The following is a 72,089-nucleotide window of genomic DNA, read 5'->3' as shown; positions in this document are numbered from 1 at the left end:
TCAATGGTCAAAGTATTTTCTGTGACACCAAGAAACAAACAGGCCCAAAGGCTTTGACATTTTTATTCTGATTCAGTAACAACAGCCTAAAATGACCATTTCACCTTCCAGTGGCACAATAGCCAGGGGAACAATACTGTGAAGCTCAGCTTACATAAGAGTTAGTAATGGTTCAAGTGGCCTCTTCACATAGCCACAAGCAGGGTTCAGCCACACGTGCTGGTCTGCTGGGGGCTAGAGAGCAATGCTGTGTGAAAATAAGATGACAGAGATGTCGATGATAGTTCTCAGTCTTGCCGGGTTCAGCAGGTCAAAGTAAGATCAAATGTTGGTTATTTGATACCGTTATCATACTTGCCAAATGGTGTGACTGTCCACACTGGTATGAAGCATCGGCATTGGATAACATGAGGTGCCGGCCCTAGAATAGGTGTTACTCACTTAAGAGTGACCGGCCGCAGCGGACCAAGGAACCAAAATAAGTGATGAATACTCATGTCCTATACGTAGTATATTCTGCTAGAATTGTGTTGACATTATGTTGCATTGCTTTCAATGTGTGTCAAAATACTGTCACTCTTGACAAAGATCGGCACCCAAAGTGGAGTACCAAGGTGGTAGACAGTGAAAACAGTCATCTTGTACATACTATGCAATTATTAGTGGCAAAAATAATCTACTTACCAGTATATGTCCATTTAGCACCTGAAAAAAATAAACATAACAATATTCAGGGCATGATTATACTGTAGTTGCATTTGATTTGACCTAACTGATGTCCCTCTGGAATGGACCGCAACAACTGAGTTAATGGAGTGATGCAATAACATCTCTTTGTCACACACTGTAAATCACTGCAGAGAACGCATTCCAAGGCAAACTGCTTTCCCTATGAAACCTGCTGCACTGGTCAGTACCAGTCAGTTTCAGCACCAAGCAGACACACTGACCCACATGAAGTAGGCTACCGTTTATCAGTTAAACATAATTCCACATGCTCATAGCTTTAATAATGGGAAATATGTTCAGCTGTCCTCAGATTGTCCTATTATTATGTCTAAGCGAGTCCTACAGTATACACTTTATAGAACAGCAACAACATTAAAACACGGGCAGTCTGGAATTAATATAAACTCAACTCATTTAGCTAGATTCCCTTCACAGGAAAATCTCAGGAATAAGAAAAGGAATTTTGTAATGACAAAATTAAGAGCCAGCTGTTTTTCTATGTAATAACTTAACTGCTTCATTCACAAAACCATCTGTACCTGAATTACTCCTACATATGTATGTCTAGTTGAATAAGTCACTGTCTGAGTACACTTTTACCTAGCAGGTAAGTCTTTTGAGAGGTCTTAAACCATATTTCTCACACCGTGTCCATAGCTACTACTGTATGAGTGAGGGATAATGTGTGATTGTAGATTAACCATCTAATCTACTGTCACAAAACTAACATTGATTATCCCTTCTACCAATATTTAAAATGAGGAGAATTTAATTCAAACTATAATCACTTTTAGATTACGTCAATAGTTGTGTTTGCACACTGCATACAAGTTAATTATAAAAGAGTGAGTTAGGATCATCATCTGATTATTGATCAATCTACTACATCCAAAAAACTTTAAGCAAGTTCTTAATCTTACCATACATAACAGGGACGGCAGTCATGATGATAATCAGCATAGGTGTCAGGTTCTGCATTTTTGTGTCTTCAGACGTCGATGTTTTCATAAACACCAAAGGGTCTAGAACTCACACAGTACTCGCACTCAAACCCGGCTTTTATAGTAGTCTCGTCAGCTTCATTATAGAGCTCACTGACGTCAGAGCAATAACAAACCAGCCTCCAGTGTCGTCTCCATTCCCAGTGACGGTTCAAGAACGACTCCATCCGTTATTCACCGTCACCGCCTAAATTAGGATGCCCTGTATCGTTAGTGAAACCTTTACGCACACTTGGACGAGCGATTCATTTGCATTGTCCTCAACGCCAGCATGGAATGTTTCCCTCCTCTGAGACACGTGTACCGGTGGAACTCTGTGCGCCCTCGAGTTTCCCTCAAGAATTCCTGCAACATAATTCCACACCCACACCTCAGAACAGCATGCATTTACATGTATCGCAAACTTTAATTTCATTCTTCTGAAGTTGCTTTCTTTGTATTTTACACGTGCACAAACCTCACCTCGATTAGACTAGCTGCTAATGTGTCTTGTATTCTCTGTAATTGTTATTTTTATCATGAGTTGTTGTGCGCTGCAGTCCGTGCTAAAGAGATTGAGTTCATATAAATCACTAGCAGACTAGCTGACTTCACTAGCAGACTTCACAGTTAATCACACTATTCGTTGCTGTTTACTTCTCTAGATGTAGATAACAGATATGATTCTCTCCTAATTATAGGCAGAGACCTCTAGGTGTTATATGGACATGATGTACTGTATGCTGCACTATGCCTCTGTGGGTCATCATGGTCTCTGGACCATTTCAGGCAACCTATGTTGACATGTGAACATCCCATTAACACCAACATCAATGGAGGGGTCTCTTACAATCTAGAAGACTTGCTTAACGGTTAGGAATGAATACATGTCCCTAGCACCCACAGTGAAGTGTATGGTATTTGTTTGGGGTACGTTAGAATCATGTGTGTGGGGTATTATTCTTAGACTTGGCATCATTCCTAGGCAGCTGGAATCATGTAACAAGTACACAGCTGAGTTATAAGTAGGCCTATGTAAGGGACCTGTTTCCACTAGCTGTGTGGAGGGAGATTTCTTATCCATCCATCCTCACCACTTCACTTATCACTTATTATACCTGCACGTGTTCCATCCAATTAGTCCATAATACAATGTCTTTACTTACTAAGGCAATTGGGTACACCTTTGGCAATATACCATTTGCAAGTACACACAGACATGCGTCACAAGCCATACATACCTGCATCCTTTTGAATTGCCATTCATGCTACCTCAATTATCTTTTAGGTTTCTTTTTTAAAGTATCCTTTACAAAACCAATTACACTTGGGTATGTAATGTAGACCGATTGAACGGCTTGGGTTTCACATTTCACAGATGGTTCAACCTTTGCCCAAAAATGCCCAGCTGTCTCCCAGGTTCTAGCCAGTTCTAGCCAACTTCTACTGGTGCACCATCAAGAGCATCCTAACTAACTGCATCACAGTGCGGTATGACAACTATGGCACTGTGTCCGACCAGAAGTCCCTACAATGGGTGGTGAAACAGCCCAGTGCATCATCGGCACCAAACTCCCAATGGATATACCATCGAGACCAGGCAGATCAGGGTCTGTGGTAAGTGTCTTTAAGGACACCTCGTACCCCAGCCACGGTCACTGTGGACACTCAATTAACCCTTTGCACTACTGCTGTTGCACATACCGGTACTTATTTTTTGCACATACCATACTGTATTTTGCACTTACCTCATTTTTCATATTAGTCTCTTGTTATGACCCTATATAGGATCTAGGGGACACAGGATGTAATAATAAGATAAAGCCAGGGGGACAAGAACCAGAGGAGATGGGAGAACATAAATAAAACAAGATTTATTGTATAAGGATAACAAACAGGTTTCTGTGAAACACTTAAACTGAAAACTACTCTCTGTAAAAAAGGAGAGTGAATGAATATAATATATTAATAAAGGATGAATTAAATTAGAAAACTAGCCAAGTAATAAACAGTTAACAATGAATCAAGAGTGAACCAATTAACTTAGTGACTCAAAACACAAGGCTAACAAACACACTCCCTCTGGAAGGAGGAGTCAAAATCACAAACACTAGAGATAGTAGCAACACACTCAACTAACCAGTAGCTCAAGCTAACAAGCAAGCAACACACAGTAGCACACTCATGGTGGTAGCTTAAGCTAACTAATAACAAACACACAGAAATATACTATAGTAAGACACACCGTAGCAAACTATAGTAGAACACACAGTGACAGACTAGAACTTTAACCCAAACACACAGAAAGATACTACAGCAGAACACACAGTAAGTAACAGACTAAAGTTTTAACTGCGCACACACAACTCTCAAGTTGTGGAATGGCCCAATGGCACCATCTGAGTGTCTCTCCCAGGCTTTTATCCTCCACCTCCACCTTGATTGAGGCTTGAGCACAGGTGTGCCCAATCAGGCCATCACCATGGCAATAGGCAGGGAGGAAGGACAATCACCTGGGAGAAACACAGGAAACAAACAGAACACAAACACACTATGGACGTAACACTCTAATTATACATCCGAATACACCATACTGTACATATCATACCATAACTGTACATGGCTTATTGTTATCCATCTCTTGTATATACCTACTACCTATTGTACTTATCATACTGTACTACATTTCACTTGTACTTTTCATACTGTACATAGCCTATTTTGTCTACACTATTATGTCTTTGTACTATATCACTATTTGCACTTCTGGTTAGATGCTAAATTGTATTTCGTTAGCTTCAGTCTATTTGTCCTTGCGGACATGGTCCTGAACCGCCTGCCCGAGGGCAGCCGAACAAAGTGTTCGTTCCCAGGGTGGGATGGGTCTCTGGAGATCTTGGAGGCCTTCCTGAGGCAGCGTGTGTTGTACAGCTCTTCCAGAGAGGGGAGGGGGGCGCCGATGATCTTCTGGGCCGATCTCACGACTCTCTGTAGCGCTTTCCTCTCTGCGGCTGTGCAGCTGGAGAACCACATGCAGATGCAGTAGGTGAGGATGCTCTCCACTGTGCAGCGGTAGAAGGTCACAAGCAGCTCCTGTTTGAGGTGGTATTTCCTGAGGACTCTCAGGAAGTAGAGCCGCTATTGTGCCTTCTTGATGATGGCTGCTGTGTTGGTCTTCCAGGACAGGTCATCCTGTATGTGCACCCCCAGGAATCGGAGAGTTGAGACTCTCTCCACGCTCCCTCCATCGACGAGCAGGGGCTGGACCTCCGATTTTTTCCTCCTGAAGTCCATGATGATTTCCTGGGTCTTTGACTGGTTCAGCAGCAGGTTGTTAACCTTGCATAGCTTGCCCAGCTGCTCCACCTCATCCCTGTACGCCGCCTCGTCCCCCCCCCGAGATGCAGCCCACCACGGTGGTGTCGTCTGCAAACTTTATGATGGAGTTGCTGGGGTGGACGGGGGTGAAGTCGTAGGTGTAGAGGTTGTAGAGGATGGGGCTTAGCACGCAGCCCAGGGGAGACCCAGTGCTGAGTCTGAGGGCTGTGGAGGTGTGGGAGCCCACCCGCACCCTCTGGGGGCGGTCAGACAGGAAGTCCTTGATCCATGCACAGATGGAGTGTGATAGTCCCAGGTCTAGTAGTTTGGTCACTAGCCTGTCTGGAAGGATGGTGTTGAAGGCAGAGCTGAAGTCCACAAAGAGCAGTCTCGCGTAGCTGTTCCCCCACTCCAGGTGGGATAGAGTGGAGTGGAGAGTCGTCGCGATGGCGTTCTCTGTGGACCTGTGGGCTCTGTAGGCGAACTGGTATGGATCCAGGTTGGGCGGGAGGCGTGTGACTATGTGGGCCCGGACCAGTTTCTCGAAGCACTTCATGATGATTGGTGTGAGTGCCACCGGGCGGTAGTCGTTTAGGCAGCTCACCGTGCTTTTCTTCGGGACTGGGATGATTGTTGAGGTTTTCAGGCAGGGTGGGATGGTGGCCTGGGACAGGGACTGGTTGAAGATGTTGGTGAAAACCCCGGCCAGCTGGTCGGCGCAGTCCCTCAGCACCCGTCCCAGGACGCCATCCGGCCCTGAGGCTTTTCTGGGGTCCACCGCCTTCAGCACGCGTCTCACTTCATGCTCTGTGAGGGTGAGGCTGCTGAGAGCTGGAGAGAGTGGTGTTTGTGTTGTGGTTACCTCCGTTCGCCCCTCGTCGAACCGGGCGTAGAAGGAGTTCATCTCTTCCGCCAGCAGGGGGTCGTCCTCCGCGGCTGTGAGCCTGTTGGCTCTGAAGTTTGTCATGTGCTGAACCCCCTGCCACACCCGCCTGGAGTCGTTGCTCAGGAAGCATTCCTCAATCTTCTCTCTGTGGTCTGCCTTGGCCTCCCAGATGCCACGGTTTAGGTTAGCCCTGTTGGTGCTGTACAGCAGTGTGTCCTTCGCTGAGAAGGCGTTGTCCCTCTCCTTGAGCAGTTTTCGGACCTTCTCAGTCATCCATGGCTTCGTGTTGGGGTAGACCCGGACACGTTTGTCCACGGTGGCTGAGTTGGTGCAGTTCACTATGTGGTTCAGAACCGACGACGTGAACTGTTCCAGGTCCTCATGCTCATATTCCTGCCATGAGGTGTCATTCAGGCAGATCTGCAGTGGGGCGGACCCTGCTGGCCAGGTTCTGACAGTCTTAGTGGACACCATTACTGACTTAGATATTGTGGATATGCAATAGGTCAGATGAATGACATTCTGTTGGTCAACGTGTGATATGTCTGTCATAATCAAGTTCTACCACATCCCAAAGGTGTTCTATTGGATTCAGATCCGGTAACTGGGAAGGCCACTGAAGAACACTGAACTCATTGTCATGTTCATGAAATCAGTTTGAGACAACTTTTGCTTTTGTGACATGGTGCATTATCAAGCTGGATATACATTGTGACCATGAAGAGATGCACATGGTCAGCAACAATACCCAAATAGGCTGTGACATTCAAGCGATAATTGATTGGTATTAATGGGTCAAAAGGGTGCCAAGAAAACATTCCCCACACCATCAGACCACCTAAATGAATGAGAAGGTGTACATGTGTTCCTAATAAAGTGTTTGGTGAGTGGATATATTGGTGAATGTAGAGCTCCCCACCATGCTGTACTGGAATCAAATTCTACCAAATGTGGTTGTATGACAATACAAGTATCTTGTATCTAATAGCCAGTGTAAATCCCTCAAATTGCGGTACCCAACAACTGAGCCCAAAGTATGTTATAAATCCTTTTGTTTCTGTTTCTGTTTTTACCATTCAGAGTTTCTATTATACATGGTCATCCACCGGTATCAGGAGGATAGGGTACGAAGGTCAGTGATGATGATGGGTCCACTCCCATTGTAGTTTACAACCCCTCATTCACTCTGGTAGAGACAGCACACACGGAAGCAGCAAGATGAGACACTTTGCCATTTTGGCGGTTGTTTTTGCAACTTTCTATGTTGTTCAATCTGAATTTATAATGCCAGGTAAGTGAAAGTACTCAATAATTCTGTGTTCACTACAGGTAGTTTTTGTAGATCTTGAATTAAATCTAAATATGTCTTGAGAAATATGTGTAAAGGTAACATAGGTTGCTTCTGGTGCTCTTCCTCTTGACTTGAGAGGACAAGGAAATTAGATTTTGATAAGAAAGGAAATTGTATGCATTGAATACTCCTGTGCTACTCACATTCAACATTGTCAGTGCCATTCTAGAAAATGGTTTCGATGAAGCTAACAGTGAGGTCAAAGGTTCTTATTCAAAATTGTATGATCCTATGATGTTGTCATTCTGACAACATGGCGGTTTCAGTGACGTTCACTTTTAGCTGTGAAGACCTAATAAAATAGAGTATTTTAGCATGGACACAGTGTTAACTAAAATGAGAAATAAATGAAATTGTGTGCGTCTAACAAGCAATCTTAGTCTGTTTCTCATCGCCGATGGTAATCATTATTAGATTTATGGCCTAGTTGTTACAGGGGAGGGGAGGGTGGTGAATTACACTATAGTATATAGTGGAGTGGGAGTGTATATATATAGTGTAAATCCATAGCATTTACATATAGTGTAAATGCCATGGTGTAAATCTGAGAATGAATGACGTCTTGAGATGAAAGATGATTTGTTTTCGAAGTATTGTCCTCCAATTCACTTTTCAATTACACTTGAGACATACTAAGTCAACAGTAACCAGACATGTAATCCCTGTATTTTTGATTATTTATGACCATGTTATCTTGTGTGGTGACTTGCAAATATGAAAGCTGTGAGTTCTGTATTTAAGGCATGCAACACAGTTACATTAAATCTCTTAAGATGTTTCAGAAAGAGAAACCATTTACAGACAGTAAAAGTGACAAAAAGATTAATCAAACATGATCATGAGAAAGCTGTTGTATGTATTGGGATAATCAACTTTAATTATTTCTTCCATCAAGGAATTCAATAACCCCTGGATTGCATACACCAACGCTAATAGGGCCCATCTTCATAATATGTAGCAAAATTGGGCTGTGGCTGAAACTGCATCACATAAATGTTAGATTAAATTGCATCATATTCAGTACTCAATACTACTAATATGTAGAGCTACAGTACATGAATATAGTCAGGATAGCTTCTCTATAAGAACACGATCAGCTTTACCTTAAAAAGGGGTTAGAGACTATGGAAATAAGGTATGTTTGTATGATTAGTAAAACTAAAAAGAAGAAATGTGGCATGTCAGCAAAAGGAAATGGATTCTTTCATTATTATGGCTTAAAGTGACATCTTAAAAAAAAGCCCCAGCCACACCAATCCGTTAAGGGGGGGAAGTACTGAAACCGAACCATGAGTAAAGACACATGTTTATAGCAGTCATAAAAACAAGGTGTGGGCCTCCTTAGTGGCAGGGTTAGTTAAACATTAGACTTGTGAACACATAGCACCAGCTCATTTGCACAGAATCATGCTGCATTATGTATAATACATTGTTCATCAATCCAATATATTGTCCCATATAATTACTGTAACATTTATACCTTCTCATAATGGGGATACTGTACATGGTATTCAAGTTGAATTGCTTTTCTGTTCTTGTGGGAATTTAACAGCCTTCTAACTCATCTCTCTATGATCCAACAGAATTCTGTACGTTGCTTCCAGATGTGGGCAACGGCCCAGACGTTTCGATCCTTCTGCATTATGACACAGCCAAAGACAAGTGTTATCCTTTCAGATACACAGGATTAGGGGGAAACGGCAACCGCTTTGCTAATGAGAGGGAGTGTATGAGGAACTGCTCTGCTCTCGCAGAGAACGTGTACCCCATGGATGGTGAGATAACACACATTTTATTCCACTGTACAAACACAGATGTCCTCAAAATCGTATTCAACTATCATGGGTACTGTGTGCATTTACATAGTCAGCTTTTAAGCACTGTAGGTGCAGTGGATACAGCATTTAGACAATGTAATCACAGAATATGTCCTTTATTACAGCAATTACGCGAGGACTTTGAAGTTTCGTATATATATAAAGGAATAGGTTTTATGGCACTATGACTATGAAAGGAACCAACACAATCATTAAGAGATATTCGTTCTTCAAGGCTGACATGGATTCAGCTCAGCAATATAAAACATGAAAGAGAGAAAGAGATTTACAGTTTATAGGGTTTCATGATGTTTACCTCAGCTAAATCTGAGGCAGAGATCCATACAGTACTATCATGTATGGGGAGAAGATCACATTTAAAGCATGCTCTAAGGGTTGACTATTTATAACTGCTGGTGTAGTGGTAGTGTAGTGGTTTAGGGAGTAGTGAGTTGGACTGGTGATCAGAAGGTCATGAGTTCAAATTCCACCTGGGAACACCACCCAGTAAGGCACTTAACTTACCCTAAATTAGTCGAGGGAGACTGCCCCTGTAATCTCTAATTGTAAATCGGTTTGGATAAAAGCTTCTGCTAAATGTAACAAAAAAAAAGAAATTATACAATGTAAGTACCAAGCTGTGGAGCACTGTTTTCTTTGTTTTCTTAGTCTAAATCCTGCGTAACAATCCTAATTGGTAGATTGAATGATCAAAGTTGATACAGTATTCACCTGACTACTGTGATATATATACAATAACCACATAATAAAAATATATATAAATCTGTTAATGACCTTTGAAATGATAAACTGAAGTTGTAGTAACACTGTAATTACTGTAGTAAAATGTATTGAAGTGTTCTTGCATAGTTATTTATTATTTGCATTGTAATTACATCAATTCCGATGAGTAGTGTTTTGTTATTGCATAAATATAATAACGAACAGTCCCTATTCCACGTGAGTAATACAAACAACTGCTCAACCCTGTTACAATGTGATTGTAAACAATTACTAAATTACTATGCAGCATGTTAATATAATGTTTTGTGTAGTAACATACCATTGTTACACATAGGCAGAAGAGCAATTAATGTACTATAAAGTGTGACTGTTACTATTATATTCAAGGTATGACATTTAGATTTAAAGCTGTGTCATTGCTGTGCCTTGTTTTCTGATGGATCTGATCTAATGGGATTTACACACAAAGCTCATTTCAAGCACCATGCTATGACATGATTACAATGTGCCACCATATGGCACAAAACAGTAACTACAACCTCAACAATCAAATATTGAGGAAGTATTGGTATTGTAATATACAAATTGATGAAAAAGATGCACATATTGAAACCACAGAATTGAACCTACAAAATATATATATTTCATCAATTTGTATAATACAATACCAATATATACACTGTATATTATCCCAGACTCTGAAGATACCCATTGAGGTATCCCTAATGGTTGATACATGACATGTACAGTATATGTCTCTCATTTAGTTTGCTTGTGTAAGAGTGTATGTGTGAGTATGTGCGAGTAATGTTCAGTCTCTCCTACACAGAAAAAGAGTCTTGCCACTTCCCTAAGGCGTATGGTGAGTGCGTGGGTCGGTATTTACGCTACTACTATGATGCTGTTCATGAGAAGTGCAAGACATTCCAGTTTACTGGCTGTGTGGGAAATGGAAACAGATTCTTGGATTCTCAACAGTGCAATGCCACATGTTTTGGTATCAAGGGTAAGCTCTTTTTCCATTCATCATGAAATATCCTTACAGTAGTATTCTGTGCCTCGTGGTGACACTGTTTAATACTCTGCATATTTGTACTGTCTAAAGATGAAGGTGATGCACCAGAGGAAGAAGAACCAGACACCCCGGTTGGTGAGTAGAGGTTCAACAGTGTTTTGCCTATCATGACTTTTAACACACATACAAAAAAATTGCAATTAAAGTCTATCATGTTTCTTGCAGCACTGATTTTGGGAGTCGTGTTTGGTCTCATCGGAGCAATAATCATCATAGTCGTGATTGTCATGGTTATGCAGAACAAGTAAGTTTTGTCCTGGCAATGCAGAACTGCTGGAGAAAAACATTTAATGAAAATTAAACAATGAAATTCTTGAGTTTGATAATGACAGAAATAACTGTTATTTCAATTTCCAGGAAGAAAACCCCAAAAAACAATCTAAGTAAAGATGGCAAAGATGCCCAGACTGAAGCACCACTTAAAGAAGAGAATGCCATTGAAATGTCATAAAGGAACAAGGAACTGAAAGACCACATTTCTGTTCAAACCACTCTTGAAGTGTACATAACCCTATGTAAAGTTATGTAAAGTACCATCATTCTCGATACTGTAAAATAACATCACATTTGCAACTATAAACCTACAAATAATGTTTACACATATTTTTGTCAGATCAGTGAAGAAGTTTCCAAGGAGTTGAAAACCAGGTTTAGCTTACATTCCATTAACAGTTGTATTTTCCTCATGTTTATTTTTAAAGCCACACAATTCAGAGTGGACCACCAACCAAAACGCAGCAACCAACGGAGCAAATGCAGCACATACCATTTTCACATGCAAATAGCACTTGTCTGATATATTTGGTGCTCAATGATATTCGATAAGGCCAACATCATATTGTTTTAACATGATTTCACTACAATGTGTCCTCTGACAACAAAAACTATACAATGGAGAGATATTGTACGTCCTATATTTTGTTCATGAGAAGATAAGACACTAAACTCAAATCAGTATTTCCATTAGTTTAAATATTTGGAAATCTGACACTGGCAATTAGACTTACAAGTAATGTTGAAGGTGTGATAGCCATTTAAAAGGCATTTATCTAATTATTTTATAGTACACCAATGAAAACACTTTTCAGCTTGAGAAATCTCATCTTCTCTGCATTTAGACACCGGCACCCTCTTGAAATATCAGAACATTTACAATTTGAGAGAATAAAGCAATTCGCTTTATTGATTATAGAGTTATACGTTTGTATTATTATTGAACTACTGAACATGTGCATGTACATCAGGAGGATTTACAATGAAAAAGGTTTGTGTTATGTGTTGTACATTATTTTCTGTATTCAGATGGATTAGGTTGAACTGCATACAGTTACCTCTATACCTGTGTATCTCTGTAATTATAGTTGAAGCACTAATTTTGTGTTACCTTATTGTAACAGTAACATATAATACAATTTGGTTACTAGTAATTAAAGTGTAACTACAAAGGTATAGGGGCGAATTTATGTTAAGTTATACTATTAACGTATGTGTAGGGCATACAAATATCCGTATGACACCATATCTTAATAAATACCTAATAAATTGTACAAAATGTTGCATGGTGGGGATAATGCTTATTTGTTGTGAATAGGAAGACACTCTTTTAAATGTCCATTTCAGATTGTCAGTTGTTCCAATCGACACAAAAAGTGTAACTGACTTATTGAGTTATATTCATGATTATCGAAACATGTTGTATATCAGTTAGACTTTCGTCACCATAATATATAGCATAACTAAATTGAGCATAAGTAACCATAATAATAATAATAATAATAATAATAATAATAATAATAATAATAATAATAATAACAATACTAATAATAACATTAACAACAATAATAATAATAATAATAATAATAATAATAATAAATAAATAATAATGCACATCAATGGTTGGAAATGGTTGGAATCAACTCATCTGCAAGAATCGACTCAGAGTGGGGAATCGACCTTTTGGGGAATCGAGCAGCCCTTGACACTAACTACCGCTGAAATCTTTTCGGAACAGACCCAGCCACTACAGACATGGAAGGGAACGGTTTGGTTTGTTAGACGTGGCTTGAGACCTTCTTCAAATTAAGAGCAAAGAATAAAAAGACTATTTAGCTGGCCAGGCAACAGTAGCATACATTTAATAACGACACATGCACATTTATTAGCTATCGTTACTAGCCAGCATCGCAAGCTAGCTAGCAGTTGTTAGGAAGTTAGCTAGCTAGCTAAGAGTAGCTAGCTAACAACAACAACACCAATCGCGGGTACATATTCGTTGTTAGCTAGCAGCCTAACGTTAGTTTGATGGAGTGCCCTCATCTGAACTCCAGTGTGTGTAGTATTATTGCCATTGATTCCTCGAGGTTCCCCAACGGTTCTCCGTCATCCTGGTGCTGCAGCGGTGAGTGTCTCAAGACTGGGTCAAGTAGTAGCTAACAAGCTAGTGTTCGTTTCGACACATTTTGCATTATGGCATTGCACTTGTCCACCTGACCTGACAGTGTTTACCGTTATGTCATTCAATATCTGCGATAGACCTCTGTCTTGCATTCGGGGGATTTCTGTCTATGTTTAATGTAAGCTACTGTCCCTGCACCGGCTAGCACAGATGCTTTGTTTTACCTCAGACATCATCATCGTGATGCCACATATCATGTCTCTGTGTCGCCCCTTTACTTGTCTAGTTTGCAGGTCAAACAAAAGCCCTTGGGTGTGTCTTACCTGTCTCAATGTGCATTGTGGAAGGTTAGTATTTAAACATACACAGCAAATTACGGCATGTCATGTTTTTGTAGGTATCAAGATGTATGGTAGCCTACATATCTTTCTAGATCACTGAGTCTAACCCAACCAATGTAAAACTGACAGAGGTGTAGTTGTGTGTTTAATGCAGACAACATGTCTCTCCAAAGATATGTTAACGGCCATGCGAAGAAACACTTTGAGGAAAGCCAGGTCGCTGGCAGTAGTCAGAAGAGATGTGAGAAGCAGGACAAGGAGAAGGCACAACATGCAGTCTGTGTGGACTGCAGCAGCTACAGCACGTTTTGGTGAGAATCTTCCTAACACCACCTTTGTCCTCTTCAGTTCCCAGAGACACCCTTGCAGCCTACGTCATTACCTGAAAGAATGAACCAGTGACACCTGGACTTTGTCTCATAACTATTGTAGCATTTCTATGAATCCTTTGTTTTTGTGAATTGGTTCAGTTGAGGTTAATCTTTGCACATATAGTTACAGATGTGATGACTTTGTTGTCAATGACACCAAGCTGGGGCAGGTGCAGAAAATGAGAGAACATCTCCAGAGTTTGGAAAAGTGAGTACAAGATGCAAGAGTTGCACCTCCTCCGCTTATTTTAAGAAAGTGTGTGTGTGTGTGTGTGTGTGTGTGTGTGTGTGTGTGTGTGTGTGTGTGTGTGTGTGTGTGTGTGTGTGTGTGTGTGTGTGTGTGTGTGTGTGTGTGTGTGTGTGATATATACAGAGAGAGAGACGGTGACTGACACTGATATCACATGACCATTGTATATTATAATCTTTATTGTTTATACAGTCTCAAACCACACACACACAAAGTGCTATCCAAACCTGTGCAAATTCCTGATGAATGTATATTTTGAGTGTATATCTTTCTTTCCTTTAATGTATATAATTCGCCAATTTTATCAAATTTGTTTTGCCTCTTATATTTTATATTATATTTTACATTATATTTAGGCTATGTGTTTTTATATGTACCCTCAATGGCACCCCCCAACGAAAGTATCTCACACGATTGTACTTGTATAACCGGAATGTCAAATAAATACACATCTTAAATGGCATGATATTGATAACTTAATGAAATGAAAAATAGTGATGTTTGGCAAATTGACACATGTTTTGCTGGATTAGTTGTGTCAGTGAAATATAGCTCAATGTTTTTTGTAGACCACTTTCAAATGGTTGGAATGATTTATTGACCCGCCATGCACAGACGGTCATTTGGGGAATGCTGGAAATTCCGACTTCACCCATTTTTTCCAATAGTTTTCGACATATTTTTTCCGTTACAGCCATACACCATTTCTTCACATGTATTCTTCTTCACAATTATTTTAAGTGCTTGATTCTGGTTTCTCTTAAAGGAGCCAGAGAGTGCCACACACAGCTGACATGATTAAATGGACTCAACACAGCATATTAGACATGACATGTATGATGGGTATAATGCAATTTCTCTCTTTCAGTTCTCCATTGACTGGTGACAGACAAAGGAAAAGAAAACTTCTGGAGAGCTCATCTCCAAACAACAAGCTGTTGAAAGACAATGTAAGGCCCAATCCCGATTCCCTTTTCTACCCCTACGGCTTGTTTTCGAGTGCCACTCACTTTGGAGCCAAGGCCTCTGAACAGAGCCACAAGCCGTAGCAGTTGAAATATTCCCCTATGAAATGGGACAACCCTTCACGACCGATACGTCATCAGGAGTCATTTAAATAGACGCTGTGCGGATGATGCGTTAATATGTTGCTGGCAATTTCACACCTCACAATGCCTTCTTCAGCTGTGTTTATTTCTGTTGCGTGTGCTCTAAGCATCTTTTTTCGTTTGTTATCAACACACTTGAGAAATCATGGAAGAGCAAAATAACTTGTAGCTGAACTGTAGTTACATTTCAGGTTTTATGCCATCAGACATGGAAATATGTCAATATGCGCGAGTGTCATGCACAAATCAGCCTGTAAATGGTAGACACAGCACATCGGCATAATAGCAATTGTTTTGTTATGCTTGTTATAAAGAAAAGGTCTATAATGCATTGAAATGACATTAAATGATATAACCCATCAATAATATTACATAATAACAACTGCTCAGATTAGATTGCGGGTTGTTCAGAGCTATAGCGTGTATGCGACATGGAAGTAAGTCAAAATGCGCGCCTATCATGCACAAATCAGCCTAACATTAGATGGATAACTTTACATAGAATATGTCTACCATCATCCGCTGTCAAACGCCACAGGTAATAATTTATTTCAAAATTCAAAACCCTCGGAAATGTGAATCGCGCTCCGATGTATTTCTATGGGAAGGTTGTGCTTGACGCTTCCATTGGACTTGGACGCCGGGACTCTCATACAATCAAACTGCGTTTGTTGCAGAGGAACAGGGCCTCTTTCACACAAAGTTCCCTATAATTTCCATGGAATCCCAAGCTGTGTCGACTGGGCATTTTCGCCGTTTACACATGAGCCAAATGCCGGTAGATTCCTGTGTTGCTCCCTTTCACACATGTCGGCAATTCCCTGGTTGCGCGATCTACTTGAATCATTGCATTCAATACATGGATAACTGGATATGGTATGGCTCCTAATGTAGTCTGGTCGTGAAAAATCTCCAAACAAAGCCGTGGATAGCCCTCCCCCTAGCCTTCGATGAAATATGAATTGGGGCACCCCTACCCTAAACGTGAACGAGCAAAACGAAGCCGTAAGGGTGAAAACGAAGCCGTAGGGGTGAATTGGGATTGGGCCTAAGTGTACCATAAATGTTATCCTTGTTTCCATTGGCAGTGAGCAAACTGTCTTCTATTCATATCACCAGCACATAGGGATGGAAATCGAGAACCAGTTCCAGTTGAGAACCAGTAACACATTTTTCGATGCATCGGTATCAATAACATCCCAGGTTATCGGTTCTCTTATCGATGCCGACACGATTTGCGCATGCACTGACAGTTGCGTGTTGCAAAAACTCGTGCTTCATGACAAGTCAAACTCTGAAATAATAATGGCGGAGTCAAAAAGAAAAAACTGTCCAAAGCGTGGCTTAATTTCGCAAAGAAAAATTACAACAATGCTACTTGTAACATCTGTAAAAATATATAATTTCAAGTAAGGGTGGAAACACCAGCAATGTGCTAAAACATCTTTCGACACAACATGGGATAAAATGACAGGAATGCCATGTTTTTAACACTATGCACGAGTGCCACTGCTTCCAGCAACACACGTCTTTCTCTGAGGGTAAATATCCTATGCTAATAAATTAGCGCCACGCAGGCAGGCTTAGCAGATGTTTTCTTTGACTAAGAAATCCTAAATGAACTAATGAGCTGTACACATATTTTCCCATTTCATCCTTTTTAGATGTTGACGACAGACTTGTTGGTACAGATAGCTCAGAAGCTACAGCTAGCTGCTCGTATTTCATATACGTAGCTCATATTTGTTTTCAAAGTTACATCCTTTTAAGAAAAGGACCACCTAATGTTTCTTAGTGTAGAACAAATAATACTTTGTAAAGTGTGTACCTTTATGCTAGCAGTGCTAGCTCTTTATTTATGTCTGCTCTCCAAGCCTATACAACTCTGGCTGAACTCTTCATCTCTACCAGCACAGTCTTCATTACTTTATTGTATAAAGATGACTATAAACAGGGGTGCACATAACTTTTTGGGGCCAGTGCTCAGAGGAGCACCTAGGGATGCTGCTTGGTGCTCCCCGAGCTCGCGAGTCACGACCCGTCCCACAGGATGGATGAAAAAGGGATACATGGATAACTTATATTAGCAAAACGACATTTATTCATAAATAAAGATGAACGTACAAATGATTGTGTGCAAAACAAAATAAACAAATGCAAAATCAAATGACTGCTCTTTAAGCATGAAAGTCTGTCAGACTCCTTTAAACACAATGAAATCAACTGACATCTCTTTAAGCACTAACTGAATGTCTGTTCTTTAAACACACTGAAATAAACGGACATCTCTTTAAGCACTGCTCTGTTCTGTAAACACTGAAATCAACTTTTCAACAAAAAGTTACAGCCTAAGCATTTATTTATGCTACAAGCTTAATCGTCATCATCACTGCTCTCTTGACTGCTGTAAATTATCACTGTCCTCAATTTCAACCATGGTAGAGGATGTTTTGTTTGTGATCAACTTTTTTTTTTTTTTTTTTTTTTTTTTGGGTGCGCAACAGCGCCTTCATGCGGCTGATCTGCCGCGCAGCATGCATTTTGGCGACGCATGCGCACTGGCGCACCAGTTATGTGCACCCCTGACTATAAACATCTTGCACTGAATTATAATTATTGCAATTTCATTAAAACAGATGCGTTTTCAACAGCCTCACACTCAGAATGATAAAATGATTGCCAGTGAGTCACAGCTGAGTTGTTGCACTTCTGGGTGACCTGATTCTGTTATCTTTAAAGACACAGGCATGACTATTCGGAGTGCCCCTGGTCGAAGCACAATGAAGGCTTTTACTATATGGATTAATAGAAAAGGCCATAAGTGTCCATGAAGAATCACTTTTGTACAGTAATGGCTAAATGTTAGGGGTTGTGCCCAAAACATTTGAAGAAAAATACAATCTAGGTCTAGGATACACATGAGGTTGTTCTTGTTTTGGGGGGATTTGAATATTAGCATTCATTCAGCCCTCATGATTATTTTTGGTAGACTGGGAGGCAAGCTCTGTCAGTGTTCACTCAACTGCCTCAACCTTTTTCTCTCAGGGTGGGGCCTCAGCTCCCTGTGCCACCGGCCTACGCAACTTGGGCAACACGTGTTTCATGAATGCCATCCTGCAGTCCCTCAGGTAAGCCTCTGGTCCAAAGTCCCACCATGGCCTCTGGGCTGAGTCTGAAGTGTGTGGGTGGCCTGCTGTGTCTGCAGCCAGCCTCAGGCTTTGACCGAGGGCCTCATGGCCACTCATCCTTCAGTAATGCAGTCTGGGGTGCAGCCAGGGATTGGGCTGGCTGCCTGGCAACCAGAGGCAGTCAATGGCCAGATTTTCCCTCTACCTCAGATATGAGCTTATGTTATTTTAACACAAAGAGTCCTGCTGGTTTTATTTGTTGTGTTTCATTTGCTGCCTTCCTCAATGTCACCCCACTCCTTCAGACATTAGTAACCTTAGGTAACCTTTAGAACTGTTGAGCTTTGAACAATTTATTGTATATTTTTGGAAGATGTCAGTAATGATACTGTTCACACCAGTAGAGGCAGACATCGTAGGACGGGTTCATTGTAATGCATGGAATGGAATGATTTCTACCTCCAGCAGCCTCTGTTAGCCTCATTCTAACTATTAGCTAATATGTTGAGAAATTGTTTCTCTCTTCCAGCAACATTCAGCAGTTCAGCTGCTATTTCAAGGAGTTGCCTGCGGTGGCGCTGCGCAGTGGTAAAACAGCAGGAAGAAGGATGTACCACACCCGCAGCCAAGGGGACACCAGTGTGTAAGGTCCTCTTCAGGTGGAGGGACACTGTGGGAGGGAACTGAAACCAAACTGAATTATGATAGCTTGAATTCACGTGTCTCATTGCATAAGATGCATGCTCTGTAAATATACAGCGGTAAATAAAGTTGTCAAATGTGTCTTGCTTGTCATAGGAGTAAACAATTGATCTGAGAGGATATCTCAATGCGTGTTTTCTATGTCAGTGAACATTAATGTGAATGCACTGTGATTTTCTGTTAGTGGTCAAATTGAGTCTCCCAGCAGGAGGTCAATAATGGCACTTTGAGCAAGCACCACCCAGAGCAACAGCAGGCCTGCATGGGGGGATAGAGTTACTAGAGCTGAATGAGACCTGCTGTTGAACGTGCCAGACTAAGCAGTGAGAGGTATTATTGACCGTAAGGCTCTTGTTTCTTGTGTGTTGAGCAGGTCCCTTGTGGAAGAGTTCAGGAAAACCCTCTGTTCCCTATGGCAAGGGAGCCAGACTGCCTTCAGCCCAGACTCCTTATTCTATGTTGTTTGGAAAATCATGCCAAGTTTCAGGTATTTGGAAAATGTTGTGTTCATCATCTATATGGTTGTTTAAAATCTCCTGGCTATTACTTTTAGGTTAACCTAGATTGCAAGCTTTCATGAATGCTTGCTCAAATTGAACTTGTTTCCTCTTGATTGAAAGTCAAGTTCTGATGCTAGACCTGTACTGTAGCTGTCTGTGAGCACTTTATGTGGCGGACAGTAGTAGCACCCCATTGATATCCTCCATCTGTGTTTTGTCTGTCTCCAGGGGCTACCAGCAGCAGGATGCCCATGAGTTCATGCGTTACCTGCTGGATCATCTCCACAGGGAGCTCCAGGGCAGTCGCAACGGGGCAGCCCACCCTGCCCTCCCTTCGGATGGGGTCAAACTCTCCACCACAGGGGGCAAATGCTGCATGTAGGACACCCTCCTCTGCACTCCACATCAAATCTTTATAGCCGCTCTATTGACGTGTGGGCGAGTGTGAACAGTGTTTTCACCTGCTTCACCTGAACGGGCCACGTGCAGGTGTTTTTTAGCATACCACCAAGAGTGTCTGACACAGTAGGAGTGTTGAATGTTCTGCTTCACACTAGACATGACTCACTAATTGCGAGCCTGTATTCCTTGTCGTAGAGATTGCACTCTGCGCTGCAGGCTGCTCTCATTGTGTACTAGGACTCTGCTGTGACAACACAGTGTTGCTATATGAGTGTTTGGTGATTCCATTAAAATCCCTTTGGTAGAGGGTTGGAAATGCAGCCTACAGTAGGTGGATTTGGTTGGCTTTTGAAAACATGGACCTTTGTTGAGACGTGCTCAGTGGGGTCGTGTGGAGTGATATGGCAGTGTAATCCTATTGGGAATGCTACCGTATGGGAGAGCAGGACAGACTACTTTACAGTGTGCTGGTGAAGTGTTTGAGTGTGTATGTCCACTTGTACAGTAATCCAATGTTCTTGAATAACTGTGTGCCATTAGTCAGTTGTCCATTCACACTAGGGCTGGGTTCAAAAAAATCGATTTCCCGATTCTGAATCGATCTTCATTGAATGAGCGATTATCGATTCATAAATCCCGAGATCGATCTTTCATGTTTTTTTTGTGTTTTTTTTCTGCTTGCAGCTTCAACCCGCAACGAGATCTCGTGGCCAGATCTCGCGCTACAAGAATTTATCATATCTCATGCAACGACCAGGCTTAAAGGCAGATGTCTGGGTGCATTTTGGATGTAAAAATTATGACGATAGAGATGAGCAGGACAAAAGCAAAGCCATATGCAAGCTGTGCGCAGTGGAGGTTAAATTGAGTGGAAACACCACAAATCTACGGAACCACTTATTGAGGCATCACCCTTGAAGTGAAACATGGAAAAGCGGATCTGAAACAAGCCTCGCTGATAAAGACGTTTGGTTGCAAATTACAATCAAATTCTCCGCGTGCCCAACAAATTGCTACAGCGTCGTCAGTGTCGTCAGAGTACTAGAAGCACGCTACGTGTTACCGACACGCAAACAGTTGAGTGAAGTGATAGTCCCAGACATGTCCGCGCAGGTGAAACGTGACATCGCAACTTCACTCCAGCCAGCAGAGAGAGTTGCCATAACGTGTGACAGCTGGACATCCAGAGCAATGGACTCTGACCTGTACCTGACAATCACTTGCCACTTTATCAGCGAGGCTTGTTTCGGATCCTCTTTTCCATGTTTCACGTCAGGGTGATGCCTCAATAAGTGGTTCCGTAGATTTGTGGTGTTTCCACTAACTTATTGTTACTGTATACTACAGTATTTTAATAATCATTGATTTTCCAATTATGTTTATTCCTGAATAAAATCTTCCAATCTCCAAAAAGTGAGAAAGCAATAATGAAGGGCTTTAGTTTCATGGACATTATGGTTTACAATGTGTTTTTTTGTTCCCCAAAATACCCTCATCTATTGCACTATTTTCGTTTGAGTTTTGCACATTTTTATTTTGTATATATATATATATATATATTATGCAAATAAGCTATTTGAGACAGTCCAGAGGGATATGTGATGTCTTGTTTACCGATAGGCTATGTTTGTAGCCCCTTTATTTACACTGGCTGCAGTAAAGCACGTTAAAAAGCACTTTTTGTAGTGTCTGATTTAGCAAAATGTTGTTCAATGATGTTCATTTATGTTCCAATAAGAAGTACATTCATGTAACTGCTTTGGAGTCAATTCTTAATGTAAACATTGATATGTTTAACAATGCTACATGTTATAGGGTTCCTTGAACCATTTATAGCATTAGTTCTGAGAATCTCTTCATATTCAAGGAAAATTGATATTGTAACTAAATCGAATCGGAATCGAATCGAATCGAATCGGGAGCTGTGAATCGGAATCGAATCGTTTTGGGAAATCAGTGGCGATACCCAGCCCTAATTCACACTGCTGCATCCAGGCTATAGACGCTATACAGTGTGTCTTATTCAAAAGTAGTTTACACAGAGGAGAAAATGTCTATAATGTACACACTCTTGCTAAATGTCATAGCCATCGCTATTGTAAAATATGTCCATTGGCTGCTGTGAAGCAATGTTGTGTTTTCCTTTCAGAAATGGGACCTCCACTGTTGTGACATCCATATTTGGAGGTGTGCTTCAGAATGAAGTCAACTGCCTGATATGCGGGACAGAGTCTAGAAAGTTCGATCCATTCCTTGGTAAGATTCGTTCACTAGCCCTCCCTCCCATTGAGACTCCAGTCAAAGTTGGTGTGGTGTTCAGGAGATGGTGGTAACCCCTCCCTCTGTCCTCCAGATCTGTCTTTGGACATTCCCAGTCAGTTCAGAAACAAGAGAACAAAGGACCAAGAGCCTGGGCCCACCTGCACCTTGCGTGGTAAGCTCTATTATTGTACAGTGGTGGGGTATAACAGCTGTGTAGGCGCAGTTGAGCTATTAGTTCTTCTTAGTCTTTAGGTGGACTTTATGTTCTGGCTCTGCTCATTAAAGGCTTAGTAGTGTTTGAAAAGCACTTTACAAATAAAACTTATGTTGTTGTTGTTATTATTTATTGTAGACTGCCTGCGCAGTTTCACAGACCTGGAGGAACTTGACGAGACGGAGCTCTACATGTGCCATAAGTGTAAAAAGCGTCAGAAATCGACCAAGAAATTCTGGGTCCAGAAGCTGCCAAAGGTTTGAGACAAGATAAGAGCATTGATTGTTTCCTGATAGATACTATATGCTGATGATATCCTCATATACAGTATTTATACATTCTTTACCAGGATGTGCTATAACGTGTGCACCCTCGGACCAAACAGAGCACGCAAGTCCAGTTTATAGAGGTTGAGAGATGTCGAGAGTGACCGTGAATAACAGCCAATCCCAATATGTTTCTGATTTCCTATGCCAGGTTTTATCTTTGCACCTGAAAAGATTCCACTGGACGGCATATCTGAGGAATAAAGTAGACACCTATGTGGAGTTCCCACTGCGAGGCCTGGACATGAAGTGCTACTTACTGGAGGTGAACCTTGGGCCTGGGGGCGGCTGTGGCTCAGGAGGTAGAGCTGAGATCTAATGGTCGCAAAGTCGGCGGTTCGATCCCTGGCTCCTCCTGTCCACGTGTCGAGGTGTCCTTGGGCAAGACACTGAACCCCAAATTGCTCCCAATGAGTGTGATGGTATGGTAGCATGGTAGCTTGCCGTCATTGGTGTGTGAATGGGTTTGTGAATGGGTGAATGAGAGGCCATTGTAAAGCGCTTTGGAATAAGGCGCTATATAAGTTTGTCTTATGTTGTATTATCTGTAACACCTCATGACAGTGCCAGAACTGGACTTAAAGGGGGAGATTCTGACCAGGCTTTTGTTTTTTTGTGCATGCAGCCAGAGAATCCTTTGCCAGAGAGTTGCCTGTATGACCTCGCTGCTGTTGTGGTGCATCACGGATCTGGGTGAGTGAATGTTGTCAGCTGTTTTATACTTTCCAAGAGATTGTTGTACCCCCAATTGCCCACTAGATGGAGATCTTGCCATGTGGCACTGTTGTCCCTGATGGATGAGCTTTACTGACTGTGTCTCACTTAAGCCTGATACTCACATAAAGATAATCTGGACGATTTTGGCCCGATTTCCCCCCCTTCCGACCAAGGACGGCAAACGCCCGATTATCGGATGGCTCTAAAGATTATCCTACAAGATTATCCTGTGTTGTGAGGTGTGTTAAGAGTTTAAATTTCTCCCGACAATCTGCTCGGAAAATGGTCAGGGTCGACGATCGTAAATATTAATTAAACATGTTCATTATTTACGATCAAAAGTCCTCTTGTGTGTGGGCGAAACTGACAACTCGCGAGTCCGACGTGGAATGGAATGTAGCCAATCAAGAAGCGAGCTGACTGACGCGTCTTCTTCTTTTCGTTCTTCAGAACTTTATTTGCCCTGTCGCACGTGGCTGCTTCGTACAGGTCAGTCAGGGTACTACTACCCTGATCACGTGAGATTTCTGGCTTGGGGGATGACACTCTAGTCTAGACTGTCATAGGACAGATCTTTTGTATGTGGTGTGCTGTATTGGGAATATCGGAGCACACCACACACAATATGATCAAAACTGTTCAATCCATGATTTTTTATCTTCATGTGACAATGTAGAAAATCTTTGTGTGTACCAGGCTTTAGGGAATTGAGAACCGATTCCAATGTAGGGTTATACCATAAACCGCAGTTTGTGAAAATAACAAAGATTTTTGTCAATACCGTCATAAAACCGTCATAAATTGCTATATAAATGCCAAGAGTGTTTGTCCAGCACCACTGTCTGTGTGGTTGAAGATGCTATGAAAGTGATGACGTTTTTTTAATCAACGTGATCTGTCAAATAAATAACCTGTCAAAAAAGATGTGTCACATGACAGCTTCTCCTCAGAACAGAGAATTAGAAAAAGATATGGCGAGCGCAAGCTTGGTCCCTAAGAAAAAGCAACTACTGCAATTTCGGGTTCCCATCGAATGACACGGGTGAGACAGTAAATCTTGACGAGGTTGTGTAGGATTTGCATGAAGAAGGTGAAAGAGGAGCGAGCAGAATCAGAGATGACTGCCTATTGTTGTGACCTGTAATTGACGGAGGCAAAGATCCCCATCTCTGGTGGAAATCAAATGAAGCCAGCCGCTTTCCACTGATGTAGCCGGTGGCCCGAAAGCACTTGCCACAAGCTCACCTGTTATGTCTGCACACTGGATTAACAGTGATGCATCAGAGTTCGATGAGTAGTGTTCGATTGTGCTGCTATTGTGTTGTTATGCCTGAGTGATATTTAAGCAATGATATTTAAGCATGAGAGGGAGTGCTGTTATACTGAACATCATATATAATCATGGGCGTCAGCAGCTTTTTGAATGTGGGGGGGACACTTATTTTTCGGGGGGTCTGGGGGTCCCCCCCCCCCCGAAATTGTTTAAATAGTAGATTCAATTTCCTGCATTCTGGTGCGTTTTACACCCAAAATAATCTCCCTCTTTCTTTGTTTTTCCTTGGAGCTGCCATGGTCTGCAATTACTGACTACTATTATGTTTTGGTTTAACTCACAGAGGCCTGACACTGACACGTGGCACTTTTTATTAAATATGAAGATTCAAAAAGAATCAAAGAGTGAATTAGAAAAGAATGAGGTAATACTCAGAGCCTATTACAATCAAACTTAGCCCTCTTCAGTGCATTGCAGAACATACAACTATAACAAACAAACAAAATCAAAGAGTGAATTAGAGCTGTCTCCACTGCCCCTGCCTGCTGCCCCTGCCTCTGACTCACTCTCACTCTCAACCACCTATATCAGGAGAAATGGGGATGCATTGAGCACTTGTTCATATTGTTTTTCTCTAATAGAACATTTGACATAGAAATACAATCATCAATACAAAAAATACAATCACAAGCATTTTAGAAATAGAAAAATAAATGGAACAGGTGTTTTCTTCTTATTTTTTAACCCTAGCTCAAGCAATCAGATGCAAAATTGATTCTTTGGGTGGGTGCAATGGCCAAATTAAATAGTGCAAATGCTCAGGGCAATGAACACGGGCAGGAGATGCAATAATGACAGGACAGGTAAGCACTGTGAGGTGTTTGTCGCCATTCTGTGCTTTTGATGACATTTCGCCTGTGTCTGTTCTGCATTTAAACATGTCTAACCGCACTAGTAATGCCTAACAAAACTGCTAGTGCCATATAGCTGATCTAGCTCGTATTTGGTTGCTAGTAGGCTATGCTAATTATATTGCTAATACAGAGAATGTCTCATAAGGTGCTAACATTCTTATCAGAAAAGCTGGCTGTGTTTGACCTTGGGAGAACGCAATGTTGCTGTTTGGCCACTCACGGGAAAACTTGGATGACTTTGACTTACTTTTATCTTTTTAGAAAATGTTTTCCTTATATCCATCTTGGTGGATGATCTAAATATCGTCTTGCCTCAGTCTGAATGTTTTGAATCTGCGTGCGTGTCGGATGCTGCTGCTGCCGTGTTAAAAACAGAAGTAAAACGCGGAGTGGACTTCTGGATATGGGCAATCCCCTACTCATAAAGTGGAACGGATTTGATTGTGAAGCAATGAAAATAACGCTGACCAGTCATGCAACATATTTTTGATGGCAAATGTGGGAGGGTCCAAACGACCTTGTTTCAAAGGTGGGGGGGACACGTCCCCCCCCAAATATATGGTGGTGACGCCCATGTATATAATGGTGTGAATGTTGTGGTTAAGTATGTCAAATTGCAGATAACTAGCACAAATAATTGGGTGGGAGAGAGGGGCCGCGGTTTTGGGTCACAAAATCTCACTCCAAACTTTTGGTGAAACTTGGCAGCCCTGGTGTCAAAGAACTAGCAAGCTAACTAGCTAGCTCAGAGGTGATTAGATGAGCTAGTCTGCTGCACACATGCCAGCTAAAGAGCTAACTGGATGCACTTTATTCTTTTACTTAAAGTAGATATACTATCTTTCTTATTCTGCTAGAATTGGGCTTTATGGTAATACCATAATGGCATATTTACAGTACATGGACAGTGGATTGAAGCATTGGAAATGTCTGTTTTTTATAGTTGGACATACGATTTTTTTTCAGGTGAGAGTAATGTCAAAATGACATTATCTGACTGCATTGCCCACAGCAATCCAATATTCAATTATAATTATGTTATAAATTGATATGGATCAATTTGATACCTCTTATTAGATTATAAATACTCGGTTGTTATGTTTGCCTTTTGGTTGACAGCAAAAGAGGGAGAGAGGAGGATAGAGAGGGAGAGAAGGAAGGAAGGAAGAGAGAGAGCGCAAGAACCAGGTGAGAAAGTGGACAGGTAGTCAAGACCACATAAGTAAGTAGCCTTGAGAACCTAATGGCCCATAGGGAAGGAGCCTATCTCCTGTCTCCTGGACATGGGGTGGGGGGGGGGAGACTGCTCTAAAAAGGGGGGAACACTGCTCTAAAAAGCTCTTAAATTTGACTTGTTGAAACTTGTAGGAACCCTGTTAATATTACAAACACAATATCACCATCAGAGCGGCAGCACAGCAGGCAAAGTTGTAAGTCTGTTACGTGCCCTGCTGAAGCCTGAAAAAGTAAACATGCTTTGCTAACGTTGCGGTTTTGTAGGATACGCTTTTAACTCATCTTCGTTACTGCTGTTTTTGTTATTTATTGTTATTTTGTTATCATTTGATAAGTCTACTCGATGCTATAGTATAGACTGTGCTTTTAATTAAATTTATTTGTACTGAATTGTAACCCATAGATGTGTTGTTAATTTCATTCCGTTTGGTTGACAGGCAGAAGCTACTCTTCTAATTAATGGGACAACTGAAAATATATTTTAATAAGTAAAATGCATAGTTTAATATTAACAGTAGGCCTTTTTAAAGCATAATGACATTGCTGGCTGCACTGTAGCCTCAGGCTGCTCTTTTCTAAATAGGAGAGACATCAGTTTTAGCCACACCTCATTCTAATGGAGAATGTTTTATTTTATGTGCCAGTTAAATGTTATATTTGGTTCAACCTTATTCCCTTTTGAAAAGGAGTATTGTAATGTATTCAAATGTCACTAGGCATACATGCCTATTTTTCTAAAGATAGTTTTAGATTTGTTTTCCAAGTTATATCCTTTTAAGAGAAGGGGCATTGTAATTTATTTATTATTTGAACATGTTCAAAAGTTATTAGGCAGACATACAACACTGTGTTCAGAGACTCAACAGATAACAAAACCTCAGCTGAAAACCTGTGTAGGCCTACTTTTTTTCCACACAGAACATTTATCCGGAATCGATTAAGAATTGGACTGATAAGCAGAATCGATAATGGCATCGGCATCAATAAAATCTTATCAATTCTCATCCCTAGTCCCACTCACTTTTACAGATAAGTGAGAAAAGAATAGGGATTATTGCATGAAGGCAGGCAACAGTGAATCTGATGTATCTGTGTTCACAGGGTGGGATCAGGACATTACACGGCATACGGCAACCATGAGGGCCGCTGGTACCACTTCAACGACAGCACGGTAACTCTGACAGAGGAGGAAACTGTGGTCAAAGCCAAGGCCTACATTCTTTTCTACGTGGAGCGGTCGGACAAGGCAGGTGTCTCAGACAAGGTGGCTGCCTCGGAAAAGACCACCATAGACAAGACAACCGTGGTAAGAGCTGCCTCAGAGAGGGCTGCCTCAGACCAGGTTGGCTCAGACAGTGCTGCCTTGGAGAGTGACGCCAAGCTTTAACATCAGCTACACACTGAAGCCTTCAGACTGCGGCCCCAGACCAGTTCTGTGTCTCTTACCTAATCCGTGCTTCACTTGGAAAACTTACCTCTCAGTGTGCACATGTTGCAGTAGCCCCTGTCAGTTTGAGTTTGTTAAGTGCACATGTTTTTGTTTTTTGTATCAAACACTTCCTCAGATAACCTCTTGTAAAACTAAATTGCTGCTTGATTTTGTTCAGTATGAAAAGTGTTTGCCTTTTTTTCTTCATGTTACATTCCTCTATTGAGGCAGACTTCTCCTTATGTAATAGATTCCAACGGTGATCGTTTAATGTTGGAGAAAGCTTTGGCCTTGGTGAATCTCAATGTTTGGTAGACAGGGTTGAGGAGATTCACCTATGTTCTAATTATATTTTAAAGTTATGGGTTTTATAAGTTGTTAAAGTCTCTTACTCTGACATTGGCCTTCTCTAAGCAATATGATAATTCTCTACTCCAACAACTGGAGGTGATTTAGTGAGTAAATTAATTCAGTGTAGAAAGTATAGAAATGTTGTCTTCTGAATAAGAAACATTTAATCAAACAGGAAATGTGAAATGACATTTAGGTCAGAGAGCCAATCTTGGTATGTCACTGAATACATGTTAATCTTCCAGATGTTGATGTTATTTTTCTAATGTTTTAGATGGCAGAAACACCCCCTGTTAGAGTACTTCTGTTAGGATGAGTTGAGGCGAGAGCCCAGAACCAAGCCACCACAAACTGACTCGTGTAATTAAGGCACAATCCATCCAGAAATTAAAAGAGATATAGATGGAGTTGAACGGAGTATGTGTCTTCATTCAGGTTGTAACATTCAGCTATCTGTGTCTTACAGTGGGAAGTGTTCCCAGCCCTTTAGATGTCCTTCATTGAAGGGGCATGGGGAAGTCATGCTTTGTTACATGTGTACTGGAGGGCACTCTTACCCTACATGGTAAACCCCATTACTTTTTCATAGGCAGTAGGCACTAGTCCTATTGTTTAGATTGTATAATCCTACATTAGTTTTAACTGACACAAACATGTAGGTGAGGCTCAGCATTCCTAACATTTCACCTATGGTGAGAGTAAGTAAAGCAAATATTTAACAGCCAGTATTTATTTTCAAGCCAGGTATAAAAGTAGTAAAATAATAATAATAATCGGAAAATAAGCAGTTGAATGAGCCTCTAACCCTAACTCAGGGTAGAAGGACGATACAAGTAAAAAAAAGTTGTGAACTACCTTCTCTGTGAGAAAATAGCTGCAAATACACAGATTAAATGAGAATACATGGTCAATAATGATCAAGTCTTCTTCATTTTGTACAGTTTTAACATGGTTGAGAGATGAGTTCTGCAGATGTCTCTTGAATGCAATAAGGACAACCAAAAGTAGAGTTGTCTTAAGATTCTTAGGTCCATGTTGTGATGAACATTAGACAATTGACGTGAGCTAGCTAGCTGCAATCGTATTGGTTGAAGAGTTGTTCCGACATCTGAAGCGCTTCAACCCACTGATGTTGTATTTACAACTTTACCAACGAGTTTCCGAGGCAGACTAAAATGCACCATACCTCTTTCAGCAAGGCTTTGTGTTTCTCCTCTGTTCCTTTTATCAAACACACACACACACACACACACACAACCTCTCAGGGGCAGAACAAGCTCCCCTCAGGACACGTGCCAGCCAAGCAGCCTCCCCGCCTACTGTAGGCAGGAACAAGCCCTCCCGTATGCTAAGGAGGAACAGCTGCTCTCCGTAGCCGGCTCACAGGTGTCTGTCTGTGGGATTGCTACTCTATCCTCATTAACACATAAGTGGTCTTTTTTTTGTGGAGTTTAGGTCACACAGCTGCAGATAAGCTCACGTTGCCTTGTGTTTGTAGTGCTGCTGTTGCATGCCCCGGGCTAGCTAGTGTGTCATGACTCATAGTCACAGAGTACAGACTGTAATCACACTCCCTGCAGTGACGTTTGTCAAAGTCCTGTGTTGTTCATACACGAGGTTGCTCACTATGTTATGGTGGAGGTGGAGCATGGGGCAGTTTGCGCAATATGCTCTGTGATGAATTGGACATTACTAGTGTACAGTCATTCCTTTGTGATTTCTCAGTTTCCTCTCTCAGGTTTACTGTACACGTGCCAGCCCAGTACACACATCCAAAAGACACACACTTAGGTCATGACATAGTTCACTGTGTTCTTTCACTCATGGATAAACAACATTAATGCTTCAGTGATATCCTGTTACCAGTTTGAATAGATAATTTGATTATATAATAGGTTATTTGAGAACACTAGATAATGTTATCTCAGAATGTTTTAAAATAGTCTACCACCCATCAATTTGTAATTATCTAATTTAATACATGATGCTATGATTGCCTTAAATTAGGTAAGCTGAGTTTAAGCACAAAAATAAACATCACAGGAAACAACTTTGAGCTCTCATTACACACACACACACACACACACACACACACACACACACACACACACACACACACACACACTCACACCTATCAGCCAAATGGGCTTTACTTTAAAAAGTCCCAATGAGCTTGTGAGAATTAGGGGCCACAGCAGTCTCAACATCAGCTGGCCCAGTCCAGTGAACTGCCTACTGTTGAGAGAGCAATGGCAGATGGATAGGGAGTGTGGCTCAAACATCTCCATTTTGACAGCACCGACAGTTGTCCTCCCAAAATAACCTCCATTCCATGGCCTTATATGTGCACAGGCCCCAGTGTTCGCCTAAGGAGGCATCATGTATCCAGGCCACACAATGCAGACTGCAGCCTCATTGTTGCTGTGTGTCAGCAGCAGGGCGGCCTGTACCACAGCCCTTGGGAGGAGGCCTCTCTTTCTCTGTCAGCCGGCTCACCATGCACTTAACCCAGCTCAACCGTGAGTGCTTACTTCACCTCTTCTCCTTCCTAGACAAAGACAGCCGCAAAAGTCTGTCCCTCACATGCTCCTGGCTCCGAGAAGTGTTTCTGGATCCTTGTCTGTGGTCACTGCTTCATTTCAGCTCCCCGTGCCAACTGAAGAGGGACAACTTTGTACTGGGCCCCTCGCTGCGCTACCTGGCTGTATGCTGGCACTCCAGCAGGGTCAAAGTGTGCAACATCGAGGACTGGATGAAGACCATGTTCCAGAGGGACATCTGTAGTAAACACGAGAGCCTGGTCAGCACTTTCCTGGTTCAGGTGGGCCACATGTGAGTATTTGTGTGTGTGTGTGTGTGTGTGTGTGTGTGTGTGTGTGTGTGTGTGTGTGTGTGTGTGTGTGTGTGTGCGCGCTCCTCCACTCCTGTGTCATCATATTCAGTGTTTGCTATTGTGATGGTTTACTAATGATGATTTCTCATGATCAATATGTGATGTATGGTGAAATAGACTATAGTATATCTACTGTATAGAGTATATCTGAGTTGTTGTTTTTTAAATGATAAATTCCTATCTTCCTATCTCACATTTAAAATATATTTAATTCCTTAATGTCTTCAGTATTCATCAGTTCAATAAACCAGCACACATTGTTTTACTGAAGTGATCTACTCGAACTTTCAAAATTCAACCATTTTGCATTTGGGAAAATCATTTGTTTCTAATAGAGAATTGGGTAACAGCTATTTGTAGGGTATATTCAGAGGTTTGCTGGTGGCAGCTGTCTCAGATTAGCTCAGAGATGACTACAGACCCCCTCTGTTGGTTTATAACCCAACAACTGTTAGTAAATCAGGCCACAGGACATCAACCTTCTCTGCACTCCTTCAATATCCCACAGCCTAAGGAAGTCAATTATGTTTCCTTCTAAGCAATAGGGGAGATAAATGGCTTTGCTTGCCTCTGAAATGGTTTGAAAATGAATGTTAATGTAAACAGCCCCTCAGGCATACCCTGAGATAATGAAAAGAATAGAGCATTTACCCCTTAACTGAACTCCTGTCTGACTAACACTTCACTGTGATACAGTACATACAAATACGGCCACACATTTTCTGTTAAAAAAACATAATTGATTTCATGACGCTCTCGTTAAAAACAAATTTCCACTTACAAAATTGGAAGTCAAGCTGACAGAAAGATATGTCAATTGATTTGATGACTGTTATATTTGATTATTATCGAACATGTAGAATGTGAAGCTGGCTGTAGAGATGAATTAGACTTTGAGAGGAATAATGAGGTCCCTGGACATTTTCTCAGAGCCAAGAGGGACAACAGGGAGACTGGTGACCACACTTTATTACTGTCTGTCTGGGAGAACAGCAGTCAATAGTGCTGGGTCATTTGTTAAAGAGCTCATTACAGTATTTAACCCCATGAAGTTTTCCTGTATTGTGAAACCTAAGAGCCAGGCCAGAGCCCTGACAGTGCGCAAATGTAGAACCACCTATTTCGCCTGCGTACTGTATAGTATCCCACCCCCTCAAACACAGAGTGGCAGACAACATGCTGATAAACACTGATAAAAGCGAGGCCACGTGACAGACTAGGAGTAGAAGAAGAGAACGCAAAAGATAAAGTGGCAGTGGAAAAGATAAAGACACTGATGTGGCCATAGGCCCTCCCCCGTCTGCTCCCATCTGAAGATTTACACAGGCAGGTGGAGCATACAATTGGCTCTTTGTTGCTTTGAGAGGAATGAACATGTGCGCTTGAGTCTGCCTGCCTCTTCCTGCCTCTCCCTGGACGAGGCTTCACACAGGCACTGATGCCAGGCTGAGGTCTGTTTCATTTGAAGGAAGGAAAATCTATAAAACACAGAACGTTGTTGGAACTCTGTTTATTTGGTGTATTTTCCAGTTTAGTGTAATAGTATTGCCAGCTGTCTGTAATGCATGAGTTAGGGTCACATGCTATTACAGTAAATACCCTGATTATGGTAAGTGAGTGAGTCACAGCATCAGAACCATTCACATCATAAAAACTATAATGTTGCTCAAATCTCCAGACTATTGACTCCATGCCAGTGTGACATAAGAAGCCTTGGCATGTGACATGGGTAATATTCGTGTAGTTCAAAGTTTCAGTGCTTAAAATGAGTGTAACTTTATCTGAGGCTGTGACTCAATGAAAATCACAATGGCAGCAGAGGTCATATAAGTTGAACTTTGTAGTTCCAGGCCTTGTGCCCATGGAGTTCACCAAACAGAACTGATCAAAACAAGCAATCTAGAGAGATAATTGAAGGGATATAAAAAGGGTATGGACTGCCACAGACTCCAAACAGCTCTCCTATTTCAACTACAGTGTCCCGTTACACTCCACTACAGTGTCCCCCTCTAGCAGTCAGGAGAAGAACTTCAGTGGTCAAATCATATGTAGAACGTTGTTGACATTATGGCATATAATGGTTCAATGTAATTCACAAGCCATTCCTTGTGATATGATTCACACTGTCATTGACGTGACAGTTTATGATAATAAGTAATTATCTCGAGTCACATTTGGTGATGCAACATGTTTTTGTAAGCTTCTTTTACAGTATGATATATATCACACACACAAAAAAAAAAGTTTAATGCAGATCCCACATGACTACATATTGTATATTATCCTATTCTATGCTATACAATAGGCACAAATCCAAGAAAAGGAAATCTAAATAATTTATACACTGGAAAATATATATTTAATCTGTGAGTGTGTGTGTGTGTGTGTGTGTGTGTGTGTGTGTGTGTGTGTGTGTGTGTGTGTGTGTGTGTGTGTGTGTGTGTGTGAGAGAGAAAAGGTTAGATATTAGGAAAGACCGAGAAGCATGAGGGACAGGCTGTTGTGTAAAGCACTGCCCCTTCTTTAAAACATCTGCACAAAGGGAGGGGAGGTGCCACGGGTGAGGGGTGCATTATTATGTAACGAGGGTTTATGAGGCTTGTAGCCCTGCTGTGTTTGCTCACATTTATAGACATGAGGAGTCATCTCACCCTGTGAATCACACAGACTGACTGTGGTCATTGGGAAACAACAATAAACCCATCAGACCATTGGCATTCAATTCTAGTTATTCCTGAAATCCGCCTTTCTCTGTGTCTATCAACACGATCCAGTCTAATCCGCTGATAGCCCCATGAAACAATGAAATGTGGGGGCACGTGTATTGACTGTGTATCTCCAAATGTACAGTCTACAAAGGTTATAACTCTCACAGTAAACATGAATACTGTATGTCTACTTCACAAACGGTTAAGATTATGTAAGTTGTTATGTAATCTGCGTTGGTGACCGTGAATCAGCGGTGGCTGGCGGAGGTATAAATCAGAGGACAGGCTCATTGTAATGCACGGAATGGAATGAGGAATGGTATCCAACATGTTTGTCCTGCAATGCCTGCCTCCACCAGCCTCCCCTGACATGAATGACATCCCAAAGCTTCTGCTGTCAGCTTCTATCGTCTGCCAGACGTATGCTATGTTGACCTACCAGCATGCTGCAGCGCTCCCCCTGACCCTGGAGGAACGTGACGTTACTACACTGTCGTAGCACAGTAATGCACGTCCATCTAAGGACTGAGGACCTGCGTCTTTCTTCTTTTGTCGTGGATACAACACTTTTTTTCTTAACAAAGGCACACACTGTAGAAGCCTGAACAGGTCCCCTGGGTCTGTTGTGTTGTCAGAGGTATCAGGTTCCTACATCTTAATGGTGTTGTTTACAGTCTAGTGCCATATGGCTGAGATCAGGATCCATATGGTATTGTCTGTTACCTGTCTCTCTTCAAAGGAGTGTACAATTTATCTTACTTTCAACGCACACTTCAGGCGGCAGTGCTTACACAAGGCCTTCTCCAAACAAACTAATCCCTGACAGCTCTTTTTTTCACAAGCTGTAAGTTAACTATTGAAAGTATCTACGGTATTTGTGTTTGCCCTAAGGTATGATGACTGTCTGGAATTCTATTTGTTCCTAAATGGTTCTTAAGTGCTTGTCTCAGAGATGTTTAACCTGGCCTATAACTTAGAATGTCTCCCCGCCTTCCAGGTGTCCTAACCTGCTTTCCCTGACCCTGTCGGGCTGTGGACACATCACAGACCATGATGTGATCGCTGTGCTGCAGAGCTGCAGGAGGCTGCGGAGTCTACGCCTGGAGAACTGTGTCCGCGTCAGCGACAGTGTTCTGCAGGCAGTGGTGGTGCACGGGGCCAACCTGACAGAGGTGCAGGTGGACTTCTGTCGCAACGTGACGCAAGCAGGGCTGCAGGCGGTCAGGGAGAGGAGGCCAGCCATCCAGTTGAGTGCAGAGAGAAGTGCAGGCATGATCCCAGACAGCAAGCCTGATGAGAGGCTGCAGCTCAGGAGGACTTTGCAGAAGGTCCTATTGTTCTCCTGAGACACCAAAGACTTCCAACATGCTTCCAACATGGGATCACATAGAGGAGCATTGCACTCCTTCCAAGATTCAGTCAGTCTTAATTTCTTCAATGATCTCAAGGAATATTGAATGGACTTTAAATATGTTTTTTGTATTATTATTATTATTATTATTATTATTATTATTATTATTATTGACGTGTCTTTATAAAGTAGGCTATCTAGATTTCGTATGTCACGCTTTTTTGTACGCTTTGCTGTTTTTGTAGTCATTTTATTAGGCGGTTACATCATCATTCCCATCGTATCAAACTCGTGTGCTGTGATTCCATTCTCTCTTGGTCGTGTATGTTCTCCAAATCAAAAAGAGCATTCCAATGTACCTCGTCATCCCCAAGGCCTCACAATGTTGTGTCTTATTATTAAAGTTTACTGAAAATGCCTATAAGCCTATAAGCCTATTTGTTTTGGATAACAGTTACTGGCCCAGTACCCAACACAAAGACAAGCGTCTTTGAGTGTCTAGAAAAGCGCTATATAAGTCTAATATATTATTATTATTATTATTATTATTATTATTAACATTATTATTATTACTGATGGACTGAAATCGTCGCCTAGCCTTTTTGTCGCCTAGCCTGTAACTGTAGGCCTACAGTATGAGGTGCATACATTTTCTATTTTTTTATTTTTAGCACAGCTAGGTTTATGGAGAAAAAAGTTTGGTTATTTCTCTTTTTTCCCTTTACAGTAAATGACGATCTAATGTCAGCGGAGAGTGGGGTTGTCTGAGGGCAAACTGGCCGTCTGCCAGACTTGTGATTAGGAGCGCATTATGTAAGCGTTCGGGGCGGCGTATGGAAGTAGGTTGTGCCGTACGTGTCTGTCTCTTGGTTCCACGTGATCATTCTATATTCGTTGTATTGCATCGTGACCAAGCCCAATGTCAGTCTGGTAGGCTGGACAACGGAGCAGACAGAACATGTCTCTACCACGATGGTCCAATCAGTTGAAGCCAAGCTCATTTGCATCTTGTCCTCCTCCTGAATGTGTGCTTTTCAGAAATAACTGTTCCTCGTGGTTGTTACGTTTCAGAATTACGTAATTGTTTCCCCCGCTCTCTGATGTAAAGCGATGTGTTGAACTGTTTACGATTATATAACACACCAATGTCAGACTTCAATATGCTGTTATCATATTCAAATATGTTGATACGTGTTCTTATTCATTAGTTTACAGTGTTGTATGGTATATCCAGCCCTTGCCCTGTTATACACTGAATGTCTTCATCAGATCACATTTCATGGTTGTCTTATTAATCTGCAGGTCAGGTATTTATTTTGCTGTTGATGCCAAACCAGTCCTTGAGTTATGTAATCAGCTTAAACCTACAAGGCTTAAAGATTGAGATCTGATAGCAAGTTAATGCACCATTACAAGAGTGAGATGGGAACATTCTGAAGAAACAACATGCTAGCTCTGTGCATAATCATTCTCTTATGGGTATTCTTATTTTAGTGGTATGTTACAAAGATGGATATGTATTGCCTCACAGCTTTGACTATTATTGATAGTTCATGAAAATGTTTAGGAAATTCTATCAGGCACCAGCTGGTATGTGGTCTTCTTAAAGTAACAGACTAACGAGTTATACCTCAGTGCACCTGGGCCGTGCTGACTACCATGCAGACTCAGGAAAGAAAAACTATACAAAGGCAAATGCACACAGAATTGGACATGTAGATGGACAAGACTGCCCTGGATTAGTCAGTCAATGTAGCTATATAGGACCTGATCAGAGGAATGAATTGCATTGATTTTTTATGTTTCCAATATAGTGTTTCTCCTCGAATAAGGTTACCAAGGATAAGTTTGAAATCCCTTTTATGGAGCTGCTGTAGGACCTCACATAGTTTCACATACATAGAAACTGGAAAGACCTGTTGGCCAGATGTCTCTCCTCCAAAGGCTGTCTGACATGTCGATTAATTCTCCTTTAATTAGGGTCACTAAGATCTTCAACTTCCTGTCATCACGTGTCATTATATAATACGTGATGGCCTATCAGTGAACCTGCCCACAGTCCCATCTGAACCAAGATCCCATCCACTCTGCCCTAAGATCTAGTTTGCACATGGATCCCATAGAATGTGGTGAATGGAGCTGATTTACACCTTTGGAAAGATAATGTCCAACACTCACAGATAAATAGGAATGCAAAGGCAGGTTAGGCCATGAGGCATTTCATAAGGCTGTGGGAGGAAGTCACGTTGTGTCGGTTTTCCAACATGAGAGAATGTCTGTGTGTGCATGTTTTTTGATTTGTGTGTGTGTGTGTGTGTGTGTGTGTGTGTGTGTGTGTGTGTGTGTGTGTGTGTGTGTGTGTGTGTGTGTGTGTGTGTTGGAGGAGTATGTTTACAGCTTTGATAAACCAACTAAAGCCATTGTTTTTTCTATAATCATATCTGTTATTAAGACCTTTCTGCGTTTTTCATGGAATTAGAATGTCCCCCGTATTCATTGAATTCTACTGGCAGATCCGCAGGAGTACTTGGCATTGGTTCTTGTTTTTCATTTCCCTGTATGAAGAGTCTTTCACAGTTTCATGAAAGGAGACAGAGAGGGGGGCTCTGGCAGTGGCCTTATGTAAACCTCCCAGGATCAAATGAGGACCCCACATGTGAGCCTGACACTGCGGGGGAGTGCTGGGGCTGGAGTTGGTTAGAGAAACACTGCAGGAGATGGGGAAGATGGGGAGACAGGGAGAGAGAGGGGTGTGAGGGTGGGGAAGTATGGGGGGTAGCAAGCCTATAGCCATTACAGAACATGTGTTGTTTATTTGGATGTTATTATTGACTGATCTGTCGATAAATTCAGATTTAGGTTGTATTACTGTAATCCATGCTAATCTGTCAGTTGAACTATTTTAGCATTCCATTGCATGTTTTTAATTACTACTAATACTAATGACGAAAGCCCTATTGTCGATCATATAAATGGACTAAGGGCAGAGTGCTCTTATTAGACCTTTCCAGGATAGAGCTTTACGTGAGTAGAAAGGTAAAAACAAATACAAAAAGATAATGTCATTTACCTAGTAGGCTATCTGCCATTCTCAGATGTTAGAAATCGTATTTCTTTTGGAACATCAGGGAATGTTGCATTGCCAGCTTTCCTTGCTCCGTTTCCTGCTTTTCCATTGGGAATGGGTCATTCTCCAGCATTTGCGCAAGGCTGTTTGTAGATCATTAAGCATTACAATTAAATAGATTTACAGAGTAAAGAATGACAGGACTGTAAGTGTAGAACGTCAACGTATTATTCAATATTTTGACAAATTGCATGTTTCGCGGAAGTAATACTGCAAATCAATATAGTTGAGCAATCTCATTTAGCCTACTACTATCAACAGTTTATTTTTCGTATGAAGAGTTGCGATTTATGTGCTATAGCCGTCAGTTTTTAAATAGCAGTAAATAGCCTACTTGATAATTAAAACACTAATTCATTCAGCTATTGTCAGATCAAATATAAATTGCCATCGGACAGTCAGTACAGGATCAGCCTCAGTATCGGATTTTTCCTCCCACCACCAGCATTCCGACAGTGAGATACAAATATGTCTCACAGCTGGCTGATGATAACCCAACAATGATGAGCTCATTTGATTTAATCATTTCAGAATTATTTGTATCCCCTGCCTTATTTGAATATCACATTTCCACCAGAAAACCTCTAAGCATAAGGAAGTCACTGGCTAATCACTCTTGTTGTTTTGCATCCTCCAAGTGTCCTAAAACTAGAGATGAGAAATGCTGTTGCTATCAACTTGCATATCAAATGCAATGATGAGGATTGAAAGTACAGTGGGTGGATTGTTTTTGCAGCGTCAACACAACATTGCACTATGAAAAGGACATATCAAATGAACAGTATTAGTATATTGTACAAAACCTCTTCACTATTAATTTCATTAAGATCACATGAATTATGTCATTTATTTGTATTGCTCCTGTCTATTTTGGAGTGTGATGTGTATGTACAGTCCAGTCGGTGTCTTATGTAAGTGTGTTTCTACTGTATACCCTATGGGATGGGACAGCAGGAATCTCCAAGGCCTTTGCCCAGCTGTCAGTGTGATCTTTAGCCTGCATATTAATCTTGCTAGGCTTACTGTTAGTGGATGTGACATAATGCAGCATTACATAAAGGGACAATGTCCCCTGTGTTATTTCAGTCCAGAAAAGAGCTTACTGGCAAACACACCCTGCACCATTTCTTTCAGCCATATTCCTTATGGACTTTCCTGATGGCCATTCTGCCATAAAATACTCCAGTTGTTTATGTTGGTATTTACTTGTTCTCCAAATGACTCCTAAAAGGAATGCCAATTGAACCATGGAATGGAATGTTAATCTGTTGGAACTGATTCCATACATTGTGAAGGGCCCTCAAGCAGGTTCAGAACAGCTCTGTCTTATTAATCAATTTGATCAGGAGAGAGTTGCCATTGTTGGTATTGATCCAATAAGCTGTATTGGCCTTTTGTACTATAGCATGGCCTTTGGCAAAATACAAATACTCCCATTGACAGTTAGGCATCAGTCAGAGCAGTATGTATACCATTCTGGCATCAGTGAGCACTGAGTATTGTGTGAGGAAGGAGAGAGAGAGCCATCTATTGTCCTGAGCTCTCATGCTGTGAGAGGGTCCTAGGTTATCACGGGACAAGCTGCCCTCCCCTTTAGCGGAACATGAGATGATAAAAGGCAGGATGTTGATGGTTACAGGGGGATGGGTGGGGGTGGGGGTGGGTGGTGGTGGGGGAACTGTAGATATGCGGGGAGCGGAAAAGTCATCTGAGCCCTCAAACCTGAAACCAGCAGTTTCCTGTCTGCCGTATAAGGCCAGCCTTGGGAGGCATTTCCAGCATCCACCCACTGTTTAATCACCCACTGAGGGAGGGGGGCTTGAGTTGCGAGAGGAGGGAAGAAGGGAGACATTTTTTTTGCATTCCACCAGTGTTGTGTTTCCCCCTGGAGTGTGTGAGCGGGGCAGGGAGGGGCTCTGATGATCTATCTCATTCACTGCAGAGGATACAGCTAAAATGCAGGACATCTGAGCCTCCCTGTAATCTCAGACCTGGGCCCATGTGTCCTCAGGGACTGACACATCAATAATTGTGTTATTTTTCACAATCTTTAGCTTAATCTAGACACATTCTGGGGCACGCTGTTATGCTATACCGTTTTAGATCAAGTTGAATATTCCACCCTGAATTTAATGTTGAATAGAGCCTAGACAGTTACACACATGCCTAAACATCCCCGGCAAGACTTCCTCATGTTATGGGAGATGCAGACTCCCTTCATCTTCTTTCATCTTGTACAGTCACACAGGGTAAGCAGCAACACATGACCCAGAAAAGTCAAAGCAAGCTCTGGATCAGAATGTGATTATGATTACAGCCATGCCTCTCTTTAATTGACAGTTTCATGCTGTGCATGCAGCTGCTATGTGTTCTCATGTGGCGTCTTACACCTGCACAGCCAGGTAGGTGCAAGTCTGTCTCCAGGGTACTGCTGTCTACAGATGCACAGATAGTCTTTAATAATGCACAGTAAAGGCAGCTTTGATGCCTCTTTCTTCTTGTATACCATATTCCCTCATACTGCGCCTCAGGCCAAGCTGCTCTGTTATCTCTCTAGGGAAGCCTGTCTCTCATTCACTAGAGAAGGAAATGTAGCAAAGGGCACAAGTTATGAATTATTTAGATATTATTTTCGTTGTTTTTTTTTTAAGACAGTTTTAAAGCTTGTATTTTCTGTCTAGTTGACACATTAGTACATTCATTAATATACTGTATGTAGTATATTTTCAGTTGATAATGTTTTAAATATAATTTTAGCAACATTAATTGATGTTAATTAATTAATTGTTGTTAATTTCAAAACAGTCGAAAAAAGGAAGCTTGATAGCCCCACGTATCCCTCCGATAATGTTATTGTCCCCACAGCCCATGGAAGGTTATAGGTATGTGGTGTTGCTAAGCTGTAATCAGACAGAGAGGACACAGACAGAGAGGACACAGACAGAGAGGACACAGACAGACAGAGAGGACAGACAGACCCATGGAAGGTTATAGGTATGTGGTGTTGCTCAGCTGTAATCAGGGTGTTGATGCTGGGGGTTGGTGCCTTTATACCAGCAGTGTTCAGAAGAAGCTGATCACATGATGTTGGGGGAGATGGTAGCAGCATCCTTTCAGTGTTAATCCAGCTCAAGGCCACCTGAAGGACAGAGCAGCTGTGTCGTATAGGCAGAGTGGGGTTCCTGCCACAACATGGTAGCCAAACAAACAGAGCAAGGAGGTTAACAGGCACACACTGGCAGTCTCTCATCTCCTACACACACACGCACACGCACACGCACACACACACACACACACACACACACACACACACACACACACACACACACACACACACACACACACACTTTCTTTTCAAACTGGATCTACCGGTAAATGCCTCACTATATTGCCAACATGCGACCCTTTTCACCAGACCGTATCACAAATGTCATCAGTTAGGAGGGTTCCTATAAGAGGCTCCAACCGTACAAAGGTTAGTGAGTTCAAGCTTTGTTATGAGTGGATGTGATGAGCAACTGAGTGAAACATTGCTCTTTGCAATCCTTATCTTGCAACAATCGGAATAAATTATCTTTTTTTCTTCCTTTTTTGGGTGAACCAGCTCATTCCAACACACTGTTGGTATCCTCTCATTAATGGATCCTGGTCGAGGTAGAAATCAGAGGACACATGTTTACTATTCCTCACTCCAGTCCATGCATTTCAATGAGCCTGTCCTCCGATTTCTACTTCCACCAGCCTCCCCTGTCTCTCGTCCCCTATAGGAGCATCAGGTGACATGTAACTCAGACATGCTCAGAACATTCAGCTGAATGTGGTGCTGCTACCAGAGAGGTGGTGTTGTGTCGTGGTGAGCTTCAGTAATCCTATGCCCATGCTGCTGGCTTCCAGCGTGAAGGATCCTTTCATCTTGTCAGTCTATCATCTGTCTGTGTACTTGTAGAACTCACAGTCCTACAGAATAATATCCAAAAACAAAGTGCGTCCTCTTTATCTGAACATTTTTATCTGATATGAAGTTAGGAAGTTTAGGAAAAATTATTTCACATTGGTTCATTCTCTTGTCTCAAACTCAGTTAGAGAGTTATTTTCAAGATCTCAGAAGCACATGTACACTACTTGCTATGTTAATGATACTTTGGAACCAACCTATTTTCACAACTTGTTAAACAATATGTATTTATGCACGTATCTCTCGCTCTGGCTACTCTCTGGTATGATCTAATAATTCCAAATTTGATTTCCCTAGCGGTTCTCAGCTAACTTGTTTTGGCCTGGGGCACATGAGAAATAAGAGGCAAGAGCACACAGAAGTGGGGCTACTGTTCCCCTGTGGGCCTGAGGATGGGACTATTTGTGGAGCTATTTCTGTTTCCGTCTGTCACAGCATCCATCAAGGCTAGAGCTGGGGTTCAGCCAGCCTGCATTTGAGGGAGTAATTGGAGCACTGAGGGGGGAAAAAAGGGAAAGAGGTACGATGGACACTGACGATGTTTGTTGGCCTGGCTTCAGGCAAGGATAAAATCAATCAATGTTTATGCAATGCAAGACGTTGTGCAGAGGCAGAGCCGTTTCGTAGAGCTGACATGGAACACCCTGTACTGTTTACATGGCCAGTGGTGGCCTGTTAATTAGCTACGCAGTGTCTACGAGAACCTCTCTGGCTGCTGTCAGTCAGAGCTGCTTCAGAGAGGTAGGCTTAGCCCTCTCATTTCAGCCAAGGCCACACGTTCTACTGGGAATAAGGAGGACTTGGCTCTGCTGCTGATGTTATCATATGGAGAGGATGGGGGATTGAGGAGTAGATGCCATGTGCAAAAATATGTGGGAGGTAGATTGAAGCACGCAAATTAGTCACAGCAGGGGCATGTGGGAGCTCTACTTGTAATGAGAGGTTTTCATCTTAGACTATTATTTCATTCACTGTATTGGCTGTAGTGCCTCAACTGTGTGGGTAGGCAGAGCAAGGGCTTTGAATACATGTTGTTGTAAAATCTATATTTATGAAAACTGAACAAGCCTCTTGTGATCCTCGGTAATGGGTTGAAAACAGACCCTGCATTAAAGCCTACTGTTCCACTCTCCTCACTGAAACCTCATTCACCAATGCTTGCTGCGTTACCATGATGATGACCTGTTTTTTGTCCCATAGAAAGAGAAGGACAACATTTTAGCCGTAGCAGACTAACACTCACATGATATGCACAATAACCCTCAAGGCGAACCTTGAGCATTTGCGCCACAAGAATGAATGAATGAATGGTCTTTATTGTCATTGCTATAGTACAGGTACCAAACAACAACATTTGGGAGGGGTGGCTCCCCTGGTGCTAGGAAAGAAAAAAAAGAAAAAAAAGAAGAAGGGAAAGGAGCTGGTTTACATAAATAAAGGCTATGTACACTATCCACTATACTATACTGTACAGATAAAACGACTAGGGTTGTCATATTGCACATTCATTTAAAGTGTCGCAGTTTGCAGGCTTGAAATGTACACATTTGTGCCTCAGCACTACACCAGATTTTTTCAATCCAGCAGCTGCCATCAATCCGTCCAGACTGTCCAGGGCCCAGAACCTAGGTCTTTGCTGTGTTCAGGGCCTGGATGGCCCTGGGGTAGAAGCTGAGCTTCAGTCTGTTTGTCCTTGCGGCCATGGTCCTGTACCGCCTTTTCGAGGGCAGCCGGGCAAAGTGTTCGTACCCAGGGTGGGTTGGGTCTCTGGAGATCTTGGAGGCCTTCCTGAGGCAGCGTGTGTTTTACAGCTCTTCCAGAGAGGGGAGGGGGGCGCCGGTGATCTTCTGGGCTGTTCTCACGACTCTCTGTAGCGCATTTCTCTCTGCGGTTGTGCAGCTGGAGAACCAGTTGCAGATGCAGTAGGTGAGGATGCTCTCCTAGAGGCCACCAGTATCTCCTGCTTGTTGTGTTCCTTCCTGAGGACTCTCAGGAAGTAGAGCCGCTGTTACAAGCTACATAATACTGTGAAAGGTTGCTCACCCTTTAGGGTTTTAACACAAAACAGACCACCAGGTGTAAAAAAAGAGCGAGCCACAATATTTCGTCTGGAAAGCTGTATAGTATTCAATACGTACTGTAGAGCAAGCATTTTTACTATGGGAGAAAGATGTGCCTTGGTAAATCTCTCTCACCAGGCCAGTATGGTGATCTGTATGGTGAGTATGTGAAAGGTCTCTCTCTCTCTCTCTCTCTCTCTCTCTCTGTGTTTAACCTTCACCTGACCAAGGTCTCTCTCTCTGTATTTCATTTAAATTTGTTCATTTTTGCCATTTAGCAGAAGCATTTAAGACAGTTAAGATGTAGCCTGAAGAGATGGGTCTTCAGTCTACAGCAGAAGATGGGGAGTGATTCTGCAGTTCTGATATAAGTTCTGTTTAACCCTGCGCCTGACCAAGGTCTCCCTCTCTCTGTGTTTAACCCTGCGCCTGACCAAGATTAATGACCAGAGAAGAGCCCCACAGAGAGTGCTTAGTCTGTCTGTGTGTGTGGGACTTGATTGATCATTTGGAAATCAGCAGGCTTTCGTCCTGCTGAAGTTTAACTTGACATGGCCAGAGTGAAAATGTCTAGAAACGTCATCTCACGGCAAATGTTGAGCTGGTGTATCAACCATGTAATTGCCTTTGTTTCAAACATCACCATCATCATTGTCATCATCATATGATATAATGACCTTTTGGAAAAGTTTACCTCATCCATATGACTTCCTGGATGATATTTGGTTCATTAGTGAAATAGCTGGCTGCTTGAGGTGTCCATGACTGTTTTAGAAAAAATGATTCCGCCAGAGGACAGCTAGAACTCACAGTTCAAGCTGTGTCTTATTATATTCTGCTGAAAAGCCAATGTCAAAGGTCATGTCAGGGGAAATAAGAATAGCTTTGACCTGCTCCTGTCAATACCCTCCTATACAAACTGAGGAACATGAACAGGTTCCTCTTTTTTAACCAACCTGTATGCATGGTATCCACGGACAACCCTATTGTCACACAGTATTCAGAACTGGTCCTCCAATCAGAGCTTATCAGAGAAACACAGCATACTCCATAGTTGCTATGCCAGCAAGAGAGTGAAAGCACACAGTATAGAGAGGATCACTAATAACCTTCTCAGGACCTGCCAAGAAGACTACGGCTTTTCCTTCCAGAAGGGCATTCTGCAGAGCACTGTTGCAAGACACAATCTGTGAACACTTCATGTGTTGAACACTACCAAGTGGAAGATCACTCATCTTTGACAGCAAAGAGTTAGACATACCATGTCTGATGTCAGACAGATATCCCTCTATGATTCACAATCTCAAAGGACTGGACTGTTAAATCACTCACAGACTGGATCAGTATCTGGTGTTAGTGTTCAGTTAGTTGACAGTGTCCCCTACATTCCTCAGAGAGGTGCTGGAGCTGGTACCTTTAACCCATTTCTCACACAGGTCAGATGAGTTCAAGAGCACTCTCTTTCAATCCAATAACAGTGAATTACCCTCAAGCTGATACTTGTTATAAACATTTCTAACAGTAACTGAGTCAAATCCATTTAATCTCAATTCTGTTCATGAAATAGATGGAAATTCTATTAATTGTAATATAATTCTAATTATAAGCATTATAGTCAGTGTTTGAATTATTTAATTTGCTTAAAAAATTGTTTGAATAGAATTGTATCTAGAAGAGTAAGATGTTGTGTCCTGAAATACTATAGCAATATGTGTCTTCCTATTGTTTGTGATTGATGAATGAATGAATGAATGAATGAATGAATGAATGAATGAATGAATGAATGATGGAGTCAGTATTGGACTACATAGATGCTTTTACACACACACACACACACACACACACACACACACACACACACACACACACACACACACATGGTCACACATGGTCACACACACAGTGAAACTCATTGACCTGCTGAAGCCCCATCCCCCTCTACGCAGAAGAGAAAGAAATGCAAACTATTCAGCTCCCAGGCTGAACCATCTGTAGCTTTAGGCACTGGTATGAACCTAATGACCCTGACGGGAAGTGGCCTCCAACAATTAGGTTAAAGCAGTGGCAGAAACCCATTCACCGGGGATCAGTTGACAGAGTCATTGGGTTTAGCTGCACTCCTCACATTCACACACCCATACCACCTTACCTAGCTTAGACATGTGTGGTTTAGAAGGTCATTTGTGCCCAGCAGCAAATATATTAAGATTCCGTTGTGTCATGTTTCCTTGCTGTAAAATGTAAAATCCTAATGCAGAACTTTAAACCTGCCTGTATTTTCCAGCTGAATAAATAGAGACCACTGTCAATACAAATATTTCACACAATCTTGTCTTGAAAATGTGTTGCACACAACTGCTAGATCTGTGATTAAAAAAAAAAAAAAAAGGGCTGAAAAAAATTTCCATCTATTGTTGAGTCCTCATCATCCTAACCTGTGCGTTCCTGTGTGAGTGAGTGTAAACTATAGATCTAACAGTTGAGAAATTACGTATAATCTGACTAGATTATCTAATTTTATTGAATGAATGAAAATACCACGCAAAGGGCTTGGTTTATCAAAGATGATCTAAGTTCAACCCAATCATAATGATGATTGATGCACATTTTAATAGGATCCACAGACCATTAGTTATAAACCCTTAAGGAGAACACCAGATTCAAACTTTTATAGGAATGGAACAACATCATCGTAAGACTGCGGAGTATTTCAAGTAAAGTAAGATTTAGTACTACATAAATGGCTGTAATGTTGTGTGTCCTTCAGTGGCCCCGTCTGTGGCTACATAATTAGGACTGCATTGTTTAACCAGGATCCAGCTGGGCTGAGCTCTCCTGGATGCTGGTGGAATTCAGACCTCCTTGCAAGGTTAATGGACCGTGGGGGCAGGGTTGAGCTAAAATTAAGTAAAGGAGCTCCATCCTCACCATGGGATTTATACCCAAAGTCCACAGAAACCCCCATCTCTCCCCCAATGTCTTTAAAATGTTGGCAAATCCATTTGTGCTTGACCTAGTTAATGTTTCTGGAGAGGTGGAGACTGGTAAACACGTGCAACTATTCCTCTCTACAAGACCTGGAATTTTCCACACTTTCCACAACCAGTTCACAGCCCAGGCTGGGCTGGGCATGCTGGTCATGTTAAGGTGAGTGTGAGGAGTTTATTTACAAAGACTCCAGTGTGATGTCCTGCAACAATGTCATGAGACAAGGACTAATTCCCCATCACCCCATCTGCCAAATTCAGCTGAAAATGTTTCATCAAACATTTAAGTTATGAAAAACAAACATCATCTTGTTACTAACACTTACTAATCTAAACAAAACTAAACCATGTACAAAAGCACTACCCTTGGATATGTACTACTGAAATTAATCTTTCTGACATGAGATGATACAAATTCAGAGAGGAAAGATATACTTGTCGTTTTGCATAATCTATTGCATTGAAGAGAGGCATCAAACAAAACAAGTCAAAAACAAATCTCGATCACAAACGAAAAAAGCATGCATAACTGAATAACTTAGGTTACAAAAGTTTCATCTCCCAGATTCCACTCATGTACAAGATCACGTAAGAGAGGGATGTCTGTAGTGTGTGGGCCTGTGAGGTCAGACGTGTGGGAGATGGGGGCAACATGAGAGAAAGAAGCTGAAACAAAGATGGTTAAAGGAAGGAAAGGAGAGAGAGAGAGAGAGAGAGAGAGAGAGAGAGAGAGAGAGAGAGAGAGAGAGAGAGAGAGAGAGAGAGAGAGAGAGAGAGGGTGAGAGAACAAGAACTAGAACGAGAGAGAGAGGGACAGGGAGTGGGGGGTCGGGGAGTGAGAGTGTAGTCACGTGTATCCCAGAATAAGCACATAGCTCCACCAGGGCAGTCTCTGGACACAGCAGCCGAGGCAGAGCAAACCCTCATGTCCCTCAGGTCCCTCATGTTCCCTCCACATGTACTCCAGCTCCAGCAGCCTCACACACACACTGCTCTGACACCTGTCCTCCCCCTCTCCTCCTTATCTAACCATTCCCTCCAGGCTCTCTCTCTCTCTCTCTCTCTCTTGCTCTCTCTCTCTCTCTCTCTCTCTCTCTCTCTCTCTCTCTCTCTCTCTCTCTCTTCTCTTCAAGTGAGTAAGCTCCACAACCAAAACGATCTTATTCTAATGATTTTGTTCTACAACCTCTTCATCACCAGTGGCCTATTTGTCAGTGTGACTGAATTTGGAGAAACATCTCTACATGTACTGTGCAGTGTGTGTGTGTGTGTGTGTGTGTGTGTGTGTGTGTGTGGTTGTGTGTGTGCGTACGTGTGTGTGTGCGTGCGTGTGTGTGTGTGTGTGTGTGTGTGTGTGGTTGTGTGTGTGCGTACGTGTGTGTGTGCGTGTGTGTGTGTGTGTGTGTGTGTGAATATGCTATCATCCATAGATGCCCTAAATGAATGTGACATTTAAAAGCTATTACACGTGGACTCATAGAAACACATGTTGTACATGTCAAATAAGGGAAGCTGAGTTCTAGCGTGTGTCCTAAAGGCTAGTTTCATTGTGTGGGCTCCAATCCTATTTCTATATCAAATCTAACAGGGTTGAGTTTGCAGTAATTGTGCCCTCATTGCTTGCCAGCCCCAGGTGTGGTATAATATTATAACCAAGGGAGGGGTTTCAAACACCCATTCGGGGGATCACCTTTGGTATGGCTTGGGAATATGAGAGACTGTGATGTAGCCATCACATCTGGTTTTGGAAATTGTAAGTATAGTGTTATAAACATGAGCCCTTAGTTCACTTGGATCTGCTCTCCTTCTCCCTGAGCATGCCCTCTTGAGTGTTGCAAGACTATGATTGTCATGTGGGATATCTTATGGTTAAGCCTATTCGATTCGAACTGTTGAACCAGAATGTTTTAAATACTTTTAGGATTAGTGTTGCATCACTGCAGTGTTTTTGTCTCATTCCCATGTTCCCTCCTTGATTGACTGTTTCAGTCTTAATTATCAATGGTTTCATACCACCATTAGGCTATGTTCCCCTCATGAAACAAAAAGGTGGGGTAGTCTTGTTCATTATATTCTGGTCCCCCACATTACATAAGGGAAGAGATATAAGAAAGCAAACTCTGGTCTGGCCCAGCACCACCCATGTCTCAAGGCTGTTACACAGAGAGAGAAAGCTGGAACTGTGCCGGGTACTTTTTTACTTCTAAAGACTGGGATGCGTTCCAAACAAAAGAATTATAGCCCTAATGTGAGCCTCACAAAGTTATGCAAGTGTATGAGTGTAGCAGCCCAATAAGAAGAAAAAAAAGAGAAAGACCTTATGTAAACCCCACGTTTCTGCTTATTTCCCATGTGGAGAGGGGGGGGATACAGGCCTCATACCAGGGCCAGGGCCAGGGATATGTGTTGCCCACAATGACTGCTCTCGCATTCTCTCAGACTGTCACACTCACCGCAAATGAAGACATTTACAGTATATTTTTATCTACAAGATGGAAAGTTGTAGGGGTCTGACTCTTTGTGTGCACCGACTGCCCTCTAATTCAGCTCAAGATGAATGGTGAATGGGTAGGGTGTGGGTGAATGGGTAGGGTGAATGGTGAATGGGTAGGGTGAATGGTGAATGGGTAGGGTGTGGGTGCTAAAGCCTTATGTGTGGTGTCGTGTGGCAGTGGCAGCCTGGCAGTCCCCAGGTCGTTGGAGATATTCTCATGGCCAGGTCTAGTGCTCCTCTCCAACCACGTTCATGTGATACCATACAGTGGGAGGCTGGTGGAGGTAGAGATCGGAGGACAGGCTCATTGTAATGTATGGAATAGAACGAGGAATGGTCTCATGCACAAGTCAAATTTCCGATTTCTACCTCCACCAGCCTCCCCTGATACTGTATGCAGCATGCACAGCTCTGCACCATGTCCTGTTTGTTCCATGGGTTGTGACAAGATTGTGTTGTTTGCATGAAAAATATTGTGTGTAACCCTCAGATACATACACTAATGCCAAGGTTTGTCCATCGGTTGGAAAACAGATGACTTAGTAGGGACAATGTCATGCTGGTATAACATCAGATGTGTCTGTGTTTGTTATGTCACGGGACACGTTCCAATATAAACATGTGCATGCCATTTCCCTGTTTTCAGTAGAGATAGTAAAATGGTGTGCCACAATAATGTGCCTCTAACCCGAACCCTTTGTTGCTCAACCGTTTTGTGAGTTCTAATTTTGACATGGCAGATGCAGACGTTAATAGAGAATTTCAACTATTGGTATTATACCATTTGTATAATGTTCTATTGAAACATTGATCATTTGATCACCATTATGTGTACTCAAAGATGTGAGGTAAAATCGCCATCTCAAATTCAAGTGTTTACCTTATTTAACAATCTACTGTAGCATCTTGAGGACTAAGAGCTGGCACTGAAATGATCTCCTAGTGATTCAATTAGTCGGCTAGCAGAAGGAGAGTGGGCATGTTAACATTGTACCTTGATGTGTTGCCCTGTTGACAGAGACTGGAGGAGTCAAGGTTCAGTCAGCCAATAGATTCGACCAAACTCTGTCTGACTGAGCACACTTTCCTTTCTCCCATAGATCACAACCACTGTTGTCATGTATGACCATGCGGTCCTGATCATTTTCATAGCACAGATGTCACAAACGTCCCGTTGTATTTCAACGGAAGAGAGATTCAGGTTCTTGGTACGAACACAGGTACAGGTACGAACTTCTGCAGAAGCCACAGCAGGTGGTTCCTGTTCTTGTACTGCTGCTTATCAGCATCGCTGTGGAGATAGTATTATACTGCTATCAACTTGATATATATATCCTTTTTTTCATCATCTGAGATCGATGAGATAGATAGATAGACACATCAAAAGCATAATCGCTCAATTAAAACTACACTACCATTACTCTCATGAATAGTTGTGAGACATGTTCTGGTTTTGGAAAAAGACCAAGTGAAAAGCTTGCAGCAGTCAGGCATTGGAGAGCATTGGAGTATGTTATTAGTATGTCATAGCCATAGTAATGAACAGCCCAGTGCAGGAATGATTCATTGTGTGAAGGTAATGCTAGTGGAGAGCTCACAGTCCTCTGCATCCTGTGTAGCCCTCCTCATCGGAGTGTGGAGAGCAGGCTGTAGCAGTTACATAACCCAGTTAAACTATACCCAGTCACATGTAACATTCAGCCCTGCAGATAGATATCACACTGTCGCTTGAGCTGCTCTGGCAGCCTTCCGGACATTGCCACGCATGCACCCACGCATGCACGCACGCGCACACCCACGCGCGCACGCACCCACGCACGCGCACACACATACACACACACACACACACACACACACACACACACACACACACACACACACACACACACAAACACACTCACAGAGGAATCAAAGATTCGATCGTGATTCACTGCCAGACATTCAGCTCTGCCTACATGTGAACTATCTGTGGAAAAACGGTCAGGAAGCCTTCCCTCAGAGTGTAGCATGTGACTGACCAGAGTCTTTAACTGAGAGATTCCACACAAAAACAGGGAGGGAATGTGCTGTACAAACCAGGAAAAAGTGCTACAGGACCAGCCCTTTAAAGTCACAGCACAGGCTTCTTGGAAGGGTGCAGGGCGTCACTTATGCTCAGACTACATAACCCCTAACACCTACCCTAAATGCTATTGGTTGAGCCTTGGCACGTTGCAGTGTGCCCACAGTACATTCACATTAGCAGTCACATTTCTCTGTTCTGTGGGTGGGGTTAACCCAGAGGAACTGACACTTACAGTAACAAAGTGACGCCACCACATGAGGAGGTGGGTAGTGACAGTCAGATTCGTGAGAATTTGATGACACTTCTGGAAGTGTTCATTTTAGAAGATCGAAACCACGAATAGGGCTCATTTGAGAAGCAGACTCACACACACGCACACACACACGCATTTACGCACACACACACACACACACACACACACACACACACACACACCACCAAGTGTGATACTTTAGGGTGAGATCAGACAGAAAAAGTCTGGTTGTTTACATGCATTCTGCTAATGTTTTCCAGATTGTGCTCAGAACAGTTCATATCTCTATACCGCAGCTCATGGCTCACACTTCAACGGATAAGCAATGTTACTAAAGTTCTACAAAAGAGGCTCTGCCTCTGTCTTCAGGGTTGAAAACAAACCCCACTGCCCCTCTCTCTCCTCCCCTGACCCTCTGTGTAATGTGTGAGCCGTGACCGTGAGTGTGGAGTGGTAATATTGTGCTGTACACTCTGGGAACGATGCTCATTGGTGACCTGGAGCAGTGCATGTAGGGTGTGTTATACACACACACACACACACACACACACACACACACACACACACACACAATCCGGTCCTCTCTCGACCCCACAACAGGGACAGGAGAGACAGTGCAGCACAGCCAGAGCTGATAAAGCTGAGTCATCTAAGCAACTCTGAGCGTGGAACAGCTGCTGATGAGGCTAATGACACATGCACACACGCACATGCACAGACGCGCACACACAGACACACAGACACAGACACATGGGCACACACGCACACACGCACACACACACACCCCCCTCATCAGGAGTCTGGGGGTGGTACAGTTGTTGACCAGACGTGTCTGAAATCATTATCCTCATCACAGGGAGAGTTTAGGCTCCATTGAATGCACATCAATACATATCAGCGCGGCTCCCTCCTGAGGGCAAGGTGGAACAACGTCATTCTACAGAGGAATCCACGCCTACATGCGCCCTACCTCTGGAGGGTAGAGGTTAATGATTGTCTCTCTGATCTCCAGAAGAAGTCTATTGAATGCCACTATATGTTACCTTCCTTTTTTATGAACGAGAGTGAGAGACAGAAATCCTACACATACAGTACAGTCCCCATCAGGTTCTGAATCACCAAGACAAGACTCAGAAAATGAGCGTAATTCACAGGGCCACGTTTTGCGTATGACTCATCGCTGCCATGACAGTGGAGATTAATGGCGTGTGTGTGTGTGTGTGTGTGTGTGTGTGTGTGTGAAAAAGGAGTCTGTTATGCTTTATATGAGAACTATTGAGGAAATACAGAGAAGTGTTTCCTCTAAGTGAGCTTCCTCTAAATTAGGAAATGTATTTTGAATTGACACTGAGATGTATTCAGTCGAGAGGCTGAAAATAGACATAACATCAGAACCAGAATCAGAATTGCTTTTATTACATTCAATATACAGGTACGCAAGAGTAAAATTCTTAGGTTATTCAACATTGGCATTGCAGCAAGATACAAAATACAAGATACAACAATAATAGAGTCAATTAAAAAGTAAAGTAAGTAATAATAAAGTAGAATAAAGTAATAAAGTGATGGTAGTCAAACTACAGTGGGCAGTATTATGGCGTTACCCTAAATGAAGATAAGCTGTCTTGTTTAAATGACATTGTTATTTAAATGTATAACAGTGCTTGTGACTGAAGCCATGAATTGGATTGTCAGAGAAACAGTGGAGAAGGTACTGTATGTGTCTTTTTTACAGTTAAGAGCAGCTTGCGGAACTGAAATACCTCCACAATGATGTAAATCAGAGATCTTTTTCTTCCTGTCCTTTGATGTCCTGTGCTTCTTGCTAGCGGGGTGCCTTGGACACAAAAAAAGGGGAAATGAATGCTGCCAGGAAGTACGAGGAAGTGGCTGGTCGTCACAAAGGCTTGGGTCACTGAGGACGTGGGTACGAGGACTCAGACGACAGGAGATGGCTTATGGGATGTTTAAAGTGATGCACTGACCAATAGCAAAAATGGTTACTCTGCATGAGCAGCTCACCCCTTCCCGACAGGGTGTCACCTCCTGGCCATAACTGCCTGCTGAGTTTGCAGTGTGCATTCTTGTGATTGAATGCACAGCAGTGAGAAGTAAACCATCTCTCTCTCTCTTTCTCTCTCATTGTCCAACTGTGGACACAGGGCCACCGCTGCCTGGACCCCTCCTCTTTGTCTCCCGCTCACATTGACAGCAGAACATTAACACACAAGTCACCGTGCACACTACTCTATGATTCTATGATCACTTAGCCACAGCATGCCCTTGGGATCCGCTCTATGAGTGACCATGCAGCAATTAAACCGGCCTTTTATAAATGGGATGGAACATACTCATTAAAGGCAGCGTAAGAGGACGTTCCAAGAAGCCATTCTGCATTTAAAAGCCAGACATGTTTGCACCCGGTTGTTAAAATGTCTGGGTGGTGTCTTTGGCTCAGTATCCAACAGTGCTTTTCACATACTCTCAGTCAGCTCTGCATGCACAGTGTTCTCAGAGGGTTGAACGACAGACAGATTCACAGATAGATAGATAGAGAGAGAGAGAGAGAGAGAGAGAGAGAGAGAGAGAGAGAGAGAGAGAGAGAGAGAGAGAGAGAGAGAGAGAGAGAGAGGAGAAACATTGCGTCCTTGATTCTGTTTGCATTAATTATGATTTTCAATTGAGGGAGGCAGGGAGGAGAGGCTGTTGGTGGGAGTCACCCATGTGCGATCACGTTTTTCTGTGGAGGGGTTTGTGACTCATTGGCTCCAGGCTCAAAATCCTTGTCTGGCCTCTTACCATCTCTCTCTCTCTCTCTCTCTCTCTCTCTCTCTCTCTCTCTCTCTCTCTCTCTCTCTCTCTCTCTCCCTCTCCCTCTTTCTTCTCCACTCTCTCTCTCTCTCTCTCTCTCTCTCTCTCTCTCTCTCTCTCTCTCTCTCTCTCTCTCTCTCTCCAGCAGCTGAACAGAGACTCTGTGAGTCACCAACTGCATCTCCTCACCATCACTGGTTGCCTCAGCTCATAAAACGAAACAAACATGGTGGTGCTAGTGGTCACATTCCACATGTGATACTGCCCTGTTACATTGAGAGGACAATCAAGTCAGTTCAATGTGCTTAGACATCTTGAATCGCTTATTCCCCAGAAAGACATTATAGATGATGCAACATGATTGATGAACAAATGAATAAATAAAGTCCAGTCAAAGGAACTACATATACTTGTGTAAGCTATGAATTAGAATGTTAACAAACGGACTATAACATTTTGCTGTGAAGATTCAAAAGCGACTTTAAATAAATGTTAACCAACTTTTCTGTGAAGATCTTAATTGATTTTAATCTCGCATGCATGGTAGCCTATATAATGGTAATCTACAGTGAAAGTACACATGGTAGTGATACAGTGATGGTCATGATAGTCCGTGCAACTGGATATACTTGAGTCAGGGACTACTGTATGAACAGTTGAGTCACGTTCGTATTCGTACACTTTCATTAATCCTACACCAGGACACTCACACTGCAGCGAGTGCACCTATTCATCCCTCGTCACTGGGTGTGTATAGGCATTTATCTTATAATTGTATATTGCCGAAACTAACTAAACTGATATAAAACGTGGTCACGAAATAGCGGTGTGCCAACGTCATGTGTTCATTTGTTTGAACATAAACTAGGCTATGTAAAGAACAGTGAAGTGGAAGCTGTTAAGATCAAATAAAGTTAAGGCTATGTTAGACTAATGTAGCCCAATGTAAATGGGTTTGACGCACGGGAGACTATAGGCCAAATGAAGCAAAGTCCTCATCTAATGAAAAAAAAAAAAAGAAAGTTGCCGCTGTGAACTAAATCAGCCCTACATTTGGACTTTTTGCCCAGCTGACTAAAACTGATCCGCGTGTCCACGTGTTTGTGTAATTTACATATGATTTGCATATGTAAGCTTGTCTCGCCTATCGGCTGAAGCTGGCTTCTAACGGAAACTCTATTTGTCAGATATGGGCTTTGAAGCACCAATCGGAAAGCCCAGTCTCATTGAGCCCGCCCTCTCAGACACGTTGCCTTGGGAGAAGCAACACGGGGCGCTCAATTGCAGTTCAACTTCACTGAAACCACGTCCCGCACGTCAGCAGCACGCTACCCGAGTGTCCTGGATTTACCGCTGAACAAAGGAGAGTGCGATTCGCTCCATCCTGGTAAGGTAAGCAATGAAATCACGTCCTCTAAAGATGTGTCTTTTTTGTAGTTCTTTATGGATAGATTTGACAGCTTCCCAGAAATATATGATATATGAGCCTACCACAAGAGAGGTATTTTATCTGTTTTGGGCTCTGCGTAAAGATGCTTGCTTGCTTGCTGTCAGGACAGGAGTCTCAATCAACAGGGTGAGAAACTTACAAGGCAACATGAGCTATTGGATACCTTAATTTGATCATAACCGATGTATTAGAGGCTATCAGGCAAATGATTATCAAAGCAGCATAGTCGATGAGCAGCCGATGCGCTCCACACAATAGATCAGTGTATTGACATTGATTGGTCAGGTATGTAGGATACCGATCTCATGAGTATTCTCCTAGTAGGCCTAGAAATGATCAATTCCTTTCTTGTGTTCCCTCCTTTTGAAATAGTCTTACATTTGTAATAGATGTATAGGTGCTCGGCATCCGTAATCAATGGGCCCCACCCCACAGGTGGGCTTGTGGTTATTATTGTTCAAGTCTCACGATTTGACACATTGCCTGCCACATAGCCTACACAATATAATGTGGAAACTATTCAAGTAGAAAAGCCTGAATAAAGAAGCTGATCAAGTTATTTCTGTGTTATCTGCGAGTTTTGCAACTGTTGACATGGTACCCTGATTTTTTTTTTTGGAAGAATCTGAATTAAAATGAATACAATTTAGAATTTGGTCTGCCCTATATGAAATATATTAATTAAGCAATTTCTAGTTAAGCGGCTCATGCTATTATACAATCGTTCATGGTGACCTGTCATAAAAGTTGTGGTTTCTGGAGCTATAGATTTTCTTATTTACATCTTTTAGGTCTATATAACAACTTAATATATCAAATTGCTATAGCAACTGTTGCCTAATTCACATCACATGCACGCTGTTCCTGTATTAGTCCAAACGATCTGTGAAATAGAACATGTGTGGGCTGTTTTGATGAGCAGATCTTGCTATGAGGATCAGCAGAGGATATGACAAGTTATTTTCCAAAACATTGTAAATGGCTGTGACATTTAGTAATTTACTGCACAAACATAGTGTGGAGCTGGAAAACACAACTAGCTTTTCCCCCCAGATGTATTTTTCTACAGGTAAATCTAATCGACTAATTGTCCCTTTTCTTCATAGTAGACCTACTTGTGCTGTAATAAGAGGCATGGAAACGGTCAATCAAAAATAGTAGCCTAGATAGATTGATCTGATTGATTGCAAGACACTGTGCAGGTATATTGTACATGTGACTTCTATTTTTAGATATGTTCATGTGGTGCATCACTCAATCACTGCATCATGGCTTCTCTCATAGTCAAATCAGGACAAAAAGCCCTCCACCCTCTTGCATAACAATGAGAGCAGCCTGTGGTGCACATAGACAACGAGCTCAGGAGCCACCTCACTCCTTGCTGAGTTTCTGTAATATCTGGTTTAATATCTGGTTTATATATATATATCTGTAATATCTGGTTTATATATATATATCTGTAATATCTGGTTTTACACAAAGAAACTTGCTAGTCATTTTAGATCGATTTATCTTAACGTGCCAAGTATTTCTTTTCATCGGACCACAACTCAATTATGCAATAGTGGAACCGATTCAGTTTAAGGTCTCCCTAGACTCATGAACAGTATGGTCTTGAATGGTTCTGAATAGCCATGTGGCTACTGCTTGTGTTATCTCTTGTTTGATGAGAGATAACAACTGTTACTTCTGGAGGTGAAAATTGGGCTTGCTGTAGAAGAAAGGAGCAGGAGCACAATAAAGAAGGTTCCTGTCTAAAGACAATGGCTAATGTTGGCTAGTGTCTGGTGGTGGTCGTCATGGTCGCAGACTCCCTGTCACTTTGATTAAACAAACACAATATGTGTGAATGAGCAAGGTGGGTCCACAAGAGTAGAAAAGAAATGTTGGTGTGCACCACTATTGATACAGAGTCACCATGACATGCAAAAACCAGTTTCTGCTGTTGTAGTGAATTGGGCAGAAGGATGAGATGTAAATGTCTGTATCAAACCATTGAATGAATCTCTGAACTCCAAATTGGTCAGATTATTGGGAGTGCTTCATTTTGCATTCAGCCAGAGGATTCAGTCCATAGATGGAGTTTTGACCTACTGCTCTCAAGATGAGCAACGGACCATAATGCAAAGATCATTACTTTGTTCTACTGGAGCCACAGTGTTGTCCTGAGTGTGAATGTGAAGTGTGTTGGATTCGATTGACTCGCTGTCGATGTGTGTATTGACGCAGGTGTTGTGATTGGCCTGGTCTGGTCTGCTGATCTAAATACAGTGGGGACATTTGACTGAGACCCGCTTGCTCAAGAACTTAACGTTCTGTCTTTGCTAATAAGGTTCCACTGACATGGTCAATGACAAAAACAAGACAATGTGACAGTTGCAACAATGCATTGTTGTAGTGTCTGATCCAATGATCCATGCAGCCTGACTTCATAGTAACACTGGTGTTCTCTCTGGCAGGTCAGTGATGGTCAGTGCTGGTTAGAGAGCCTGCGGCCGAGGATGTCTTCAGCTTCAGATTCGGACAATTCCATTGACTGGCTGGCCAGTGACGATGAGGACAATGAGAGTGAGCGGGAACCTGACAGCGCTAGAACACCATTACAGCAGCAGCCCCCTTCGTCCCACACCCACCTGGGTGACTCCGACAGCAGCTGCTGCAGCAGCCAGCTGAAGGACGAGGGCAGTAGCTGGGGTGGGATTAGCAACGACCCCAGCCGGGGCTCTCCCTCCAGCTGTACAGAGACATGGGACAGCCACGCCAGTGGACTGTGTCACTCAGGACGGTCGGAGAGGTCAAAGGGCAAAAGGACCCAGCAAGCACAGAAGAGGCCTCACAGCTCCCTGGCAACGGAGCATAGGGAACGACAACGGCAGCTCGTCATGTCCAGCCAATCAGAGAAAGACCGTGTTTTTACTAACAAGGTCAGGCTCTCTCGGTGACTCATGTGTTGATCTAGATCAGGGCCATGAGAATAACAGTGTCAGCGTAGAGTGAAGATGACCTTTCACCCAGATCAGCTTCTCTGTCTGTTGTTGAATGTCCAGAGGCACTTCAAGCGTAACATTTCCAGTAAGACTCGTCCCTCACGGAGCCCAGAATTAGTCAGCAGCTTCAGAGAATCAGTGACAGATTTATGGGGAGTCGAAAAAAAAGGGGGAACGTTTAGTGTGTGCTAGCCTGTGACTAAGTACGTAAAACATTTAAAGCTGTAGGTTGTCAGGGAAATATTCAATTGCAAATAGCTTCACTAGAATGAGTGATGAGTTTTCACAGGTAAAAAAAACCCCCAAAACATGCTGATCGAATGTGTTTTTTTTCTCTGTCTTCAGTGTATGGAGTTGCAATGCTACATTCACCCACTGTCGGCAATCTTGAATGGGCTTCGTTCAGGGAGATACAGAGAACGTAAGTACGCACCGAATTGAACCCTTTTTACACTTGGCTTCTCTTTTTTGGGAACCCTTTTTACACTATGAACATATTTCAGTAGGTACAGTACAGGACTCTTTCCCCGAGACATGAACTCTCTTAGTCTTTATAGGTGAAATGATGTATGATCTGTCTCACTGAGAGAAAAAGAGACAGCGTGCCATTCTCTTAGAAATATGTAGTCCTGAGACTGAGTCCAGCTGTCTGAAATGCATATTGTTTGCTGTAAGGCTATCAACTTACCACCAGTTCTTTCCTTTGTGTGCTGCGCCTCTCCATCTATTATACTAGAGCCCGCTTCACTGTGCAGAGCTAACCACACTGATTCAATATGCTCAAGGGTGTCAGATGAGTGACTGTTTGAAACGCACAACAAAGCGCAAAAGGGATACATCCCTGAAAGTGGTCGGGAGAAAATACAACTTATTTCCACATCCGCACTTCAAATAGGCCGGTAAACATACAGCTGATTGAAGAGGGCACAGTGTCAGTTGTAACTTGGACCCTGGTTAGCGTGGCAGCTGCTGTTGTAACATGGTCAGAAATGCATTGGCAGGATGCCAATATATATGGCTCTATGAAGTCAGCGACACCATGTTCCGGCAGGCCTGAAAGTGCTTAGTCTGGCATCTCTGTCAAACCCAAGGCCTGGTGTGACCCCCAAACTTCCTGGCTACAGAGACAGCCATTCTGCTTCCCCATACACATCACAGGAACCCATCTGCTCTGCACACTCATGCCCGCTGTCAAGACAATGCCATGCAGCTCACGGTTGAACTGAACTCCCCTCTTCCTTATACAGGACTCAGCAGTTTCCAAGAGAGTGTGGCTATGGACCGGATCCAGAGAATCATGGGCGTCCTACAGAATCCCTGTATCGGGTAAGTGTCCTCAGTTAGTCCTACTGGTGGCCCCTAAAGTGTGTGTGTGTGTGTGTGTGTGTGTGTGTGTGTGTGTGCCAGATGCAGCCTCACTATCCTGACTAGTCATAATAGTGACTATTCTCGGTTCATGACTGCGATGCTAGATTTCCGTGTGTGCGTAAGCCCCGGTGCCGATCTCTCAGCTGGACTCCTGCTTCTCAGGGTCTAAGCGGACACAGACATGACTCAGACACATGGCTCCCAGCATGGGGCACAGCAAGGGTCTGCTACCTCGACACACCCTGGTTCTATTTACTGCACACTGCATTAAGATGGACTCTTCCAGGACAGGTCATTAAAAATGTATTGATCCTTCTGGGAATAACCCAATCGTGTCCTGATTGATTAGCTTCCCTTCAGCCAGACAGTGTAATGGGTTAGGACTTCACCCGTCCTTCTTCACGGCCCTTCATGCCCACAAGTGAGTTCGGCAAAAGAACGAGATTCACATGACGACGACGTTCATATCGTTTGTTAATTGTACCAGATTCTGCTTCATACATACCGTAAACGGTCATTATCTGGCATCGCTGTGGTTTACCGTAAACCTTCTAGCACTGTACTTTTTATTTTATTTTTGTATCACTATCATTAGTGGTAGTAAATACTAGCGGGGTAGTAGTGCGGTAACCAAGGACAGTGGAAGAGGAAAAGCATATGTATCCAGGTACACTGGGCTTGGCCCAGGTCCTGGACTGTGTCTGCCAGAGGCCAATAAAAAGCTTTTAACAACCACCTGCTCCTGACATGTGTGAGACAAAGAGTGGGTGTGGCAACCTCCCCAAAGTCCATCCAGGCGAAGGGGGTGGGGGGCGGATTGCCCCTCCCTCTATCCGTCCCATCCTGCCAGCTGGCAGCCCCCCGTGGCGACACAATGGTGGATGGGATCAAAGTGACTTCTTTAGCAGTCACTGCCGTGGATAATCTTATCACATAAATGTAACATGCCCCAAACGGGGGCACAGCAGGTAGGCCCTGGTCACGTGACCCCAGGCTAATCCCCCCACCAGCCATCTGGTTTGGGCCGGTGGGAGTTGGCTGGCTAACAGGCGCTGGTTGCTGCTGAAGGCCCAGCTCTAATGTGTGTGTGAGGAGAGCTGCGTCACCCCGTGTTAGAGAAACAATTTATTTTAGCTCTGACATGGGCCGCTGGAGCCCACTGCGAGGCTTAGGGGTTTATTTTTAGAGGTGAGGAAGAACTGTTGCGCACCAGGCCACGTGTCGGCACGAAACATGTGTGAAATCAAGCTCGGAAATGTTCCTATCACATGATTCTCGTGTCGGTGTGTGTGTGAGAGGGAGAGAGAGAGAGAGTGAGTGAGTGAGAGAGTGAGTGAGTGAGTGAGGGGAGTGTGTCTGCAAGTCTGTGGCGTTGATAAAGAGATAAGATTGCAGAGTGAAAGTTAACACGACATTTCACATGTTATGCTGATGTAACCCACTGATCAGTGTTAACCGTCCTCTAACCAAGCTCCTTCCTCTGTCTTATAGGGAGCGATACATCAACATCATTCTTAAAATGGAGGAAATGCTTAAGAGCTGGTTCCCCAATGTAAAACCCGGAGACCAACACACTGTCACGCTGACAGAGGAAACCGCCCCCTCCAAGAAACCGAAGGTAAGATGGCTTATTGTGATATAAGAGGTCCTGGGTGAGCTGTCACGAACATGTGTAGGTTGAATACAGCCAGGCAGTGGAGGAGGGACCAAATTACCCATTATTCTGTAATCACACAGCCTTAGAGTTCTGGAACAGGGAGGAGGGGATTAAGATCTATTTTGAAAAGTTGTGAGGAATTAAGCTCATCTCATGTTCTCTAAGAACCATGACGGTGAAGAAAAGGTAATTTTGGAAGATTGTTGCTGAAGGGGTAAGGAAAGGTCAGCAGACACATGAGAGGATCAGGGAGCGTTCCTCACCCTTTCTTTTGTTGAGGATTTATCTCTGCGGCCAATCCTTTTTGTGGCTTTGACGTTACCCCTAATGATGAGAGGGGGAGGTATTCCATTAAAGCGCTGACGTCTGCTAAAGCCTTTGCCGATCGTATCGTTTTAGCGCTATCTAGGACTTTATTTGTTTAGGTAATTCCGTTCCTGTGAATGCGTCATGAATAGCGATGACACTGATGAAGTAACCCGCCGTCTCCGTTCTCCACAGTTGTCTCCAGCCACTACAGCTCTGTCCGGTGTGAACCTCCTCACCGCCAACGCTCCTCTTCCTCCTCCTCCTCCTTCTCCTGCGGGCGCCAAAGCCGCGAGAGTCGGCGACCTCGCGCCCCAGGGAGCCTACGCCTCCGCTACCAACCTGAAGTGGCTCCACCCCTCCCCCGTCTGCTTCCCCGTAGCAGAGCAGGCCCAGGGGGGTCCCAGGCACCTGCCGCAGCCCCTCAGAGACAGAGCGCTAACGCAGGACAACGCCGTGTCCTCCAGCACAGACACCCGCGCTAAGACAGACTCTGCGCCCAGGCGAGCGCCCCCGGGCAAGATCAACGCCCCCTGTCTGGAGAGACTGCTCAGGTCCACAGAAAGCATCATCACCCCGAAAGACGCAGGGGGGGTGACGGGCAGCAGCTGGTCCTAGTCCAGAGGGAGGGGCTGTGTGCCCAGCCCAGCTCAGCCCTGCCATGTCATGCCCACCCCAGCCTGAAGCCAGTCCGCTCACTCAGCCCATTCCAGCCTTCAGGAGAGACGAGAAGCGCTCACAAGGGACAGGACAGATTCCATTTCACATGGAAAGGGGGAGGGGAGGGGGTATCAGTGAACATGAAATTTGTGTGCAAAAGAGTGTCCTCATCTGACTGACGCTGTCTGCTTTGGTTCCCTTTGTTGAGTTCATCTTTTTGGGGGGGGGTTGTACCTTGGAATTGCGTGCATGAGATGGAGAGTGAGTGGAAAGGATGACATTCACAGATTAGGAGATCTACAGAGATATGCTTTGTTAGTGATGTCTCAGCTGAATTTGTTCCTTCTGTGGCTTTGAGTTGCATTGCAGCATGCCTGTGAAACAACCATTGCATTAGAAAGGGAAGAGAACTAATGGGTGTTGGGAACACTTAAGATATTCAGATGTGTCTGTGATCTCCAAGTAGTTGTGGTGAATAATGTGGGTTGAATGTGAATTTTTCTTTCATCCACTCTTAAGTTTATTGATGTGACTGTTACTTCATTTGTATTCTTATAAATAAGTCTGGTACAACGGTTCTACCTCAACTTGGGCACCTTGTCAACGTTAGTGTGTTAGGAATATGAACGCTACAACACACAAAAAGAGCGGACGCCTCGCAGTGAGCCAAATAGCCTGTGACGGTGAGGTCCTGAGTACGAGTTGTTCTTCTTGTACAAACAGAGGATCCTCTCTCTCCGCACGGAAGCTCCCGCGGCCTGACTGGTGCCATTGTAAAGAATGTGAACTGCAGATTTCTTTTGAGTCTCCCAGTAGAAGGCAAGCAGTGCCTGTAAAGTCGATGTCAAGCTGTGCCTGTAAGCTGGTTTAAAGAGAGAGAACCATCCAGAATACCTGAACCTCTGAAGGATGTACAAATCAGGAATTCTCAATCTCATGCCATTTCCTGTATCAAAGTAAATTATTCAGTCTTGCCAATTACTTTTCTGACTGTGGTAAAATAGGACGACACTGTTTCTGTTGCCACAGAGCTGGGCAGTATGTGAGACCAGCAGAGAGGGACATGGGTATTTCTGTGTAAATGTTTCAAAAAGGTTGTTAATTTACCCTGAAAAGTGGCCTTTATAGTGTGATATTTTATACTTTCAAAAAATAAATGTGGTTATATTTGTTTGGCGTAAAACTACTTTTTTCATTATCTTTCTTTCCGCACTTAAAAATCAGTCCCTCATCACACACAATTTACGGTACATAAATGCACTATCAATTGTAGACTTATACTGTAATTATAATCAGGACAACTGTCATTCATGACTATGGGTATATTTAGGGTATCCATGGGTTGGTAACTCACTGATATGAATGAATATCCTTCAGTGATTTAGAAATCATCAATTTGAATATAACCCTTTCTAGTTGTACTGAATAGGTTACACAGGCCTGCAGAGAAAAATACTGAACACCACAATCTAAAACGACATCCTTAAAAGGAATAGGAAATATTAAATCACAAGTTAAACCAAAAAGAAGAACCCATTACCTATCAAGGAAAAGAACATAGTATTCTATTCAAAGAAGCGGTCTCAATGATTTATACTCAAGGAGTTCAGCGAATACGAGGGTTAGAAGAGGGGAACACCCAGATGAGAACCACATCCTGTGGGAAGAGAAAGAGCACTGTGTGTTTTACTCTACAGCGTTTAATTCACTGCTACGTCTTTCCTGTATAGAACTAAATGAAAAATCCACTGTGAACAGGTCACAATGAACCTTGAAGTATCACGTCTCATTGCTGTTGTTTCACAGAAAGGGAAAGTGTTCTTTAGAAAGGGAAGTTCTTGGTATTGGGGTTGAAGAACATTTGACTGGTCATCTTGCCCTCCCCTGCTGTTCTACTTCAATTTCAGAGTGGCTGTTTGTCGTCAATTAATCAAAAGTGCAGAGCGTCCTGATCAGTGCGATAGGGAGGATCAGGGTTATGATGTTCTTCAACAGGTTATGGAGATTTCCAGAAGGGAGAGTATTTTCAATGCAACTCCAAAGTCTTCAAGTGAGTGCACTGTAACTTCTCTTCAACCTCACTGCTGCCATCTATAGGCGAGAGAGTCACCATACGGTCTACTCATCCTTTTAGTCTCCCATAGCCTTAACTGATGCTTAACTCAACAGATAATTTCAGCCCATATTATACATGTCACCACCAGCTTATTGTGATTCTATGCTATATGCTATTCTATAACAGAATTCCATACAGATGAATAGTCTTCAGAGCTTCATTGGGGGAGACGGGCATTGTGTGATATCCAATGCTATCTGACAAGGCTTAATGCAGGCAGACAATTAAAAAAGTAATGTAGTGACAGTATAAGCCCACCACTGTTTGATTGTTCCCCTCCTGGCATCACACGGTGGTCACGCGTTCCTGTTCCACATCACAGGAAGCGGCCAGTGGGAGGCAGAGGGGTCTGCTCCGTCCTACTCCAAACTGCATTGTTTCAGCACTGCTTGTGTCAGATTTCATCTGGGAGAGCCAGGGCAGCAGCAGACGGCACTCACGTGCGTGGAGGGACTGGCTCCCCTTGGCACTGCTTCTGCCTCCCAGTATCCTACCAAAGGGAAGTTCTCTTGAATGATAGGAAAAGCTGCATCAACAAAAGGTCACCTCCTATGAGGATTCTATGAGGGAGTTTGAGAAAATCCTAACATTGATGCAGTGATAGCTGCTATAGGATGTGATGTTAACAGAGACAAGGTGGCTCACCCATCTCAACTCAAAATGACCCGATTAAAGGTTCACCCAAAATAACAAGTTAAAATATTATGTTTTATATGTGGGACAGAGTTCATCAACAAGTCATAGCCAGCTTTTTTCCACCTGTATGAGAAGTGGTCAGGTGCACTTGTACACAATATGATATCAGTATATATTTTGTTGCCAGCAATTATCAATGACTTTGTGTACTAGTTCTCTGTGAAGCACTCTAGAGTAAATTTCGCAGAATGCATTAACGAAGGTCTTTGAAAAGTAGTCATGTTGCGCTTGCCTTTTAAAATGCCTTGCCTTGTTCGTTGGAGGATATGCTTAAAGCAAATGACCATTCTCACAGCTCTTTGTCCCGGTAGTGTGTGGGTGAGAATGGGACAGAGAGAGGTCCATAGCTCCAGTTCCTTCATACCAAAGAGCCAGAATTAATCATAAAAAGAGCCTCTTTCTCTTTCTCACCCTTTCATTGTGAATAGGCTTTGATTTGTCCTCAAGCTGAAACTACTAGGCCTTAATGAGCCTGGTGAAGGAGAGAGAGAGAGAGAGAGAGAGAGAGAGAGAGAGAGAGAGAGAGAGAGAGAGAGAGAGAGAGAGAGTTGTTCTTAAACCTGAGTTTATGCTGTATGACTCACTTCATTGACAGATCTATTGAACAGGCAACCCCCCCCCCCCCCTCTCTCTCTCTCTACAGACAGTATCATCCGAATCACCTGAATTGCATATATACTTTACAGCTACGGTATAGCTTTCATTATTGATGTACTGATACAGCAGACCCATTAGAGCATTAGTTGCCATGTGATCAAAATGCCAAGGGTCATTATGTTTTTACCTCAGTCTCTTGAGACAATGGAGATCAGTAAGCAGAGGACCATGTCTTGGAGCATCACAATTATCTCATGGTAGATGAAAGCAAGACTGCAACAAGCACTCTGCAACAAGGATACATTGTACTGAACATTTCTTGAAAACCTTTACCTTAGCTGGCCTGGTACAGATAAGATTGTCACACATTCTGAATGTCATGCCGACATAGTTGCACATTTTCACATTATGTTATTAAGAATTCTACCTTTGATTCATTCACACCACACAGTGGTAATGGTCTCATTTGTCACAGAGGACTGCATTGGGCACCTCTAATTGAGAGACCAGTGTTCAGAAATAACCCGTCTCTCCTAGCAACGGGTCTGGGTCGTTGTCGCAATCCCGCCATACCTCTTCCAACAAAAAGGTAGGAATCCTGCGGCTGCTTGCTGTTGGCAAGTTCCTTATTATAGGTCCAAAAATCTGAGTGTTAAATGCAAAAACGTATTAGTCTTGAGTCATTACAATGATTTTCTCTCACCAACATGTGTAGCTTACATAGGCCATGGAGACACTTATACTTTACACATAAACCAGTAGCACAGTCTCATATCAGTGTTGTGACCAATGTGTTATTTAACATAGGTGTATGAGTCAACCTGGAGGTCACCCATTGATTGTGCCTGTCTGGTCCTTGCTGATATGCTAATCACCCAATGGTCTGTAGACCAAGTAACGATCCCACGGCAGGAAAATGGTCACTAAGAACAGTGATCTATATATTGAAGCGGTAGAGGAAGAGTCAAATCGGTCTAGAGATATTGACTTCACAGTGTCCAATAGGTCATCATTGGCACCTTAGGAGGAGGAGAACTCTGTTCAAAGCACATTTCATGTGCTTAAAACAAACAGATCGATTTCAAATAGGGCTACAGGTAGTGGATGGAGAGCCTTTTTGATCATTCAAAAGGCATAGGTGAAAGATGATTGTTGAAAAGGGCATGTTATTCAGACTAATGACTGTTCTGTGTGGATTGAACAGGAGTCCAACATAAAAATAAAAGGATGATCGCAATTTTTAAAATATTATGTATATCGAGATCTATTCCAATCAACATGAACACTCAAATGGCTATGATAATAGGATGCCACTGTAGAGGTTTCCAGGCACAAATACTACTAATTTGCAGATAGAGTGAGTTTGGGATTTTAGATTGCCACCTCAGAGACCAATTAAGGTAGCAAGAAATCAACAAAACCCCATTCACTGCCGTCACCTCATCTCCTGCTAATTACCAACACTTACTGCTGTTGCAAAGAAACAGGACACAGGCCCAGATGCATTGGATCTCTGCAGCTGGTACACCAGAGATATAAATATAAAAATATAAATAAGACTATCAAACATGTGTGTGTGGTGTGTGGTGTGTTTGTGTGTGTGTGTGTGTGTGTGTGTGTGTGTGTGTGTGTGTGTGTGTGTGTGTGTGTGGGCGTGTGGCAACAGATAATTAAATAGTAATTTCTGAGCATGAATCATTTTGAACCTCATAGAAAATATAAATATGTGAAACCTAACCCACTCTCAGTTCATCATGTGCAAAATAACAGTAATCCTCTTCTGATGCTCCTGAGTGCTCTAGCCATCCCCAGACATCAGGCAGAGCCCTCGACAATGACCCAGATCAAATGAAACAAATAGCAAGCTTATAGGACTGGATGCTCCAAATACTAGTTATATTCTCACGAGGTCAGCAGTTCAATCCAGTGGCACCTGACGGCACTGGCAAAGCAATTAAACATGGCCAAGATGAACAATGAGTTGATTTTAATGAACAACAACAGTGGATGGAGCAGCACCTATCTCCTCCCTTGGGTATGATATCACAGGTAGCAGTCGACCAGAGTGCCCAGGTGGGGGAAGGTGACGGATAGAGAACACAGCGGCCTAAATAAGGCCACTTCTCATGAAGTCTTGTTTCTAAGTATAGGTGCTCATGGAGCTCCTGTAGGTATGAATAATGGACACCAGGCAGCCTCCAGGACCTAATTTCCAGAGAGCGCTCATCTTGCTAAAGGCTGGCCTAATGATCACACAGACCATCATGCTAAAGTATGGCCTAATGATCACACAGATCAGGCGAGTGAATGCTTGGCATCCATGATTAATAGCCAGCAGGTATGCCTCATGTCCTGAGCTACAGTACAGAAGACCATGCTAGAAAATGGTCATGGCTAGATTTGTAGGCCTACAGTACAGGCCTACTATTCCTCCATCATCAATTCTGGCCGTAACAACCCCAAAACACTTCTCCACCATCAACAAACTCCTCCAGCCCATGGACACTATCTCTAACTCATTCACCACGAGCAAATGCAACCTATTTCTAACATTCTTTCAAACCAATTGACACAATACACAACCAGTTGACTGCTGCCTCTCCCACCACCCCCCACAACCCCCAAGTTATCCTCTTACATCTTTCAGTCCAATCACTGATTCCGTCCTATCCTCCACAGTCACCAGCATGAAGTCCTCAACCTGCGCCTTGGACCCCAATTCCCTCCTCCCTAGTCAAGGCCTGTCTCCCCACACTCACCCCTCTCATCACAAACATAATTAACTCCTCCCTGTCCACCGGCATTATCCCCCCTGCCCTCAAGCTCGCTGCTATTAACCCGGTCTCGACCCTGACACCAAAATCCTCGAGAAAGTTGTTGCTGCCCGACTCAAATCCCACCTTGACTCCAATCACCTGTATGAACCATTCCAATCTGGCTTCCGTTCCAAACACAGCACTGAAACAGCACTACTAAAAATCACCAATGACATACTCCTCTCTGCTGACTCTGGCCACCTCACCATCCTCATCCTCCTCGACCTCAGCACCGCCTTTGACACCATCAACCATTCCATCCTCCTCACCCGTCTCCAACACATTGGCACTGCCCTCTCCTGGTTCAAGTCCTATCTGTCAGTCTCTCTCTCACATCAATACATCTCTGTACATAAATAACTGTAAATCCTCCCCTGCTCCAGTCACCCACAGTGTCCCCCAGGGTTCAGTGCTAGGCCCCCTCCTCTTCATCCTGTACATCCTTCCCCTTGGACAGGTCCTCCGCCGCCACGGCCTCCGCTTCCACTGCTATGCCGATGACACCCAACTCTACCTCTCCTCCAAAACCATCTCCCCTAACGCCCACTCCACTCTCACTACCTGCCTCAGCGACATTAAATCATGGATGCAACTGAATTTTCTGAAACTCAACTGCAATAAATCGGAAATCCTCATCATCAGCCCAAAGTCCCTCACCTGTTCCACCCAGACATTCTCACTCAACATCGATGGCTTCACCGTAGCCCCCTCCAACCACGTCCGCAACCTCGGCATCATCTTTGACCCCACCCTCTCGTTCCTTCCCCATGCCAACCAGGTCACTAAATCTGCTTTTTTCCACCTCAGGAACATTGCCCGCGTCCGACCCTCCCTGTCCTTTTCAGCTGCTGAAACACTTCTCCACGCCTTCATAATTTCCCGACTTGACTACTGCAGCAGCATCATCTATGGTTTGCCTAATAACATCATAAACAAATTCCAATACGTCCAGAACTCTGCTGCCCCTCTGCTCACCTCCACTCACCGCCGTGACCACATCACCCCTGTCCTCCAAAACCTACACTGGCTCCCGGTCAAATACAGGATCCAATTAAAAATCCTACTCACCACTTACAAAGCCATCAACAATCTGGCCCCCTCCTACCTTGCCGACCTCGTCCCCCTCCAGTTGCCTCAGGTTTGACGCCCAAACCACCCTCAAGACCACCAGGACCAAGCTCCGGACGTGGGGTGATAGGACCTTTTCAGCCGCAGCCCTGTCCCTCTGGATCGCCCTCCCCAACTACATCAGACAGGCCAACACCCTCCCAACATTTAAACAGGCCGTCAAAACCCACCTCTTCAAGCTCGCCTTCTCCAGTTAACCCTCTCCCCCTTCCCATGTGTCCCCAGCACTACCTTATTTATGCCCCTATACTTTCTTTTATTTATTTTTTTGTTTATTTTTATTATTACTACTCGAATTTTTCAGTTTGTAAAGCGTCTTTGAGTGTCTAGAAAAGCGCTATATAAGTCTAATGTATTATTATTATTATTATTATTATTATTATTATTATTATTATTATTATTATTATTATTATTATTATCATTACAGTATACTAAGTCCTGTACTGGGAGAGGCTGGTGGAGGTAGAAATTGGAGGATGGGCTCATTGTAATGCATGGAATGGCATAAGGAATGATATCAAACACATACCATGTAAAATAGGATTTTCTGGAACCATGAACTCTCAAATCACCTACACAACCAGTAGGGGGAGACCTACAACCACTTACAGTAAGACATTCGAAACTACACCCCCCAGTAACTTCCATCTTTTCTCAGTAGATAGTGCTATTTAAAAAAAATATATATATAAAAAAGGAACATTGCATTTCAGTGCTCTTTGGCAATAATTTGATCATGGATTTCAGTATCGTTGGACAAGTAACAGAGTATGTATGAATGTAT

General features: G+C 42.9%; 4 protein-coding genes across 5 annotated transcripts; all 4 read left to right on the top strand.

Moving 5' to 3' along the window:
- Positions 1 to 2,459: 2,459 nt before the first annotated feature.
- On the top strand, positions 2,460 to 11,351 carry LOC308165475 (uncharacterized protein; the record flags this gene model as incomplete). Its single annotated transcript, XM_080539625.1, has 7 exons — positions 2,460 to 2,498; positions 3,136 to 3,319; positions 8,848 to 9,039; positions 10,655 to 10,831; positions 10,931 to 10,975; positions 11,066 to 11,144; positions 11,258 to 11,351. The coding sequence occupies 7 exons, from the start codon at positions 2,460 to 2,462 to the stop codon at positions 11,349 to 11,351; spliced, it is 810 nt and encodes a 269-aa protein (XP_080395751.1).
- Positions 11,352 to 13,003: 1,652 nt separating this feature from the next.
- usp3 (ubiquitin specific peptidase 3) lies at positions 13,004 to 29,196 on the top strand. The gene is made up of 15 exons (XM_080539357.1): positions 13,004 to 13,298; positions 13,582 to 13,642; positions 13,810 to 13,947; positions 14,132 to 14,215; positions 15,126 to 15,207; positions 18,412 to 18,494; positions 19,024 to 19,137; positions 19,570 to 19,683; positions 19,925 to 20,074; positions 22,248 to 22,354; positions 22,452 to 22,532; positions 22,713 to 22,831; positions 23,052 to 23,165; positions 23,526 to 23,593; positions 28,142 to 29,196. Exons 1-15 carry the CDS (start codon positions 13,202 to 13,204, stop codon positions 28,425 to 28,427), a joined length of 1,698 nt encoding a protein of 565 aa, XP_080395483.1. The 5' UTR covers positions 13,004 to 13,201; the 3' UTR covers positions 28,428 to 29,196.
- A 2,121-nt stretch (positions 29,197 to 31,317) lies between these two features.
- Positions 31,318 to 35,767, top strand: fbxl22 (F-box and leucine-rich repeat protein 22; the record flags this gene model as incomplete). Its single annotated transcript, XM_080539270.1, has 2 exons — positions 31,318 to 31,652; positions 35,419 to 35,767. The coding sequence occupies 2 exons, from the start codon at positions 31,318 to 31,320 to the stop codon at positions 35,765 to 35,767; spliced, it is 684 nt and encodes a 227-aa protein (XP_080395396.1).
- Positions 35,768 to 56,820: 21,053 nt separating this feature from the next.
- ciartb (circadian associated repressor of transcription b) lies at positions 56,821 to 65,123 on the top strand. 2 transcript variants are annotated; one of them, XM_080539003.1, is made up of 6 exons: positions 56,821 to 56,911; positions 59,434 to 59,898; positions 60,307 to 60,382; positions 61,209 to 61,287; positions 62,821 to 62,947; positions 63,488 to 65,123. In XM_080539003.1, exons 2-6 carry the CDS (start codon positions 59,476 to 59,478, stop codon positions 63,908 to 63,910), a joined length of 1,128 nt encoding a protein of 375 aa, XP_080395129.1. In that variant the 5' UTR covers positions 56,821 to 56,911; positions 59,434 to 59,475; the 3' UTR covers positions 63,911 to 65,123. The 2 variants fall into 2 exon arrangements, with proteins under 2 accessions (XP_080395129.1, XP_080395128.1); XM_080539002.1 differs by having other exon boundaries at positions 56,830 to 56,916.
- The last annotated feature ends 6,966 nt before the right edge of the window (positions 65,124 to 72,089 follow it).

Source organism: Nansenia antarctica (genome assembly GCF_963989245.1).
Source record: "Nansenia antarctica genome assembly, chromosome: 9".
Classification (NCBI taxonomy): Eukaryota; Metazoa; Chordata; class Actinopteri; order Argentiniformes; family Microstomatidae; genus Nansenia; species Nansenia antarctica.
This window is presented reverse-complemented; position numbering and strand designations above follow the sequence as displayed.

Bases quoted from the DNA above. Each gene is read 5' to 3' on its own strand.
- ciartb (XM_080539003.1), top strand. From the start codon at position 59,476: ATGTCTTCAGCTTCAGATTCGGACAATTCCATTGACTGGCTGGCCAGT. The intron at 61,288-62,820 runs GTAAGTGTCCTC...TCTGTCTTATAG, and splicing joins CTACAGAATCCCTGTATCGG to GGAGCGATACATCAACATCA. The intron at 62,948-63,487 runs GTAAGATGGCTT...CGTTCTCCACAG, and splicing joins CCCCCTCCAAGAAACCGAAG to TTGTCTCCAGCCACTACAGC.
- usp3 (XM_080539357.1), top strand. From the start codon at position 13,202: ATGGAGTGCCCTCATCTGAACTCCAGTGTGTGTAGTATTATTGCCATT. The intron at 20,075-22,247 runs GTAGGACACCCT...TTTTCCTTTCAG, and splicing joins ACAGGGGGCAAATGCTGCAT to AAATGGGACCTCCACTGTTG. The intron at 22,533-22,712 runs GTAAGCTCTATT...TATTTATTGTAG, and splicing joins GCCCACCTGCACCTTGCGTG to ACTGCCTGCGCAGTTTCACA.